The sequence below is a fragment of the Gorilla gorilla genome, chromosome 22 (genome assembly GCF_029281585.2).
Source record: "Gorilla gorilla gorilla isolate KB3781 chromosome 22, NHGRI_mGorGor1-v2.1_pri, whole genome shotgun sequence".
NCBI classification, from domain to species: Eukaryota; Metazoa; Chordata; class Mammalia; order Primates; family Hominidae; genus Gorilla; species Gorilla gorilla.
Window position 1 is genome coordinate 7,473,412 of NC_073246.2, and position 72,089 is coordinate 7,545,500.

The window sequence follows — 72,089 nt, forward strand, 5'->3', positions numbered from 1 at the left end:
TTTGATATTTTGTGAAGAGTATATAATATATATTGAGTGTACATTGATATTTTATGTACAGTATATAATATATATTTGGTGAAATTTGATATTTTAAGTGCAGTATATAATATATATTTGGTGAAATTTGATATTTTATGTACAGTACGCAACATATATTTGGTGAAATTTGCTATTTTATGTACACTATATAATAAATATTTGGTGAAATTTCATATTTTTTGTACAATGTATAATATATCTTTGGTGAAATTTGATATTCTATGTACAGTATATAATATATATTTGTTGAAATTTGGTATTTTATGTACAGTATATGATAAACATTTGGTGAAATTTGCTATTTTATGTACAGTATGTAATATATAGTTTGTGTACTTTGACCTTATATGTACAGTATATAATATATATTTGGCGAACTTTCATATTTTATGTACAGTATATAACATATATTTAGTGAAATTTGATATTTTATGTACAGTAAGCAACATATATTTGGTGAAATTTGCTATTTTATGTACTCTATATAATAAATATTTGGTGAAATTTCATATTTTATGTACAATGTATAATATATCTTTGTTGAAATTTGATATTCTATGTACAGTATATAATATATATTTGTTGAAATTTGGTATTTTATGCACAGTATATAATAAACATTTGGTGAAATTTGCTATTTTATGTACAGTATATAATATATAGTTGGTGTACTTTGACCTTTTATGTACAGTATATAATATATATTTGGCGAACTTTCATATTTTATGTACAGTACATAACATATATTTAGTGAAATTTGATATTTTATGTACAGTATTTAATACATATTTGGAAAAATTTGATATTTTATGTAGAGTATGTAATATATATTTGGTGAAATTTGATATTTTATGTACAGTTTATAATATATATTGGGTGTAATTTGATATTTTCTGTACAGTATATAATATATATGTGGTGAAATTTGATATTTTAAGTGCAGTATATAATATATATTTGGTGAAATTTAATATTTTATGTACAGTACGCAACATATATTTGGTGAAATTTGCAATTTTATGTACACTATATAATAAATATTTGGTGAAATTTCATATTTTATGTACAATGTGTAATATATCTTTGGTGAAATTTGATATTCTATGTACAGTATATAATATATATTTGTTGAAATTTGGTATTTTATGTACAGTATGTAATAAATATTTGGTGAAATTTGCTATTTTATGTACAGTATGTAATATATAGTTTGTGTACTTTGACCTTATATGTACAGTATATAATATATATTTGGCGAACTTTCATATTTTATGTACAGTATATAACATATATTTAGTGAAATTTGATATTTTATGTACAGTATTTAATACATATTTGGAAAAATTTGATATTTTATGTACAGTATGTAATATATATTTGGTGAAATTTGATATTTTGTGAAGAGTACATAATATATATTGGGTGTACTTTGATAATTTATGTACAGTATATAATATATATTTGGTGAAATTTGATATTTTACGTGCAGTATATAATATATATTTGGTGAAATTTGATATTTTATGTACAGTACGCAACATATATTTGGTGAAATTTGCTATTTTATGTACACTGTATAATAAATATTTGGTGAAATTTCATATTCTATGTACAATGTATAATATATCTTAGGTGAAATTTGATATTCTATGTACAGTAAATAATATATATTTGTTGAAATTTGGTATTTTATGTACAGTATATAATAAACATTTGGTGAAATTTGTTATTTTATGTACAGTATATAATATACAGTTGGTGTACTTTGACCTTATATGTACAGTATATAATAAATATTTGGCGAAGTTTCACACTTTATGTACAGTATATAACATATATTTAGTGAAATTTCATATTTTATGTACAGTATTACATACATACTTGGAAAAATATGTATGTTATGTACAGTATGTAATATATATTTTGTGAAATTTGATATTTTATGTACAGTATATAATATATATTTGGTGTAATTTGATATTTTCTGTACAGTATATAATATATATTTGGTGAAATTTGATATTTTGTGAAGAGTATATAATATATATTGGGTGTACATTGATATTTTATGTATAGTATATAATATATATTTGGTGAAATTTGATATTTTAAGCGCAGTATATAATATATATTTGGTGAAATTTGATATTTTATGTACAGTACGCAACATATATTTGGTGAAATTTGCTATTTTATGTACACTATATAATAAATATTTGGTGAAATTTCATATTTTATGTACAATGTATAATATATCTTTGGTGAAATTTGATATTCCATGTACAGTATATAATATATATTTGTTGAAATTTGGTATTTTATGTACAGTATATAAAAAACATTTGGTGAAATTTGCTATTTTATGTACAGTATATAATATATAGTTGGTGTACTTTGACCTTTTATGTACAGTATATAATATATATTTGGCGAACTTTCATATTTTATGTACAGTATATAACATATATTTAGTGAAATTTGATATTTTATGTACAGTATTTAATACATATTTGGAAAAATTTGATAGTTTATGTACAGTATGTATTATATATTTGGTGAAATTTGATAATTTATGTACAGTTTATAATATATATTGGCTGTAATTTGATATTTTCTGTACAGTATATAATATATATTTGGTGAAATTTGATATTTTAAGTGCAGTATATAATATATATTTGGTGAAATTTAATATTTTATGTACAGTACGCAACATATATTTGGTGAAATTTGCAATTTTATGTACACTATATAATAAATATTTGGTGAAATGTCATATTTTATGTACAATGTGTAATATATCTTTGGTGAAATTTGATATTCTATGTACAGTATATAATATATATTTGTTGAAATTTGGTATTTTATGTACAGTATATAATAAACATTTGGTGAAATTTGCTATTTTATGTACTGTATATAATATATAGTTGGTGTACTTTGACCTTATATGTACAGTATATAATATACATTTGGCGAACTTTCATATTTTATGTACAGTATATAACATATATTTAGTGAAATTTGATATTTTATGTACAGTATTTAATACATATTTGGAAAAATTTGATATTTTATGTACAGTATGTAATATATATTTGGTGAAATTTGATATTTTATGTACAGTTTATAATATATATTGGGTGTAATTTGATATTTTCTGTACAGTATATAATATATATTTGGTGAAATTTGATATTTTAAGTGCAGTATATAATATATATTTGGTGAAATTTAATATTTTATGTACAGTACGCAACATATATTTGGAGAAATTTGCAATTTTATGTACACTATATAATAAATATTTGGTGAAATGTCATATTTTATGTGCAATGTGTAATATATCTTTGGTGAAATTTGATATTCTATGTACAGTATATAATATATATTTGTTGAAATTTGGTATTTTATGTACAGTATATAATACATATTTGGTGAAATTTGCTATTTTATGTACACTATATAGTATATAGTTGGTGTATTTTCACATTATAGGTACAGTATATAATATATATTTGGCGAACTTTCATATTTTATGTACAGTATATAACATATATTTAGTGAAATTTGATATTTTATGTACAGTATATAATTCATATTGGAAAAAATTTGACATTTTATGTACAGTATGTAATACATATTTGGTGTAATTTGATATTTTAAGGGCAGTATATAATATATATTTGGTGAAATTTGATATTTTAAGGGCTTTATATAATATATATTTGGTGAAATTTGATATTTGATGTACAGTATATAATATATAGTTGGTGTACTTTGACCTTATATGTACAGTATATAATATATATTTGGCGAACTTTCATATATTATGTACAGTATATAACATATATTTAGTTAAATTTGATATTTTATGTACTGTATTTAATACATATTTGGAAAAATTTGATATTTTATGTACAGTGTGTAATATATATTTGGTGAAATTTGATATTTTATGTACAGTATATAATATATATTTGGTGTAATTTGATATTTTCTGTACTGTATATAACATATATTTGGTGTACTTTGATACTTTGTGAAGAGTATATAATATATATTGGGTGTACATTGATATTTTATGTACAGTATATATGATATATTTGGTGAAATTTGATATTTTAAGTGCAGTATATAATAAATATTTGGAGAAATTTGATATTTTATGTACAGTACGCAACATATATTTGGTGAAATTTGCTATTTTATGTACAATATGTAATAAATATTTGGTGAAATTTCATATTTTATGTTCAATGTATACTATATCTTTGGTGAGATTTGATGTTTTATGTACAGTATATAATATATATTTGTTGAAATTTGGTATTTTATGTACAGTATATAATAAACATTTGTTGAAATTTGCTATTTTATGTACAGTATATAGTATATAGTTGGTGTACTTTCACATTATATGTACAGTATATAATATATATTTGGTGAACTTTCATATTTTATGTACAGCATATAACATATATTTAGTGAAATTTGATATTTTATGTACAGTATATAATACATATTTGAAAAAATTTGATATTTTATGTACAGTAGGTAATATATATTTGGTGAAATTTGATATTTTATGTAGAGTATATAATATATATTTGGTGTAATTTGGTTTTTTCTGTACAGTATATCATATATATTTGGTGTACTTTGATATTTTGTGAAGAGTATATAATATATATTGGGTGTACATTGATATTTTATGTAAAGTATATAATATATATTTGGTGAAATTTGGTATTTTAAGTGCAGTATATAATATATATTTGGTGAAATTTGATACTTTATGTAAAGTACGCAACATATATTTGGTGAAATTTGCTATTTTATGTACACTATATAATAAATATTTGGTGAAATTTCATATTTATGTACAATGTATAATGTATCTTTGGTGAAATTTGATATTCTATGTACAGTATATAATATATATTTGTTGAAATTTGGTATTTTATGTACAGTATATAACAAATATTTGGTGAAATTTGCTATTTTATTTACAGTATATAATATATAGTTGGTGTACTTTGACCTTATATGTACAGTATATAATATATATTTGGCGAACTTGCATATTTTATGTACAGTATTTAACATATATTTAGTGAAATTTGATATTTTATGTACAGTATTTAATACATATTTGGAAAAATTTGATATATTATGTACAGTATGTAATATATATTTGGTGAAATTTGATATTTTATGAACAGTATATAATATATATTTGGTGTAATTTGATATTTTCTGTACAGTATATAATATATATTTGGTGTACTTTCATATTTTGTGAAGAGTATGTAATATATATTGGGTGTACTTTGATAATTTATGTACAGTATATAATATATATTTTTTGAAATTTGATACTTTAAGTGCAGTATATAATATATATTTGGTGAAATTTGATATTTTATGTACAGTAAGCAACATATATTTGGTGAAATTTGCTATTTTATGTACACTATATAATAAATATTTGGTGAAATTTCATATTTTATGTACAATGTATATCTTTGGTGAAATTTGATATTCTATGTACAGTATATAATATATATTTGTTGAAATTTGGTATTTTATGTACAGTATATAATAAACATTTGGTGAAATTTGCTATTTTATGTACAATATATAATATATAGTTGATGTACTTTGACGTTGTATGTACAGTATATAATATATATTTGGTGAACTTTCATATTTTATGTACAGTATATAAAATATATATAGTGAAATTTGATATTTTATGTACAGTATTTAATACATATTTGGAAAAATTTGATATTTCATGTACAGTATGTAATATATATTTGGTGAAATTTGATATTTTATGTAAAGTATATAATATATATTTTGTGAAATTTGATATTTTAAGTGCAGTATATAATATATATTTGGTGAAATTTGATATTTTATGTACAGTACGCAACATATATTTGGTGTAATTTGCTATTTAATGTACACTATATAATAAATATTTGGTGAAATTTCATATTTTATGTACAATGTATAATATATCTTTGGTGAAATTTGATATTCTATGTACAGTATATAATATATATTTGTTGAAATTTGGTATTTTATGTACAGTATATAATAAACATTTGGTGAAATTTGCTATTTTATGTACAGTATATAATATATAGTTGGTGTACTTTGACCTTATATGTACAGTATATAATATATTTTTGGCGAACTTTCATATTTTATGTACAGTATATAACATATATTTAGTGAAATTTGATATTTTATGTACAGTATTTAATACATATTTGGAAAAATTTGATATTTCATGTACAGTATGTAATATATATTTGGTGAAATTTGATATTTTATGTACAGTATATAATATATATTTGGTGTAATTTGATATTTTCTGTACAGTATATAATATATATTTGGTGAACTTTGATATTTTGTGAAAAGTATATAATATATTTTGGGTGTACATTGATATTTTATGTACAGAATATAATATATATTTGGTGAAATTTGATATTTTAAGTGCAGTATATAATATATATTTGGTGAAGTTTGATATTTTATGTACAGTATGCAACATATATTTGGTGAAATTTGCTATTTTATGTACACTATATAATAAATATTTTGTGAAATTTCATATTTTATGTACAATGTATAATATATCTTCGGTGAAATTTGATATTCTATGTACAGTATATAATATATATTTGTTGAAATTTGGTATTTTATGTACAGTATATAATAAACATTTGGTTAAATTTGCTATTTTATGTACAATATATAATATATAGTTGGTGTACTTTGACCTTATATGTACAGTATATAATATATATTTGGCGAACTTTCATATTTTATGTACAGTATATAACATATATTTAGTGAAATTTGATATTTTATGTACAGTATTTAATACATATTTGGAAAAATTTGATATATTAAATACAGTATGTAATATATATTTGGTGAAATTTGATATTTTATGTACAGTATATAATATATATTTGGTGTAATTTGATATTTTCTGTACAGTATATAATATATATTTGGTGTACTTTGATATTTTGTGAAGAGTATGTAATATATATTGGGTGTACTTTGATATTTTATGTACAGTATATAATATATATTTGGTGAAATTTGATACTTTAAGTGCAGTATATAATATATATTTGGTGAAATTTGATATTTTATGTACAGTACGCAACATATATTTGGTGAAATTTGCTATTTTACGTACACTATATAATAAATATTTCGTGAAATTTCATTTTTTATGTACAATGTATAATATATCTTTGGTGAAATTTGATATTCTATGTACAGTATATAATATATATTTGTTGAAATTTGGTATTTTATGTACAGTATATAATAAACATTTGGTGAAATTTGCTATTTTATGTACAATATATAATATATAGTTGGTGTTCTTTGACCTTATATGTACAGTATATAAGATACATTTGGCGAACTTTCATATTTCATGTACAGTATATAACATATATTTAGTGAAATTTGATATTTTATGTACAGTATTTAATACATATTTGGAAAATTTTGATATTTTATGTACAGTATGTAATATATATTTGGTGAAATTTGATATTTTGTGAAGAGTATATAATATAATGGTTGTACATTGATATTTTATTTACAGTATATATTTGCTGAAATTTGATATTTTAAGTGCAGTATATAATATATATTTGGTGAAATTTGATATTTTATGTACAGTACCCAACATATATTTGGTGAAATTTGCAATTTTATGTACACTATATAATAAATATGTGGTGAAATTTCATATTTTATGTACAATGTGTAATATATCTTTCGTGAAATTTGATATTCTATGTACAGTATATAATATATATTTGTTGAAATTTGGTATTTTATGTACAGTATATAGTAAACATTTGGTGAAATTTGCTATTTTATGTACAGTATATAATATATAGTTGGTGTACTTTGACCTTATATGTACAGTATATAATATATATTTGGCGAAATTTCATATTTTATGTACAGTATATAACATATATTTAGTGAAATTTGATATTTTATGTATCAGTATATAATACATATTTGAAAAAATTTGATATTTTATGTACAGTATGTAATATATATTTGGTGAAATTTGATATTTTATGTACAGTATATAATATATATTTGGTGTAATTTGATATTTTCTGTACAGTATATAATATATATTTGGTGTACTTTGATATTTTGTGAAGAGTATGTAATATATATTGGGTGTACTTTGATATTTTATGTACAGTATATAATATATATTTGGTGAAATTTGATACTTTAAGTGCAGTTTATAATGTATATTTGGTGAAATTTGATATTTTATGTACAGTAAGCAACATATATTTGGTGAAATTTGCTATTTTATGTACACTATATAATAAATATTTGGTGAAATTTCATATTTTATGTACAATGTATAATATATCTTTGGTGAAATTTGATATTCTATGTACAGTATTTAATATATATTTGTTGAAATTTGGTATTTTATGTACAGTATATAATAAACATTTGGTGAAATTTGCTATTTTATGTACAATATATAATATATAGTTGGTGTACTTTGACCTTATATGTACAGTATATAATATATATTTGGCGAACTTTCATATATTATGTACAGTATATAACATATATTTAGTGAAATTTGATATTTTATGTACAGTATTTAATACATATTTGGAAAAATTTGATATTTCATGTACAGTATGTAATATATATTTGGTGAAATTTGATATTTTATGTAAAGTATATAATATATATTTTGTGAAATTTGATATTTTAAGTGCAGTATATAATATATATTTGGTGAAATTTGATATTTTATGTACAGTACGCAACATATATTTGGTGTAATTTGCTATTTAATGTACACTATATAATAAATATTTGGTGAAATTTCATATTTTATGTACAATGTATAATATATCTTTGGTGAAATTTGATATTCTATGTACAGTATATAATATATATTTGTTGAAATTTGGTATTTTATGTACAGTATATAATAAACATTTGGTGAAATTTGCTATTTTATGTACAGTATATAATATATAGTTGGTGTACTTTGACCTTAAATGTACAGTATATAATATATTTTTGGCGAACTTTCATATTTTATGTACAGTATATAACATATATTTAGTGAAATTTGATATTTTATGTACAGTATTTAATACATATTTGGAAAAATTTGATATTTCATGTACAGTATGTAATATATATTTGGTGAAATTTGATATTTTATGTACAGTATATAATATATATTTGGTGTAATTTGATATTTTCTGTACAGTATATAATATATATTTGGTGAACTTTGATATTTTGTGAAAAGTATATAATATATTTTGGGTGTACATTGATATTTTATGTACAGAATATAATATATATTTGGTGAAATTTGATATTTTAAGTGCAGTATATAATATATATTTGGTGAAGTTTGATATTTTATGTACAGTATGCAACATATATTTGGTGAAATTTGCTATTTTATGTACACTATATAATAAATATTTTGTGAAATTTCATATTTTATGTACAATGTATAATATATCTTCGGTGAAATTTGATATTCTATGTACAGTATATAATATATATTTGTTGAAATTTGGTATTTTATGTACAGTATATAATAAACATTTGGTTAAATTTGCTATTTTATGTACAATATATAATATATAGTTGGTGTACTTTGACCTTATATGTACAGTATATAATATATATTTGGCGAACTTTCATATTTTATGTACAGTATATAACATATATTTAGTGAAATTTGATATTTTATGTACAGTATTTAATACATATTTGGAAAAATTTGATATATTAAATACAGTATGTAATATATATTTGGTGAAATTTGATATTTTATGTACAGTATATAATATATATTTGGTGTAATTTGATATTTTCTGTACAGTATATAATATATATTTGGTGTACTTTGATATTTTGTGAAGAGTATGTAATATATATTGGGTGTACTTTGATATTTTATGTACAGTATATAATATATATTTGGTGAAATTTGATACTTTAAGTGCAGTATATAATATATATTTGGTGAAATTTGATATTTTATGTACAGTACGCAACATATATTTGGTGAAATTTGCTATTTTACGTACACTATATAATAAATATTTGGTGAAATTTCATTTTTTATGTACAATGTATAATATATCTTTGGTGAAATTTGATATTCTATGTACAGTATATAATATATATTTGTTGAAATTTGGTATTTTATGTACAGTATATAATAAACATTTGGTGAAATTTGCTATTTTATGTACAATATATAATATATAGTTGGTGTTCTTTGACCTTATATGTACAGTATATAAGATACATTTGGCGAACTTTCATATTTCATGTACAGTATATAACATATATTTAGTGAAATTTGATATTTTATGTACAGTATTTAATACATATTTGGAAAATTTTGATATTTTATGTACAGTATGTAATATATATTTGGTGAAATTTGATATTTTGTGAAGAGTATATAATATAATGGTTGTACATTGATATTTTATTTACAGTATATATTTGCTGAAATTTGATATTTTAAGTGCAGTATATAATATATATTTGGTGAAATTTGATATTTTATGTACAGTACCCAACATATATTTGGTGAAATTTGCAATTTTATGTACACTATATAATAAATATGTGGTGAAATTTCATATTTTATGTACAATGTGTAATATATCTTTCGTGAAATTTGATATTCTATGTACAGTATATAATATATATTTGTTGAAATTTGGTATTTTATGTACAGTATATAGTAAACATTTGGTGAAATTTGCTATTTTATGTACAGTATATAATATATAGTTGGTGTACTTTGACCTTATATGTACAGTATATAATATATATTTGGCGAACTTTCATATTTTATGTACAGTATATAACATATATTTAGTGAAATTTGATATTTTATGTATCAGTATATAATACATATTTGAAAAAATTTGATATTTTATGTACAGTATGTAATATATATTTGGTGAAATTTGATATTTTATGTACAGTATATAATATATATTTGGTGTAATTTGATATTTTCTGTACAGTATATAATATATATTTGGTGTACTTTGATATTTTGTGAAGAGTATGTAATATATATTGGGTGTACTTTGATATTTTATGTACAGTATATAATATATATTTGGTGAAATTTGATACTTTAAGTGCAGTTTATAATGTATATTTGGTGAAATTTGATATTTTATGTACAGTAAGCAACATGTATTTGGTGAAATTTGCTATTTTATGTACACTATATAATAAATATTTGGTGAAATTTCATATTTTATGTACAATGTATAATATATCTTTGGTGAAATTTGATATTCTATGTACAGTATATAATATATATTTGTTGAAATTTGGTATTTTATGTACAGTATATAATAAACATTTGGTGAAATTTGCTATTTTATGTACAATATATAATATATAGTTGGTGTACTTTGACCTTATATGTACAGTATATAATATATATTTGGCGAACTTTCATATATTATGTACAGTATATAACATATATTTAGTGAAATTTGATATTTTATGTACAGTATTTAATACATATTTGGAAAAATTTGATATTTTATGTACAGTATGTAATATATATTTGGTGAAATTTGATATTTTATGTACAGTATATAATATATATTTGGTGTAATTTGATATTTTCTGTACAGTATATAATATATATTTGGTGTACTTTGATATTTTGTGAAGAGTATATAATATATATTGGGTGTACATTGATATTTTATGTACAGTATATAATGTATATTTGGTGAAATTTGATATTTTGTGAAGAGTATACAATATATATTGGGTGTACATTGATATTTTAAGTAGAGTATATAATATATATTTGGTGAAATTTGATATTTTAAGTGCAGTATATAATATATATTTGGTGAAATTTGATATTTTATGTACAGTACGCAACATATATTTGGTGAAATTTGCTATTTTATGTACAATATAAAATAAATATTTGGTGAAATTTCATATTTTATGTACAATGTATATCTTTGGTGAAATTTGATATTCTATGTACAGTATATAATATATATTTGTTGAAATTTGGTAATTTATGTACAGTATATAATAAACATTTGGTGAAATTTGCTATTTTATGTACAATATATAATATATAGTTGATGTACTTTGACGTTGTATGTACAGTATATAATATATATTTGGTGAACTTTCATATTTTATGTACAGTATATAAGATATATATAGTGAAATTTGATATTTTATGTACAGTATTTAATACATATTTGGAAAAATTTGATATTTCATGTACAGTATGTAATATATATTTGGTGAAATTTGATATTTTATGTACAGTATATAATATATATTTGGTGAAATTTGATATTTTGTGAAGAGTATACAATATATATTGGGTGTACATTGATATTTTAAGTACAGTATATAATATATATTTGGTGAAATTTGATATTTTAAGTGCAGTATATAATATATATTTGGTGAAATTTGATATTTTATGTACAGTACGCAACATATATTTGGTGAAATTTGCTATTTTATGTTCACTATATAATAAATATTTGGTGAAATTTCATATTTTATGTATAATGTATAATATATCTTTGGTGAAATTTGATATTCTATGTACAGAATATAATATATATTTGTTGAAATTTGGTATTTTATGTACAGTATATAATAAACATTTGGTGAAATTTGCTATTTTATGTACAGTATATAATATATAGTTGGTGTACTTTGACCTTATATGTACAATATATAATATATATTTGGCGAACTTTCATATTTTATGTACTGTATATAAATATATATAGTGAAATTTGATATTTTATGTACAGTATTTAATACATATTTGGAAAAATTTGATATTTCATGTACAGTATGTAATATATATTTGGTGAAATTTGATATTTTATGTACAGTACCCAACATATATTTGGTGAAATTTGCAATTTTATGTACACTATATAATAAATATGTGGTGAAATTTCATATTTTATGTACAATGTGTAATATATCTTTCGTGAAATTTGATATTCTATGTACAGTATATAATATATATTTGTTGAAATTTGGTATTTTATGTACAGTATATAGTAAACATTTGGTGAAATTTGCTATTTTATGTACAGTATATAATATATAGTTGGTGTACTTTGACCTTATATGTACAGTATATAATATATATTTGGCGAACTTTCATATTTTATGTACAGTATATAACATATATTTAGTGAAATTTGATATTTTATGTATCAGTATATAATACATATTTGAAAAAATTTGATATTTTATGTACAGTATGTAATATATATTTGGTGAAATTTGATATTTTATGTACAGTATATAATATATATTTGGTGTAATTTGATATTTTCTGTACAGTATACAATATATATTTGGTGTACTTTGATATTTTGTGAAGAGTATGTAATATATATTGGGTGTACTTTGATATTTTATGTACAGTATATAATATATATTTGGTGAAATTTGATACTTTAAGTGCAGTTTATAATGTATATTTGGTGAAATTTGATATTTTATGTACAGTAAGCAACATGTATTTGGTGAAATTTGCTATTTTATGTACACTATATAATAAATATTTGGTGAAATTTCATATTTTATGTACAATGTATAATATATCTTTGGTGAAATTTGATATTCTATGTACAGTATATAATATATATTTGTTGAAATTTGGTATTTTATGTACAGTATATAATAAACATTTGGTGAAATTTGCTATTTTATGTACAATATATAATATATAGTTGGTGTACTTTGACCTTATATGTACAGTATATAATATATATTTGGCGAACTTTCATATATTATGTACAGTATATAACATATATTTAGTGAAATTTGATATTTTATGTACAGTATTTAATACATATTTGGAAAAATTTGATATTTTATGTACAGTATGTAATATATATTTGGTGAAATTTGATATTTTATGTACAGTATATAATATATATTTGGTGTAATTTGATATTTTCTGTACAGTATATAATATATATTTGGTGTACTTTGATATTTTGTGAAGAGTATATAATATATATTGGGTGTACATTGATATTTTATGTACAGTATATAATGTATATTTGGTGAAATTTGATATTTTGTGAAGAGTATACAATATATATTGGGTGTACATTGATATTTTAAGTAGAGTATATAATATATATTTGGTGAAATTTGATATTTTAAGTGCAGTATATAATATATATTTGGTGAAATTTGATATTTTATGTACAGTACGCAACATGTATTTGGTGAAATTTGCTATTTTATGTACAATATAAAATAAATATTTGGTGAAATTTCATATTTTATGTACAATGTATATCTTTGGTGAAATTTGATATTCTATGTACAGTATATAATATATATTTGTTGAAATTTGGTATTTTATGTACAGTATATAATAAACATTTGGTGAAATTTGCTATTTTATGTACAATATATAATATATAGTTGATGTACTTTGACGTTGTATGTACAGTATATAATATATATTTGGTGAACTTTCATATTTTATGTACAGTATATAAAATATATATAGTGAAATTTGATATTTTATGTACAGTATTTAATACATATTTGGAAAAATTTGATATTTCATGTACAGTATGTAATATATATTTGGTGAAATTTGATATTTTATGTACAGTATATAATATATATTTGGTGAAATGTGACATTTTGTGAAGAGTATACAATATATATTGGGTGTACATTGATATTTTAAGTACAGTATATAATATATATTTGGTGAAATTTGATATTTTAAGTGCAGTATATAATATATATTTGGTGAAATTTGATATTTTATGTACAGTACGCAACATATATTTGGTGAAATTTGCTATTTTATGTTCACTATATAATAAATATTTGGTGAAATTTCATATTTTATGTATAATGTATAATATATCTTTGGTGAAATTTGATATTCTATGTACAGAATATAATATATATTTGTTGAAATTTGGTATTTTATGTACAGTATATAATAAACATTTGGTGAAATTTGCTATTTTATGTACAGTATATAATATATAGTTGGTGTACTTTGACCTTATATGTACAATACATAATATATATTTGGCGAACTTTCATATTTTATGTACTGTATATAAATATATATAGTGAAATTTGATATTTTATGTACAGTATTTAATACATATTTGGAAAAATTTGATATTTCATGTACAGTATGTAATATATATTTGGTGAAATTTGATATTTTATGTACAGTATATAATATATATTTGGTGAAATTTGATATTTTCTGAAGAGTATATAATATATATTGGGTGTACATTGATATTTTATGTACAGTATATAATATATATTTGGTGAAATTTGATATTTTAAGTGCAGCATATAATATATATTTGGTGAAATTTGATATTTTATGTACAGTACGCAACATATATTTGGTGAAATTTGCTATTTTATGTACACTATATAATAAATATTTGGTGAAATTTCATATTTTATGTACAATGCATAATATATCTTTGGTGAAATTTGATATTCTATGTACAGTATATAATATATATTTGTTGAAATTTGGTATTTTATGTACAGTATGTAATAAACATTTGGTGAAATTTGCTATTTTATGTACAGTATATAATATATAGTTGGTGTACTTTGACCTTATATGTACAGTATATAATATATATTTGGCGAACTTTCATATTTTATGTACAGTATATAACATATATTTAGTGAAATTTGATATTTTATGTACAGTATTTAATACATATTTGGAAAAATTTGATATTTTATGTACAGTAGGTAATATATATTTGGTGAAATTTGATATTTTATGTACAGTATATAATATATAATTGGTGTAATTTGATATTTTCTGTACAGTATATAATATATATTTGGTGTACTTTGATATTTTGTGAAGAGTATGTAATATATATTGGGTGTACTTTGATATTTTATGAAGAGTATATAATATATATTTGGTGAAATTTGATACTTTAAGTGCAGTATATAATATATATTTGGTGAAATTTGATATTTTATGTACAGTAAGCAACATATATTTGGTGAAATTTGCTATTTTATGTACACTATATAATAAATATTTGGTGAAATTTCATATTTTATGTACAATGTATAATATATCTTTGGTGAAATTTGATATTCTATGTACAGTATATAATATATATTTGTTGAAATTTGGTATTTTAAGTATAGTATATCATAAACATTTGGTGAAATTTGCTATTTTATGTACAATATATAATATATAGTTGGTGTACTTTGACCTTATATGTACAGTATATAATATATATTTGGCGAACTTTCATATTTTATGTACGGTATATAACATATATTTAGTGAAATTTGATATTTTATGTACAGTATTTAATACATATTTGGAAAAATTTGATATTTTATGTACAGTATGTAATATATATTTGGTGAAATTTGATATTTTATGTACAGTATATAATATATATTTGGTGTAATTTGATATTTTCTGTACAGTATATAATATATATTTGGTGAAATTTGATATTTTGTGAAGAGTATATAATATATATTGGGTGTACATTGATATTTTATGTACAGTATATAATGTATATTTGGTGAAATTTGATATTTTAAGTGCAGTAAATAATATATATTTCGTGAAATTTGATATTTTATGTACAGTACGCAACATATATTTGGTGAAATTTGCTATTTTATGTACACTATAAAATAAATATTTGGTGAAATTTCATATTTTATGTACAATGTATATCTTTGGTGAAATTTGATATTCTATGTACAGTATATAATATATATTTGTTGAAATTTGGTATTTTATGTACAGTATATAATAAACATTTGGTGAAATTTGCTATTTTATGTACAATATATAATATATAGTTGATGTACTTTGACGTTGTATGTACAGTATATAATATATATTTGGTGAACTTTCATATTTTATGTACAGTATATAAAATATATATACTGAAATTTGATATTTTATGTACAGTATTTAATACATATTTGGAAAAATTTGATATTTCATGTACAGTATGTAATATATATTTGGTGAAATTTGATATTTTATGTACAGTATATAATATATATTTGGTGAAATTTGATATTTTGTGAAGAGTATATAATATATATTTGGTGTAATTTGATATTTTCTGTACAGTATATAATATATATTTGGTGTACTTTGATATTTTGTGAAGAGTATGTAATATATATTGGGTGTACTTTGATATTTTATGTACAGTATATAATATATATTTGGTGAAATTTGATACTTTAAGTGCAGTATATAATATATATTTGGTGAAATTTGATATTTTATGTACAGTAAGCAACATATATTTGGTGAAATTTGCTATTTTATGTACACTATATAATAAATATTTGGTGAAATTTCATATTTTATGTACAATGTATAATATATCTTTGGTGAAATTTGATATTCTATGTACAGTATATAATATATATTTGTTGAAATTTGGTATTTTATGTACAGTATATAATAAACATTTGGTGAAATTTGCTATTTTGTGTACAATATATAATATATAGTTGGTGTACTTTGACCTTATATGTACAGTATATAATATATATTTGGTGAACTTTCATATTTTATGTACAGTATATAACATATATTAAGTGAAATTTGATATTTTATGTACAGTATTTAATACATATTTGGAAAAATTTGATATTTTATGTACAGTATGTAATATATATTTGGTGTAATTTGATATTTTATGTACAGTATATAATATATATTTGGTGTAATTTGATACTTTCTGTACAGTATATAATATATATTTGGTGTACTTTGATATTTTGTGAAGAGTATATAATATATATTGGGTGTACATTGATATTTTATGTACAGTATATAATGTATATTTGGTGAAATTTGATATTTTAAGTGCAGTATATAATATATATTTCGTGAAATTTGATATTTTATGTACAGTACGCAACATATATTTGGTGAAATTTGCTATTTTATTTACACTATAAAATAAATATTTGGTGAAATTTCATATTTTATGTACAATGTATATCTTTGGTGAAATTTGATATTCTATGTACAGTATATAATATATGTTTGTTGAAATTTGGTATTTTATGTACAGTATATAATAAACATTTGGTGAAATTTGCTATTTTATGTACAATATATAATATATAGTTGGTGTACTTTGACCTTATATGTACAGTATATAATATATATTCGGCAAACTTTCATATTTTATGTACAGTATATAACATATATTTAGTGAAATTTGATATTTTATGTGCAGTATTTAATACATATTTGGAAAAATTTGATATTTTATGTACAGTATGTAATATATATTTGGTGTAATTTGATATTTTATGTACAGTATATAATATATATTTGGTGTAATTTGATATTTTCTGTACAGTATATAATATATATTTGGTGTACTTTGATATTTTGTGAAGAGTATATAATATATATTGGGTGTACATTGATATTTTATGTACAGTATATAATGTATATTTGGTGAAATTTGATATTTTAATTGCAGTATATAATATATATTTCGTGAAATTTGATATTTTATGTACAGTACGCAACATATATTTGGTGAAATTTGCTATTTTATTTACACTATAAAATAAATATTTGGTGAAATTTCATATTTTATGTACAATGTATATCTTTGGTGAAATTTGATATTCTATGTACAGTATATAATATATGTTTGTTGAAATTTGGTATTTTATGTACAGTATATAATAAACATTTGGTGAAATTTGCTATTTTATGTACAATATATAATATATAGTTGGTGTACTTTGACCTTATATGTACAGTATATAATATATATTTGGCGAACTTTCATATTTTATGTACAGTATATAACATATATTTAGTGAAATTTGATATTTTATGTACAGTATTTAATACATATTTGGAAAAATTTGATATATTATGTATAGTATGTAATATATATTTGGTGAAATTTGATATTTTATGTACAGTATATAATATATATTTGGTGTAATTTGATATTTTCTGAACAGTATATAATATATATTTGGTGTACTTTGATATTTTGTGAAGAGTATTTAATATATATTGGGTGTAATTTGATATTTTATGTACAATATATAATATATATGTGGTGAAATTTGATACTTTAAGTGCGGTATATAATATATATTTGGTGAAATTTGATATTTTATGTACAGTACGCAACGTATATTTGGTGAAATTTGCTATTTTATGTACACTGTATAATAAATATTTTGTGAAATTTCATATTTTATGTACAATGTATAATATATCTTTGGTGAAATTTGATATTCTATGTACAGTATATAATATATATCTGTTGAAATTTGTATTTTATGTACAGTATAAAATAAACATTTGGTGAAATTTGCTATTTTATGTACCGTACATAATATATAGTTGGTCTACTTTGACCTTATATGTACAGTATATAATATATATTTGGTGAACTTTCATATTTTATGTACAGTATATAACATATATTTAGTGAAATTTGATATTTTATGTACAGTATTTATACATATTTGGAAAAATTTGATATTTTATGTACAGTATATAATATATATTTGGTGAAATTTGATATTTTGTGAAGAGTATATAATATAATGGTTGTACATTGTTATTTTATGTACAGTATATAATATATATTTGGTGAAATTTGATATTTTAAGCGCAGTATATAATATGTATTTGGTGAAATTTGATATTTTATGTACAGTACGCAACATATGTTTGGTGAAATTTGCAATTTTATGTACACTATATTATAAATATTTGGTGAAATTTCATATTTTATGTACAATGTGTAATATATCTTTGGTGAAATTTGATATTCTATGTACAGTATATAATATATATTTGTTGAAATTTGGTATTTTATGTACAGTATATAGTAAAGACTTGGTGAAATTTGCTATTTTCTGAACAGTATATAATATATAGTTGGTGTACTTTGACCTTATATGTACAGTATATAATATATATTTGGCGAACTTTCATATTTTATGTACAGTATATAACATATATTTACTGAAATTTGATATTTTATGTACAGTATATAATACATATTTGAAAAAATTTGATATTTTATGTACAGTATGTAATATATATTTGGTGAAATTTGATATTTTATGTACAGTATATAATATATATTTGGTGTAATTTGATATTTTCTGTACAGTATATAATATATATTTGGTGTACTTTGATATTTTGTGAAGAGTATATAATATATATTGGGTGTACATTATATTTTATGTACAGTATATAATATATATTTGTTGAAATTTGATATTTTAAGTGCAGTACATAATATATATTTCGTGAAATTTGATAATTTACGTACAGTACGCAACAGATATTTGGTGAAATTTGCTATTTCATGTACACTATATAATAAATATTTGGTGAAATTTCATATTTTATGTACAATGTATACTATATCTTTGGTGAAATTTGATATTCTATGTACGGTATATAATATATATTTGTTGAAATTTGGTATTTTATGTAGAGTATATAATAAACATTTGGTGAAATTTGCTATTTTATGTACAGTATATAGTATATAGTTGGTGTACTTTCACATTATATGTACAGTATATAATATATATTTGGTGAACTTTCATATTTTATGTACAGTATATAACATATATTTAGTGAAATTTGATATTTTATGTACAGTATATAATACATATTTGGAAAAATTTGATATTTTATGTACAGTATGTAATATATATTTGGTGAAATTTGATATTTTATGTACAGTATATAATACATATTTGGTGTAATTTGATATTTTCTGCACTGTATATAATATATATTTGGTGTACTTTGATATTTTGTGAAGAGTATATAATATATATTGGGTGTACATTGATATTTTATGTACAGTATATAATATATATTTGGTGAAATTTGATATTTTAAGTGCAGTATATAATATATATTTGGTGAAGTTTCATATTTTATGTACAGTACGCAACATATATTTGGTGAAATTTGCTATTTTATGTACACTATATAATAAATATTTGGTGAAATTTCATATTTTATGTTCAATGTATAATATATCTTTGGTGAAATTTGATATTCTATGTACAGTATATAATATATATTTGTTGAAATTTGGTATTTTATGTACAGTATATAATAAACATTTAGTGAAATTTGCTATTTTATGTACAGTATATAGTATATAGTTGGTGTACTTTCACATTATATGTACAGTATATAATATATAGTTGGTGTACTTTGACCTTATATGTACAGTATATAATATATATTTGGCGAACTTTCATATTTTATGTACAGTATATAACATATATTTAGTGAAATTTGATATTTTATGTACAGTATTTAATACATATTTGGAAATATTTGATATTTCATGTACAGTAGGTAATATATATTTGGTGAAATTTGATATATTATGTACAGTATATAATATATATTTTGTGTAATTTGATATTTTGTGAAGAGTATATAATATATATTGGGTGTACATTGATATTTTATGTACAGAATATAATATATATTTGGTGAAATTTGATATTTTAAGTGCAGTATATAATATATATTTGGTGAAGTTTGATATTTTATGTACAGTACGCAACATATATTTGGTGAAATTTGCTATTTTATGTACAGTATATAGTATATAGTTGGTGTACTTTCACATTATATGTACAGTATATAATATATATTTGGTAAACTTTCATATTTTATGTACAGTATATAACATATATTTAGTGAAATTTGATATTTTATGTACAGTATATAATACATATTTGAAAAAATTTGTTATTTTATGTACAGTATGTAATATGTATTTGGTGAAATTTGATATTTTATGTACAGTATATAATATATATTTGGTGTAATTTGCTATATTCTGTACTGTATACAATATATATTTGGTGTACTTTGATATTTTGTGAAGAGTATATAATATATATTGGGTGTACATTGATATTTTATGTACAGTATATAATATATATTTGGTGAAATTTGATATTTTAAGTGCAGTATATAATATATATTTGGTGAAATTTGATATTTTATGTACAGTAAGCAACATATATTTGGTGAAATTTGCTATTTTATGTACACTGTATAATAAATATTTGGTGAAATTTTATATTTTATGTACAATGTATAATATATCTTTGGTGAAATTTGATATTCTATGTACAGTATATAATATATATTTGTTGAAATATGGTATTTTATGTCCAGTATATAATAAACATTTGGTGAAATTTGCTATTTTATGTACAATGTATAATATATAGTTGGTGTATTTGACGTTATATGTACAGTATATAATATATATTTGGCGAGCTTTCATATTTTATGTACAGTATATAACATACATTTAGTGAAATTTGATATTTTATGTACAGTATTTAATACATATTTGGAAAAATTTGATATTTTATTTACAGTATGTAATATATATTTGGTGAAATTTGATATTTTATGTACAGTATATAATATATATTTGGTGTAATTTGATATTTTCTGTACAGTATATAATATATATTTGGTGTACTTTGATATTTTGTTAAGAGTATATAATATATATTGGGTGTACATTATATTTTATGTACAGTATATAGTATATATTTGGTGAAATTTGATATTTTAAGTGCAGTATATAATATATATTTGGTGAAATTTGATATTTTATGTAGAGTACGCAACATATATTTGGTGAAATTTGCAATTTTATGTACACTATATAATAAATATTTGGTGAAATTTCATATTTTATGTACAATGTGTAATATATCTTTGGTGAAATTTGATATTCTATGTACAGTATATAATATATATTTGTTGAAATTTGGTATTTTATGTACAGTATATAGTAAACACTTGGTGAAATTTGCTATTTTATGTACAGTATATAATATATAGTTGGTGTACTTTGACCTTATATGTACAGTATATAATATATATTTGGCGAACTTTCATATTTTATGTACAGTATATAACATATATTCAGTGAAATTTGATATTTTATGTACAGTATATAATACATATTTGGAAAAATTTGATATTTTATGTACAGTATGTAATATATATTTGGTGAAATTTGATATTTTATGTACAGTATATAATATATATTTGGTGTAATTTGATATTTTCTGTACAGTATATAATATATATTTGGTGAAATTTGATATTTTGTGAAGAGTATATAATATATATTGGGTGTACATTGATATTTTATGTACAGTATATAATGTATATTTGGTGAAATTTGATATTTTAAGTGCAGTAAATAATATATATTTCGTGAAATTTGATATTTTATGTACAGTACGCAACATATATTTGGTGAAATTTGCTATTTTATGTACACTATAAAATAAATATTTGGTGAAATTTCATATTTTATGTACAATGTATATCTTTGGTGAAATTTGATATTCTATGTACAGTATATAATATATATTTGTTGAAATTTGGTATTTTATGTACAGTATATAATAAACATTTGGTGAAATTTGCTATTTTATGTACAATATATAATATATAGTTGATGTACTTTGACGTTGTATGTACAGTATATAATATATATTTGGTGAACTTTCATATTTTATGTACAGTATATAAAATATATATAGTGAAATTTGATATTTTATGTACAGTATTTAATACATATTTGGAAAAATTTGATATTTCATGTACAGTATGTAATATATATTTGGTGAAATTTGATATTTTATGTACAGTATATAATATATATTTGGTGAAATTTGATATTTTGTGAAGAGTATATAATATATATTTGGTGTAATTTGATATTTTCTGTACAGTATATAATATATATTTGGTGTACTTTGATATTTTGTGAAGAGTATGTAATATATATTGGGTGTACTTTGATATTTTATGTACAGTATATAATATATATTTGGTGAAATTTGATACTTTAAGTGCAGTATATAATATATATTTGGTGAAATTTGATATTTTATGTACAGTAAGCAACATATATTTGGTGAAATTTGCTATTTTATGTACACTATATAATAAATATTTGGTGAAATTTCATATTTTATGTACAATGTATAATATATCTTTGGTGAAATTTGATATTCTATGTACAGTATATAATATATATTTGTTGAAATTTGGTATTTTATGTACAGTATATAATAAACATTTGGTGAAATTTGCTATTTTGTGTACAATATATAATATATAGTTGGTGTACTTTGACCTTATATGTACAGTATATAATATATATTTGGTGAACTTTCATATTTTATGTACAGTATATAACATATATTAAGTGAAATTTGATATTTTATGTACAGTATTTAATACATATTTGGAAAAATTTGATATTTTATGTACAGTATGTAATATATATTTGGTGTAATTTGATATTTTATGTACAGTATATAATATATATTTGGTGTAATTTGATACTTTCTGTACAGTATATAATATATATTTGGTGTACTTTGATATTTTGTGAAGAGTATATAATATATATTGGGTGTACATTGATATTTTATGTACAGTATATAATGTATATTTGGTGAAATTTGATATTTTAAGTGCAGTATATAATATATATTTCGTGAAATTTGATATTTTATGTACAGTACGCAACATATATTTGGTGAAATTTGCTATTTTATTTACACTATAAAATAAATATTTGGTGAAATTTCACATTTTATGTACAATGTATATCTTTGGTGAAATTTGATATTCTATGTACAGTATATAATATATGTTTGTTGAAATTTGGTATTTTATGTACAGTATATAATAAACATTTGGTGAAATTTGCTATTTTATGTACAATATATAATATATAGTTGGTGTACTTTGACCTTATATGTACAGTATATAATATATATTCGGCGAACTTTCATATTTTATGTACAGTATATAACATATATTTAGTGAAATTTGATATTTTATGTGCAGTATTTAATACATATTTGGAAAAATTTGATATTTTATGTACTGTATGTAATATATATTTGGTGTAATTTGATATTTTATGTACAGTATATAATATATATTTGGTGTAATTTGATATTTTCTGTACAGTATATAATATATATTTGGTGTACTTTGATATTTTGTGAAGAGTATATAATATATATTGGGTGTACATTGATATTTTATGTACAGTATATAATGTATATTTGGTGAAATTTGATATTTTAATTGCAGTATATAATATATATTTCGTGAAATTTGATATTTTATGTACAGTACGCAACATATATTTGGTGAAATTTGCTATTATATTTACACTATAAAATAAATATTTGGTGAAATTTCATATTTTATGTACAATGTATATCTTTGGTGAAATTTGATATTCTATGTACAGTATATAATATATGTTTGTTGAAATTTGGTATTTTATGTACAGTATATAATAAACATTTGGTGAAATTTGCTATTTTATGTACAATATATAATATATAGTTGGTGTACTTTGACCTTATATGTACAGTATATAATATATATTTGGCGAACTTTCATATTTTATGTACAGTATATAACATATATTTAGTGAAATTTGATATTTTATGTACAGTATTTAATACATATTTGGAAAAATTTGATATATTATGTATAGTATGTAATATATATTTGGTGAAATTTGATATTTTATGTACAGTATATAATATATATTTGGTGTAATTTGATATTTTCTGAACAGTATATAATATATATTTGGTGTACTTTGATATTTTGTGAAGAGTATTTAATATATATTGGGTGTAATTTGATATTTTATGTACAATATATAATATATATGTGGTGAAATTTGATACTTTAAGTGCGGTATATAATATATATTTGGTGAAATTTGATATTTTATGTACAGTACGCAACGTATATTTGGTGAAATTTGCTATTTTATGTACACTGTATAATAAATATTTGGTGAAATTTCATATTTTATGTACAATGTATAATATATCTTTGGTGAAATTTGATATTCTATGTACAGTATATAATATATATTTGTTGAAATTTGGTATTTTATGTACAGTATATAGTAAAGACTTGGTGAAATTTGCTATTTTCTGAACAGTATATAATATATAGTTGGTGTACTTTGACCTTATATATACAGTATATAATATATATTTGGCGAACTTTCATATTTTATGTACAGTATATAACATATATTTAGTGAAATTTGATATTTTATGTACAGTATATAATACATATTTGAAAAAATTTGATATTTTATGTACAGTATGTAATATATATTTGGTGAAATTTGATATTTTATGTACAGTATATAATATATATTTGGTGTAATTTGATATTTTCTGTACAGTATATAATATATATTTGGTGTACTTTGATATTTTGTGAAGAGTATATAATATATATTGGGTGTACATTATATTTTATGTACAGTATATAATATATATTTGTTGAAATTTGATATTTTAAGTGCAGTACATAATATATATTTCGTGAAATTTGATAATTTACGTACAGTACGCAACAGATATTTGGTGAAATTTGCTATTTCATGTACACTATATAATAAATATTTGGTGAAATTTCATATTTTATGTACAATGTATACTATATCTTTGGTGAAATTTGATATTCTATGTACGGTATATAATATATATTTGTTGAAATTTGGTATTTTATGTAGAGTATATAATAAACATTTGGTGAAATTTGCTATTTTATGTACAGTATATAGTATATAGTTGGTGTAGTTTCACATTATATGTACAGTATATAATATATATTTGGTGAACTTTCATATTTTATGTACAGTATATAACATATATTTAGTGAAATTTGATATTTTATGTACAGTATATAATACATATTTGGAAAAATTTGATATTTTATGTACAGTATGTAATATATATTTGTGAAATTTGATATTTTATGTACAGTATATAATACATATTTGGTGTAATTTGATATTTTCTGCACTGTATATAATATATATTTGGTGTACTTTGATATTTTGTGAAGAGTATATAATATATATTGGGTGTACATTGATATTTTATGTACAGTATATAATATATATTTGGTGAAATTTGATATTTTAAGTGCAGTATATAATATATATTTGGTGAAGTTTCATATTTTATGTACAGTACGCAACATATATTTGGTGAAATTTGCTATTTTATGTACACTATATAATAAATATTTGGTGAAATTTCATATTTTATGTTCAATGTATAATATATCTTTGGTGAAATTTGATATTCTATGTACAGTATATAATATATATTTGTTGAAATTTGGTATTTTATGTACAGTATATAATAAACATTTAGTGAAATTTGCTATTTTATGTACAGTATATAGTATATAGTTGGTGTACTTTCACATTATATGTACAGTATATAATATATAGTTGGTGTACTTTGACCTTATATGTACAGTATATAATATATATTTGGCGAACTTTCATATTTTATGTACAGTATATAACATATATTTAGTGAAATTTGATATTTTATGTACAGTATTTAATACATATTTGGAAATATTTGATATTTCATGTACAGTAGGTAATATATATTTGGTGAAATTTGATATATTATGTACAGTATATAATATATATTTTGTGTAATTTGATATTTTGTGAAGAGTATATAATATATATTGGGTGTACATTGATATTTTATGTACAGAATATAATATATATTTGGTGAAATTTGATATTTTAAGTGCAGTATATAATATATATTTGGTGAAGTTTGATATTTTATGTACAGTACGCAACATATATTTGGTGAAATTTGCTATTTTATGTACAGTATATAGTATATAGTTGGTGTACTTTCACATTATATGTACAGTATATAATATATATTTGGTAAACTTTCATATTTTATGTACAGTATATAACATATATTTAGTGAAATTTGATATTTTATGTACAGTATATAATACATATTTGAAAAAATTTGTTATTTTATGTACAGTATGTAATATGTATTTGGTGAAATTTGATATTTTATGTACAGTATATAATATATATTTGGTGTAATTTGCTATATTCTGTACTGTATACAATATATATTTGGTGTACTTTGATATTTTGTGAAGAGTATATAATATATATTGGGTGTACATTGATATTTTATGTACAGTATATAATATATATTTGGTGAAATTTGATATTTTAAGTGCAGTATATAATATATATTTGGTGAAATTTGATATTTTATGTACAGTAAGCAACATATATTTGGTGAAATTTGCTATTTTATGTACACTGTATAATAAATATTTGGTGAAATTTTATATTTTATGTACAATGTATAATATATCTTTGGTGAAATTTGATATTCTATGTACAGTATATAATATATATTTGTTGAAATATGGTATTTTATGTCCAGTATATAATAAACATTTGGTGAAATTTGCTATTTTATGTACAATGTATAATATATAGTTGGTGTATTTGACGTTATATGTACAGTATATAATATATATTTGGCGAGCTTTCATATTTTATGTACAGTATATAACATACATTTAGTGAAATTTGATATTTTATGTACAGTATTTAATACATATTTGGAAAAATTTGATATTTTATTTACAGTATGTAATATATATTTGGTGAAATTTGATATTTTATGTACAGTATATAATATATATTTGGTGTAATTTGATATTTTCTGTACAGTATATAATATATATTTGGTGTACTTTGATATTTTGTTAAGAGTATATAATATATATTGGGTGTACATTATATTTTATGTACAGTATATAGTATATATTTGGTGAAATTTGATATTTTAAGTGCAGTATATAATATATATTTGGTGAAATTTGATATTTTATGTAGAGTACGCAACATATATTTGGTGAAATTTGCAATTTTATGTACACTATATAATAAATATTTGGTGAAATTTCATATTTTATGTACAATGTGTAATATATCTTTGGTGAAATTTGATATTCTATGTACAGTATATAATATATATTTGTTGAAATTTGGTATTTTATGTACAGTATATAGTAAACACTTGGTGAAATTTGCTATTTTATGTACAGTATATAATATATAGTTGGTGTACTTTGACCTTATATGTACAGTATATAATATATATTTGGCGAACTTTCATATTTTATGTACAGTATATAACATATATTTAGTGAAATTTGATATTTTATGTACAGTATACAATACATATTTGGAAAAATTTGATATTTTATGTACAGTATGTAATATATATTTGGTGAAATTTGATATTTTATGTACAGTATATAATATATATTTGTTGTAATTTGATATTTTCTGTACAGTATATAATATATATTTGGTGTACTTTGATATTTTGTGAAGAGTATATAATATATATTGGGTGTACATTATATTTTATGTACAGTATATAATATATATTTGTTGAAATTTGATATTTTAAGTGCAGTATATAATATATATTTCGTGAAATTTGATAATTTACGTACAGTACGCAACAGATATTTGGTGAAATTTGCTATTTCATGTACACTATATAATAAATATTTGGTGAAATTTCATATTTTATGTACAATGTATACTATATCTTTGGTGAAATTTGATATTCTATGTACGGTATATAATATATATTAGTTGAAATTTGGTATTTTATGTAGAGTATATTAAACGTTTGTTGAAATTTGCTATTTTATGTACAGTATATAGTATATAGTTGGTGTACTTTCACATTATATGTACAGTATATAATATATATTTGGTAAACTTTCATATTTTTTGTACAGTATATAACATATACTTAGTGAAATTTGATATTTTATGTACAGTATATAATACATATTTGAAAAAATTTGATATTTTATGTACAGTATGTAATATGAATTTGGTGAAATTTGATATTTTATGTACAGTATATAATATATATTTGGTGTAATTTGATATATTCTGTACAGTATATAATATATATTTGGTGTACTTTGATATTTTGTGAAGAGTATATATTATATATTGGGTGTACATTGATATTTTATGTACAGTATATCATATATATTTGGTGAAATTTGATATTTTAAGTGCAGTATATAATATATATTTGGTGAAATTTGATATTTTATGTACAGTAAGCAACATATATTTGGTGAAATTTGCTATTTTATGTACACAGTATAATAAATATTTGGTGAAATTTTATATTTTATGTACAATGTATAATATATCTTTGGTGAAATTTGATATTCTATGTACAGTATATAATATATATTTGTAGAAATATGGTATTTTATGTCCAGTATATAATAAACATTTGGTGAAATTTGCTATTTTATGTACAATATATAATATATAGTTGGTGTACTTTGACCTTATATGTACAGTATATAATATATATTTGGCGAACTTTCATATTTTATGGACAGTATATAACATATATTTAGTGAAATTTGATATTTTATGTACAGTATTTAATACATATTTGTAAAAATTTGATATTTTATTTACAGTATGTAATATATATTTGGTGAAATTTGATATTTTATGTACAGTATAAAATATATATTTGGTGTAATTTGATATTTTCTGTACAGTATATAATATATATTTGGTGTACTTTGATATTTTGTGAAGAGTATATAATATATATTGGGTGTACATTATATTTTATGTACAGTATATAATATATATTTGGTGAAATTTGATATTTTAAGTGCAGTATATAATATATATTTCGTGAAATTTGATAATTTATGTACAGTACGCAACAGATATTTGGTGAAATTTGCTATTTCATGTACACTATATAATAAATATTTGGTAAAATTTCATATTTTATGTACAATGTATAATATATCTTTGGTGTAATTTGATATTCTATGTACAGTATATAATATATATTTGTTGAAATTTGGTATTTTATGTACAGTATATAATAAACATTTGGTGAAATTTGCTATTTTATGTACAGTGTATAATATATAGTTGGTGTACTTTGACCTTATATGTACAGTATATAATATATATTTGGCGAACTTTCATATTTTATGTACAGTATATAACATATATTTAGTGAAAGTTGATATTTTATGTACAGTATTTAATACATATTTGGAAATATTTGATATTTCATGTACAGTAGGTAATATATATTTGGTGAAATTTGATATTTTATGTACAGTATATAATATATATTTTGTGTAATTTGATATTTTCTGTACAGTATATAATATATATTTGGTTAACTTTGATATTTTGTGAAGAGTATATAATATATATTGGGTGTACTTTGATATTTTATGTACAGAATATAATATATATTTGGTGAAATTTGATATTTTACGTGCAGTATATAATATGTATTTGGTGAAGTTTGATATTTTATGTACAGTAAGCAACATATATTTGGTGAAATTTGCTATTTTATGTACACTATATAATAAATATTTGGTGAAATTTTATATTTTATGAACAATGTATAATATATATTTGGTGAAATTTGATATTCTATGTACAGTATATAATATATATTTGTTGAAATATGGTATTTTATGTCCAGTATATAATAAACATTTGGTGAAATTTGCTATTTTATGTACAATATATAATATATAGTTGGTGTACTTTGACCTTATATGTACAGTACATAATATATATTTGGCGAACTTTCATATTTTATGTACAGTATATAACATATATTTAGTGAAATTTGATATTTTATGTACAGTATATAATATATATTTGGTGTAATTTGATATATTCTGTACAGTATATAATATATATTTGGTGTACTTTGATATTTTGTGAAGAGTATATAATATATATTGGGTGTACATTGATATTTTATGTACAGTATATAATATATATTTGGTGAAATTTGATATTTTAAGTGCAGTATAGAATATATATTTGGTGAAATTTGATATTTTATGTACAGTAAGCAACATATATTTGGTGAAATTTGCTATTTTATGTACACTATATAATAAATATTTGGTGAAATTTTATATTTTATGTACAATGTATAATATATCTTTGGTGAAATTTGATATTCTATGTACAGTATATAATATATATTTGTTGAAATATGGTATTTTATGTCCAGTATATAATAAACATTTGGTGAAATTTGCTATTTTATGTACAATGTATAATATATAGTTGGTGTATTTGACGTTATATGTACAGTATATAATATATATTTGGCGAGCTTTCATATTTTATGTACAGTATATAACATACATTTAGTGAAATTTGATATTTTATGTACAGTATTTAATACATATTTGGAAAAATTTGATATTTTATTTACAGTATGTAATATATATTTGGTGAAATTTGATATTTTATGTACAGTATATAATATATATTTGGTGTAATTTGATATTTTCTGTACAGTATATAATATATATTTGGTGTACTTTGATATTTTGTTAAGAGTATATAATATATATTGGGTGTACATTATATTTTATGTACAGTATATAGTATATATTTGGTGAAATTTGATATTTTAAGTGCAGTATATAATATATATTTGGTGAAATTTGATATTTTATGTAGAGTACGCAACATATATTTGGTGAAATTTGCAATTTTATGTACACTATATAATAAATATTTGGTGAAATTTCATATTTTATGTACAATGTGTAATATATCTTTGGTGAAATTTGATATTCTATGTACAGTATATAATATATATTTGTTGAAATTTGGTATTTTATGTACAGTATATAGTAAACACTTGGTGAAATTTGCTATTTTATGTACAGTATATAATATATAGTTGGTGTACTTTGACCTTATATGTACAGTATATAATATATATTTGGCGAACTTTCATATTTTATGTACAGTATATAACATATATTTAGTGAAATTTGATATTTTATGTACAGTATACAATACATATTTGGAAAAATTTGATATTTTATGTACAGTATGTAATATATATTTGGTGAAATTTGATATTTTATGTACAGTATATAATATATATTTGGTGTAATTTGATATTTTCTGTACAGTATATAATATATATTTGGTGAAATTTGATATTTTGTGAAGAGTATATAATATATATTGGGTGTACATTGATATTTTATGTACAGTATATAATGTATATTTGGTGAAATTTGATATTTTAAGTGCAGTAAATAATATATATTTCGTGAAATTTGATATTTTATGTACAGTACGCAACATATATTTGGTGAAATTTGCTATTTTATGTACACTATAAAATAAATATTTGGTGAAATTTCATATTTTATGTACAATGTATATCTTTGGTGAAATTTGATATTCTATGTACAGTATATAATATATATTTGTTGAAATTTGGTATTTTATGTACAGTATATAATAAACATTTGGTGAAATTTGCTATTTTATGTACAATATATAATATATAGTTGATGTACTTTGACGTTGTATGTACAGTATATAATATATATTTGGTGAACTTTCATATTTTATGTACAGTATATAAAATATATATAGTGAAATTTGATATTTTATGTACAGTATTTAATACATATTTGGAAAAATTTGATATTTCATGTACAGTATGTAATATATATTTGGTGAAATTTGATATTTTATGTACAGTATATAATATATATTTGGTGAAATTTGATATTTTGTGAAGAGTATATAATATATATTTGGTGTAATTTGATATTTTCTGTACAGTATATAATATATATTTGGTGTACTTTGATATTTTGTGAAGAGTATGTAATATATATTGGGTGTACTTTGATATTTTATGTACAGTATATAATATATATTTGGTGAAATTTGATACTTTAAGTGCAGTATATAATATATATTTGGTGAAATTTGATATTTTATGTACAGTAAGCAACATATATTTGGTGAAATTTGCTATTTTATGTACACTATATAATAAATATTTGGTGAAATTTCATATTTTATGTACAATGTATAATATATCTTTGGTGAAATTTGATATTCTATGTACAGTATATAATATATATTTGTTGAAATTTGGTATTTTATGTACAGTATATAATAAACATTTGGTGAAATTTGCTATTTTGTGTACAATATATAATATATAGTTGGTGTACTTTGACCTTATATGTACAGTATATAATATATATTTGGTGAACTTTCATATTTTATGTACAGTATATAACATATATTAAGTGAAATTTGATATTTTATGTACAGTATTTAATACATATTTGGAAAAATTTGATATTTTATGTACAGTATGTAATATATATTTGGTGTAATTTGATATTTTATGTACAGTATATAATATATATTTGGTGTAATTTGATACTTTCTGTACAGTATATAATATATATTTGGTGTACTTTGATATTTTGTGAAGAGTATATAATATATATTGGGTGTACATTGATATTTTATGTACAGTATATAATGTATATTTGGTGAAATTTGATATTTTAAGTGCAGTATATAATATATATTTCGTGAAATTTGATATTTTATGTACAGTACGCAACATATATTTGGTGAAATTTGCTATTTTATTTACACTATAAAATAAATATTTGGTGAAATTTCACATTTTATGTACAATGTATATCTTTGGTGAAATTTGATATTCTATGTACAGTATATAATATATGTTTGTTGAAATTTGGTATTTTATGTACAGTATATAATAAACATTTGGTGAAATTTGCTATTTTATGTACAATATATAATATATAGTTGGTGTACTTTGACCTTATATGTACAGTATATAATATATATTCGGCGAACTTTCATATTTTATGTACAGTATATAACATATATTTAGTGAAATTTGATATTTTATGTGCAGTATTTAATACATATTTGGAAAAATTTGATATTTTATGTACTGTATGTAATATATATTTGGTGTAATTTGATATTTTATGTACAGTATATAATATATATTTGGTGTAATTTGATATTTTCTGTACAGTATATAATATATATTTGGTGTACTTTGATATTTTGTGAAGAGTATATAATATATATTGGGTGTACATTGATATTTTATGTACAGTATATAATGTATATATGGTGAAATTTGATATTTTAATTGCAGTATATAATATATATTTCGTGAAATTTGATATTTTATGTACAGTACGCAACATATATTTGGTGAAATTTGCTATTATATTTACACTATAAAATAAATATTTGGTGAAATTTCATATTTTATGTACAATGTATATCTTTGGTGAAATTTGATATTCTATGTACAGTATATAATATATGTTTGTTGAAATTTGGTATTTTATGTACAGTATATAATAAACATTTGGTGAAATTTGCTATTTTATGTACAATATATAATATATAGTTGGTGTACTTTGACCTTATATGTACAGTATATAATATATATTTGGCGAACTTTCATATTTTATGTACAGTATATAACATATATTTAGTGAAATTTGATATTTTATGTACAGTATTTAATACATATTTGGAAAAATTTGATATATTATGTATAGTATGTAATATATATTTGGTGAAATTTGATATTTTATGTACAGTATATAATATATATTTGGTGTAATTTGATATTTTCTGAACAGTATATAATATATATTTGGTGTACTTTGATATTTTGTGAAGAGTATTTAATATATATTGGGTGTAATTTGATATTTTATGTACAATATATAATATATATGTGGTGAAATTTGATACTTTAAGTGCGGTATATAATATATATTTGGTGAAATTTGATATTTTATGTACAGTACGCAACGTATATTTGGTGAAATTTGCTATTTTATGTACACTGTATAATAAATATTTGGTGAAATTTCATATTTTATGTACAATGTATAATATATCTTTGGTGAAATTTGATATTCTATGTACAGTATATAATATATATTTGTTGAAATTTGGTATTTTATGTACAGTATATAGTAAAGACTTGGTGAAATTTGCTATTTTCTGAACAGTATATAATATATAGTTGGTGTACTTTGACCTTATATATACAGTATATAATATATATTTGGCGAACTTTCATATTTTATGTACAGTATATAACATATATTTAGTGAAATTTGATATTTTATGTACAGTATATAATACATATTTGAAAAAATTTGATATTTTATGTACAGTATGTAATATATATTTGGTGAAATTTGATATTTTATGTACAGTATATAATATATATTTGGTGTAATTTGATATTTTCTGTACAGTATATAATATATATTTGGTGTACTTTGATATTTTGTGAAGAGTATATAATATATATTGGGTGTACATTATATTTTATGTACAGTATATAATATATATTTGTTGAAATTTGATATTTTAAGTGCAGTACATAATATATATTTCGTGAAATTTGATAATTTACGTACAGTACGCAACAGATATTTGGTGAAATTTGCAATTTTATGGACACTATATAATAAATATTTGGTGAAATTTCATATTTTATGTTCAATGTATAATATATCTTTGGTGAAATTTGATATTCTATGTACAGTATATAATATATATTTGTTGAAATTTGGTATTTTATGTACAGTATATAATAAACATTTAGTGAAATTTGCTATTTTATGTACAGTATATAGTATATAGTTGGTGTACTTTCACATTATATGTACAGTATATAATATATAGTTGGTGTACTTTGACCTTATATGTACAGTATATAATATATATTTGGCGAACTTTCATATTTTATGTACAGTATATAACATATATTTAGTGAAATTTGATATTTTATGTACAGTATTTAATACATATTTGGAAATATTTGATATTTCATGTACAGTAGGTAATATATATTTGGTGAAATTTGATATATTATGTACAGTATATAATATATATTTTGTGTAATTTGATATTTTGTGAAGAGTATATAATATATATTGGGTGTACATTGATATTTTATGTACAGAATATAATATATATTTGGTGAAATTTGATATTTTAAGTGCAGTATATAATATATATTTGGTGAAGTTTGATATTTTATGTACAGTACGCAACATATATTTGGTGAAATTTGCTATTTTATGTACAGTATATAGTATATAGTTGGTGTACTTTCACATTATATGTACAGTATATAATATATATTTGGTAAACTTTCATATTTTATGTACAGTATATAACATATATTTAGTGAAATTTGATATTTTATGTACAGTATATAATACATATTTGAAAAAATTTGTTATTTTATGTACAGTATGTAATATGTATTTGGTGAAATTTGATATTTTATGTACAGTATATAATATATATTTGGTGTAATTTGCTATATTCTGTACTGTATACAATATATATTTGGTGTACTTTGATATTTTGTGAAGAGTATATAATATATATTGGGTGTACATTGATATTTTATGTACAGTATATAATATATATTTGGTGAAATTTGATATTTTAAGTGCAGTATATAATATATATTTGGTGAAATTTGATATTTTATGTACAGTAAGCAACATATATTTGGTGAAATTTGCTATTTTATGTACACTGTATAATAAATATTTGGTGAAATTTTATATTTTATGTACAATGTATAATATATCTTTGGTGAAATTTGATATTCTATGTACAGTATATAATATATATTTGTTGAAATATGGTATTTTATGTCCAGTATATAATAAACATTTGGTGAAATTTGCTATTTTATGTACAATGTATAATATATAGTTGGTGTATTTGACGTTATATGTACAGTATATAATATATATTTGGCGAGCTTTCATATTTTATGTACAGTATATAACATACATTTAGTGAAATTTGATATTTTATGTACAGTATTTAATACATATTTGGAAAAATTTGATATTTTATTTACAGTATGTAATATATATTTGGTGAAATTTGATATTTTATGTACAGTATATAATATATATTTGGTGTAATTTGATATTTTCTGTACAGTATATAATATATATTTGGTGTACTTTGATATTTTGTTAAGAGTATATAATATATATTGGGTGTACATTATATTTTATGTACAGTATATAGTATATATTTGGTGAAATTTGATATTTTAAGTGCAGTATATAATATATATTTGGTGAAATTTGATATTTTATGTAGAGTACGCAACATATATTTGGTGAAATTTGCAATTTTATGTACACTATATAATAAATATTTGGTGAAATTTCATATTTTATGTACAATGTGTAATATATCTTTGGTGAAATTTGATATTCTATGTACAGTATATAATATATATTTGTTGAAATTTGGTATTTTATGTACAGTATATAGTAAACACTTGGTGAAATTTGCTATTTTATGTACAGTATATAATATATAGTTGGTGTACTTTGACCTTATATGTACAGTATATAATATATATTTGGCGAACTTTCATATTTTATGTACAGTATATAACATATATTTAGTGAAATTTGATATTTTATGTACAGTATACAATACATATTTGGAAAAATTTGATATTTTATGTACAGTATGTAATATATATTTGGTGAAATTTGATATTTTATGTACAGTATATAATATATATTTGTTGTAATTTGATATTTTCTGTACAGTATATAATATATATTTGGTGTACTTTGATATTTTGTGAAGAGTATATAATATATATTGGGTGTACATTATATTTTATGTACAGTATATAATATATATTTGTTGAAATTTGATATTTTAAGTGCAGTATATAATATATATTTCGTGAAATTTGATAATTTACGTACAGTACGCAACAGATATTTGGTGAAATTTGCTATTTCATGTACACTATATAATAAATATTTGGTGAAATTTCATATTTTATGTACAATGTATACTATATCTTTGGTGAAATTTGATATTCTATGTACGGTATATAATATATATTAGTTGAAATTTGGTATTTTATGTAGAGTATATTAAACGTTTGTTGAAATTTGCTATTTTATGTACAGTATATAGTATATAGTTGGTGTACTTTCACATTATATGTACAGTATATAATATATATTTGGTAAACTTTCATATTTTTTGTACAGTATATAACATATACTTAGTGAAATTTGATATTTTATGTACAGTATATAATACATATTTGAAAAAATTTGATATTTTATGTACAGTATGTAATATGAATTTGGTGAAATTTGATATTTTATGTACAGTATATAATATATATTTGGTGTAATTTGATATATTCTGTACAGTATATAATATATATTTGGTGTACTTTGATATTTTGTGAAGAGTATATATTATATATTGGGTGTACATTGATATTTTATGTACAGTATATCATATATATTTGGTGAAATTTGATATTTTAAGTGCAGTATATAATATATATTTGGTGAAATTTGATATTTTATGTACAGTAAGCAACATATATTTGGTGAAATTTGCTATTTTATGTACACAGTATAATAAATATTTGGTGAAATTTTATATTTTATGTACAATGTATAATATATCTTTGGTGAAATTTGATATTCTATGTACAGTATATAATATATATTTGTAGAAATATGGTATTTTATGTCCAGTATATAATAAACATTTGGTGAAATTTGCTATTTTATGTACAATATATAATATATAGTTGGTGTACTTTGACCTTATATGTACAGTATATAATATATATTTGGCGAACTTTCATATTTTATGGACAGTATATAACATATATTTAGTGAAATTTGATATTTTATGTACAGTATTTAATACATATTTGTAAAAATTTGATATTTTATTTACAGTATGTAATATATATTTGGTGAAATTTGATATTTTATGTACAGTATAAAATATATATTTGGTGTAATTTGATATTTTCTGTACAGTATATAATATATATTTGGTGTACTTTGATATTTTGTGAAGAGTATATAATATATATTGGGTGTACATTATATTTTATGTACAGTATATAATATATATTTGGTGAAATTTGATATTTTAAGTGCAGTATATAATATATATTTCGTGAAATTTGATAATTTATGTACAGTACGCAACAGATATTTGGTGAAATTTGCTATTTCATGTACACTATATAATAAATATTTGGTAAAATTTCATATTTTATGTACAATGTATAATATATCTTTGGTGTAATTTGATATTCTATGTACAGTATATAATATATATTTGTTGAAATTTGGTATTTTATGTACAGTATATAATAAACATTTGGTGAAATTTGCTATTTTATGTACAGTGTATAATATATAGTTGGTGTACTTTGACCTTATATGTACAGTATATAATATATATTTGGCGAACTTTCATATTTTATGTACAGTATATAACATATATTTAGTGAAAGTTGATATTTTATGTACAGTATTTAATACATATTTGGAAATATTTGATATTTCATGTACAGTAGGTAATATATATTTGGTGAAATTTGATATTTTATGTACAGTATATAATATATATTTTGTGTAATTTGATATTTTCTGTACAGTATATAATATATATTTGGTTAACTTTGATATTTTGTGAAGAGTATATAATATATATTGGGTGTACTTTGATATTTTATGTACAGAATATAATATATATTTGGTGAAATTTGATATTTTACGTGCAGTATATAATATGTATTTGGTGAAGTTTGATATTTTATGTACAGTAAGCAACATATATTTGGTGAAATTTGCTATTTTATGTACACTATATAATAAATATTTGGTGAAATTTTATATTTTATGAACAATGTATAATATATATTTGGTGAAATTTGATATTCTATGTACAGTATATAATATATATTTGTTGAAATATGGTATTTTATGTCCAGTATATAATAAACATTTGGTGAAATTTGCTATTTTATGTACAATATATAATATATAGTTGGTGTACTTTGACCTTATATGTACAGTACATAATATATATTTGGCGAACTTTCATATTTTATGTACAGTATATAACATATATTTAGTGAAATTTGATATTTTATGTACAGTATATAATATATATTTGGTGTAATTTGATATATTCTGTACAGTATATAATATATATTTGGTGTACTTTGATATTTTGTGAAGAGTATATAATATATATTGGGTGTACATTGATATTTTATGTACAGTATATAATATATATTTGGTGAAATTTGATATTTTAAGTGCAGTATAGAATATATATTTGGTGAAATTTGATATTTTATGTACAGTAAGCAACATATATTTGGTGAAATTTGCTATTTTATGTACACTATATAATAAATATTTGGTGAAATTTTATATTTTATGTACAATGTATAATATATCTTTGGTGAAATTTGATATTCTATGTACAGTATATAATATATATTTGTTGAAATATGGTATTTTATGTCCAGTATATAATAAACATTTGGTGAAATTTGCTATTTTATGTACAATATAAAATATATAGTTGGTGTACTTTGACCTTATATGTACAGTATATAATATATGTTTTGCGAACTTTCATATTTTATGTACAGTATATAACATATATTTAGTGAAATTTGATATTTTATGTACAGTATTTAATACATATTTGGAAATAATTGATATTTCATGTACAGAAGGTAATATATATTTGGTGAAATTTGATATTTTATGAACAGTATATAATATATATTTTGTGTAATTTGATATTTTGTGAAGAGTATATAATATATATTGGGTGTGCATTGATATTTTATGTACAGAATATAATATATATTTGGTGAAATTTGATATTTTAAGTGCAGCATATAATATATCTTTGGTGAAGTTTGATATTTTATGTACAGTAAGCAGCATATATTTGGTGAAATTTGCTATTTTATGTACACTATATAATAAAGACTTGGTGAAATTTCATATTTTATGTACAATGTATAATATATCTTTGGTGAAATTTGATATTCTATGTACAGTATGTAATATATATTTGTTGAAATTTGGTATTTTATGTACAGTATATAATAAACATTTGGTGAAATTTGCTATTTTATGTACAGTATATAGTATATAGTTGGTGTACTTTCACATTATATGTACAGTATATAATATATATTTGGTAAACTTTCATATTTTATGTACAGTATATAACATATATTTAGTGAAATTTGATATTTTATGTACAGTATATAATACATATTTGAAAAAATTTGATATTTTATGTACAGTATGTAATATATATTTGGTGAAATTTGATATTTTATGTACAGTATATAATATATATTTGGTGTAATTTGATATATTCTGTACAGTATATAATATATATTTGGTGTACTTTGATATTTTGTGAAGAGTATATAATATATATTGGGTGTACATTGATATTTTATGTACAGTATATAATATATATTTGGTGAAATTTGATATTTTAAGTGCAGTATATAATATATATTTGGTGAAATTTGATATTTTATGTACAGTAAGCAACATATATTTGGTGAAATTTGCTATTTTATGTACACTATATAATAAATATTTGGTGAAATTTTATATTTTATGTAAAATGTATAATATATCTTTGGTGAAATTTGATATTCTATGTACAGTATATAATATATATTTGTTGAAATATGGTATTTTATGTCCAGTATATAATAAACATTTGGTGAAATTTGCTATTTTATGTACAATATATAATATATAGTTGGTGTACTTTGACGTTATATGTACAGTATATAATATATACTTGGCGAACTTTCATATTTTATGTACAGTATATAACATATATTTAGTGAAATTTGATATTTTATGCACAGTATTTAATACATATTTGGAAAAATTTGATATTTTAATTACAGTATGTAATATATATTTGGTGAAATTTGATATTTTATGTACAGTATATAATATATATTTGGTGTAATTTGATATTTTCTGTACAGTATATAATATATATTTGGTGTACTTTGATATTTTGTGAAGAGTATATAATATATATTGGGTGTACATTATATTTTATGTACAGTATATAATATATATTTGGTGAAATTTGATATTTTAAGTACAGTATATAATATATATTTCGCGAAATTTGATATTTTATGTACAGTACGCAACAGATATTTGGTGAAATTTGCTATTTCATGTACACTATATAATAAATATTTGGTGAAATTTCATATTTTATGTACAATGTATACTATATCTTTGGTGAAATTTGATATTCTATGTACAGTATATAATATATATTTGTTGAAATTTGGTATTTTATGTAGAGTATATAATAAATATTTGGTGAAATTTGCTATTTTATGTACAGTATACAGTATATAGTTGTTGTACTTTCACATTATATGTACAGTATATAATATATATTTGCTGAACTTTCATATTTTATGTACAGTATATAACATATATTTAGTGAAATTTGATATTTTATATACAGTATTTAATACATATTTGGAAAAATTTGATATTTTATGTACAGTATGTAATATATATTTGGTGAAATTTGATATTTTATGTACAGTATATAATACATATTTGGTGTAATTTGATATTTTCTGTACTGTATATAATATATATTTGGTGTACTTTGATATTTTGTGAAGAGTATATAATATATATTGGGTGTACATTGATATTTTATGTACAGTATATAATATTTATTTGGTGAAATTTGATATTTTAAGTGCAGTATATAATATATATTTGGTGAAATTTGATATTTTATGTACATTACGCAATATATATTTTGTGAAATTTGCAATTTTACGTACACTATATAATAAATATTTGGTGAAATTTCATATTTTATGTACAATGTATAATATATCTTTTGTGTAATTTGATATTCTATGTACAGTATAAAATATGTATTTGTTGAAATTTGGTATTTTATGTACAGTATATAATAAACATTTGGTGAAATTTGCTATTTTATGTACAGTATATAATATATAGTTGGTGTACTTTGACCTTATATGTACAGTATATAATATATATTTGGCGAACTTTCATATTTTATGTACAGTATATAACATATATTTAGTGAAATTTGATATTTTATGTACAGTATTTAATACATATTTGGAAATATTTGATATTTCATGTACAGTAGGTAATATATGTTTGGTGAAATTTGATATTTTATGTACAGTATATAATATATATTTTGTGTAATTTGATATTTTCTGTACAGTATATAATATATATTTGGTGAACTTTGATATTTTGTGAAGAGTATATAATATATATTGGGTGTACTTTGATATTTTATGTACAGAATATAATATATATTTGGTGAATTTTGATATTTTAAGTGCAGTATATAATATATATTTGGTGAAGTTTGATATTTTATGTACAGTACGCAACATATATTTTGTGAAATTTGCTATTTTATGTACACTATATAATAAATATTTGGTGAAATTTCATATTTTATGTACAATGTATAATATATCTTTGGTGAAATTTGATATTCTATGTACAGTATATAATATATATTTGTTGAAATATGGTATTTTATGTCCAGTATATAATAAACATTTGGTGAAATTTGCTATTTTATGTACAATATATAATATATAGTTGGTGTACTTTGACCTTATATGTACAGTACATAATATATATTTGGCGAACTTTCATTTTTTATGTACAGTATATAACATATATTTAGTGAAATTTGATATTTTATGTACAGTATATAATATATATTTGGTGTAATTTGATATATTCTGTACAGTATATTATATATATTTGGTGTACTTTGATATTTTGTGAAGAGTATATAATATATATTGTGTGTACACTGATATTTTATGAACAGTATATAATATATATTTGGTGAAATTTGATATTTTAAGTGCAGTATATAATATATATTTGGGGAAATTTGATATTTTATGTACAGTAAGCAACATATATTTGGTGAAATTTGCTATTTTATGTACACTATATAATAAATATTTGGTGAAATTTTATATTTTATGTACAATGTATAATATATCTTTGGTGAAATTTGATATTCTATGTACAGTATATAATATATATTTGTTGAAATATGGTATTTTATGTCCAGTATATAATAAACATTTGGTGAAATTTGCTATTTTATGTACAATATAAAATATATAGTTGGTGTACTTTGACCTTATATGTACAGTATATAATATATGTTTTGCGAACTTTCATATTTTATGTACAGTATATAACATATATTTAGTGAAATTTGATATTTTATGTACAGTATTTAATACATATTTGGAAATATTTGATATTTCATGTACAGAAGGTAATATATATTTGGTGAAATTTGATATTTTATGAACAGTATATAATATATATTTTGTGTAATTTGATATTTTGTGAAGAGTATATAATATATATTGGGTGTGCATTGATATTTTATGTACAGAATATAATATATATTTGGTGAAATTTGATATTTTAAGTGCAGCATATAATATATCTTTGGTGAAGTTTGATATTTTATGTACAGTAAGCAGCATATATTTGGTGAAATTTGCTATTTTATGTACACTATATAATAAAGACTTGGTGAAATTTCATATTTTATGTACAATGTATAATATATCTTTGGTGAAATTTGATATTCTATGTACAGTATGTAATATATATTTGTTGAAATTTGGTATTTTATGTACAGTATATAATAAACATTTGGTGAAATTTGCTATTTTATGTACAGTATATAGTATATAGTTGGTGTACTTTCACATTATATGTACAGTATATAATATATATTTGGTAAACTTTCATATTTTATGTACAGTATATAACATATATTTAGTGAAATTTGATATTTTATGTACAGTATATAATACATATTTGAAAAAATTTGATATTTTATGTACAGTATGTAATATATATTTGGTGAAATTTGATATTTTATGTACAGTATATAATATATATTTGGTGTAATTTGATATATTCTGTACAGTATATAATATATATTTGGTGTACTTTGGTATTTTGTGAAGAGTATATAATATATATTGGGTGTACATTGATATTTTATGTACAGTATATAATATATATTTGGTGAAATTTGATATTTTAAGTGCAGTATATAATATATATTTGGTGAAATTTGATATTTTATGTACAGTAAGCAACATATATTTGGTGAAATTTGCTATTTTATGTACACTATATAATAAATATTTGGTGAAATTTTATATTTTATGTACAATGTATAATATATCTTTGGTGAAATTTGATATTCTATGTACAGTATATAATATATATTTGTTGAAATATGGTATTTTATGTCCAGTATATAATAAACATTTGGTGAAATTTGCTATTTTATGTACAATATATAATATATAGTTGGTGTACTTTGACGTTATATGTACAGTATATAATATATATTTGGCGAACTTTCATATTTTATGTACAGTATATAACATATATTTAGTGAAATTTGATATTTTATGTACAGTATTTAATACATATTTGGAAAAATTTGATATTTTAATTACAGTATGTAATATATATTTGGTGAAATTTGATATTTTATGTACAGTATATAATATATATTTGGGGTAATTTGATATTTTCTGTACAGTATATAATATATATTTGGTGTACTTTGATATTTTGTGAAGAGTATATAATATATATTGGGTGTACATTATATTTTATGTACAGTATATAATATATATTTGGTGAAATTTGATATTTTAAGTACAGTATATAATATATATTTCGCGAAATTTGATATTTTATGTACAGTACGCAACAGATATTTGGTGAAATTTGCTATTTCATGTACACTATATAATAAATATTTGGTGAAATTTCATATTTTATGTACAATGTTTACTATATCTTTGGTGAAATTTGATATTCTATGTACAGTATATAATATATATTTGTTGAAATTTGGTATTTTATGTAGAGTATATAATAAATATTTGGTGAAATTTGCTATTTTATGTACAGTATACAGTATATAGTTGTTGTACTTTCACATTATATGTACAGTATATAATATATATTTGCTGAACTTTCATATTTTATGTACAGTATATAACATATATTTAGTGAAATTTGATATTTTATGTACAGTATTTAATACATATTTGGAAAAATTTGATATTTTATGTACAGTATGTAATATATATTTGGTGAAATTTGATATTTTATGTACAGTATATAATACATATTTGGTGTAATTTGATATTTTCTGTACTGTATATAATATATATTTGGTGTACTTTGATATTTTGTGAAGAGTATATAATATATATTGGGTGTACATTGATATTTTATGTACAGTATATAATATTTATTTGGTGAAATTTGATATTTTAAGTGCAGTATATAATATATATTTGGTGAAATTTGATATTTTATGTACATTACGCAATATATATTTTGTGAAATTTGCAATTTTACGTACACTATATAATAAATATTTGGTGAAATTTCATATTTTATGTACAATGTATAATATATCTTTTGTGTAATTTGATATTCTATGTACAGTATAAAATAAGTATTTGTTGAAATTTGGTATTTTATGTACAGTATATAATAAACATTTGGTGAAATTTGCTATTTTATGTACAGTATATAATATATAGTTGGTGTACTTTGACCTTATATGTACAGTATATAATATATATTTGGCGAACTTTCATATTTTATGTACAGTATATAACATATATTTAGTGAAATTTGATATTTTATGTACAGTATTTAATACATATTTGGAAATATTTGATATTTCATGTACAGTAGGTAATATATGTTTGGTGAAATTTGATATTTTATGTACAGTATATAATATATATTTTGTGTAATTTGATATTTTCTGTACAGTATATAATATATATTTGGTGAACTTTGATATTTTGTGAAGAGTATATAATATATATTGGGTGTACTTTGATATTTTATGTACAGAATATAATATATATTTGGTGAATTTTGATATTTTAAGTGCAGTATATAATATATATTTGGTGAAGTTTGATATTTTATGTACAGTAAGCAACATATATTTGGTGAAATTTGCTATTTTATGTACACTATATAATAAATATTTGGTGAAATTTTATATTTTATGAACAATGTATAATATATCTTTGGTGAAATTTGATATTCTATGTACAGTATATAATATATATTTGTTGAAATATGGTATTTTATGTCCAGTATATAATAAACATTTGGTGAAATTTGCTATTTTATGTACAATATATAATATATAGTTGGTGTACTTTGACCTTATATGTACAGTACATAATATATATTTGGCGAACTTTCATATTTTATGTACAGTATATAAAATATATTTAGTGAAATTTGATATTTTATGTACAGTATATAATATATATTTGGTGTAATTTGATATATTCTGTACAGTATATAATATATATTTGGTGTACTTTGATATTTTGTGAAGAGTATATAATATATATTGGGTGTACATTGATATTTTATGTACAGTATATAATATATATTTGGTGAAATTTGGTATTTTAAGTGCAGTATAGAATATATATTTGGTGAAATTTGATATTTTATGTACAGTAAGCAACATATATTTGGTGAAATTTGCTATTTTATGTACACTATATAATAAATATTTGGTGAAATTTTATATTTTATGTACAATGTATAATATATCTTTGGTGAAATTTGATATTCTATGTACAGTATATAATATATATTTGTTGAAATATGGTATTTTATGTCCAGTATATAATAAACATTTGGGGAAATTTGCTATTTTATGTACAATATAAAATATATAGTTGGTGTACTTTGACCTTATATGTACAGTATATAATATATGTTTTGCGAACTTTCATATTTTATGTACAGTATATAACATATGTTTAGTGAAATTTGATATTTTATGTACAGTATTTAATATATTTGGAAATATTTGATATTACATGTACAGTAGGTAATATATATTTGGTGAAATTTGATATTTTATGAACAGTATATAATATATATTTTGTGTAATTTGATATTTTGTGAAGAGTATATAATATATATTGGGTGTGCATTGATATTTTATGTACAGAATATAATATATATTTGGTGAAATTTGATATTTTAAGTGCAGCATATAATATATCTTTGGTGAAGTTTGATATTTTATGTACAGTACGCAACATATATTTTGTGAAATTTGCTATTTTATGTACACTATATAATAAAGACTTGGTGAAATTTCATATTTTATGTACAATGTATAATATATCTTTGGTGAAATTTGATATTCTATGTACAGTATATAATATATATTTGTTGAAATTTGCTATTTTATGTACAGTATATAATAAACATTTGGTGAAATTTGCTATTTTATGTACAGTATATAGTATATAGTTGGTGTACTTTCACATTATATGTACAGTATATAATATATATTTGGTAAACTTTCATATTTTATGTACAGTATATAACATATATTTAGTGAAATTTGATATTTTATGTACAGTATATAATACATATTTGAAAAAATTTGATATTTTATGTACAGTATGTAATATTTATTTGGTGAAATTTGATATTTTATGTACAGTTTTAATATATATTTGGTGTAATTTGATATACTCTGTACAGTATATAATATATATTTGGTGTACTTTGATATTTTGTGAAGAGTATATAATATATATTGGGTGTACATTGATATTTTATGTAAGGTATATAATATATATTTGGTGAAATTTGATATTTTAAGTGCAGTATATAATATATATTTGGTGAAATTTGATATTTTATGTACAGTAAGCAACATATATTTGGTGTAATTTGCTATTTATTGTACACGATATAATAAATGTTTGGTGAAATTTCATATTTTATGTACAATGTATAATATATCTTTGGTGAAATTTGATATTCTATGTACAGTATATAATATATATTTGTAGAAATATGGTATTTTATGTCCAGTATATAATAAACATTTGGTGAAATTTGCTATTTTATGTACAATATATAATATATAGTTGGTGTACTTTGACCTTATATGTACAGTATATAATATATATTTGGCGAACTTTCATATTTTATGGACAGTATATAACATATATTTAGTGAAATTTGATATTTTATGTACAGTATTTAATACATATTTGTAAAAATTTGATATTTTATTTACAGTATGTAATATATATTTGGTGAAATTTGATATTTTATGTACAGTATAAAATATATATTTGGTGTAATTTGATATTTTCTGTACAGTATATAATATATATTTGGTGTACTTTGATATTTTGTGAAGAGTATATAATATATATTGGGTGTACATTATATTTTATGTACAGTATATAATATATATTTGGTGAAATTTGATATTTTAAGTGCAGTATATAATATATATTTCGTGAAATTTGATAATTTATGTACAGTACGCAACAGATATTTGGTGAAATTTGCTATTTCATGTACACTATATAATAAATATTTGGTAAAATTTCATATTTTATGTACAATGTATACTATATCTTTGGTGAAATTTGATATTCTATGTACAGTATATAATATATATTTGTTGAAATTTGGTATTTTATGTAGAGTATATAATAAACATTTGGTGAAATTTGCTATTTTATGTACAGTATATAGTATATAGTTGGTGTACTTTCACATTATATGTACAGTATATAATATATATTTGGAGAACTTTCATATTTTATGTACAGTATATAACATATATTTAGTGAAATTTGATATTTTATGTACAGTATATAATACATATTTGGAAAAATTTGATATTTTATGTACAGTATGTAATATATATTTGGTGAAATTTGATATTTTATGTACAGTATATAATACATATTTGGTGTAATTTGATATTTTCTGTACTGTATATAATATATATTTGGTGTACTTTGATATTTTGTGAAGAGTATATAATATATATTGGGTGTACATTGATATTTTATGTAGAGTATATAATATTTATTTGGTGAAATTTGATATTGTAAGTGCAGTATATAATATATATTTGGTGAAATTTGATGTTTTATGCACATTACGCAACATATATTTTGTGAAATTTGCTATTTTATGTACACTATATAATAAATATTTGGTGAAATTTCATATTTTATGTACAATGTATAATATATCTTTGGTGTAATTTGATATTCTATGTACAGTATATAATATATATTTGTTGAAATTTGGTATTTTATGTACAGTATATAATAAACATTTGGTGAAATTTGCTATTTTATGTACAGTGTATAATATATAGTTGGTGTACTTTGACCTTATATGTTCAGTATATAATATATATTTGGCGAACTTTCATATTTTATGTACAGTATATAACATATATTTAGTGAAAGTTGATAATTTATGTACAGTATTTAATACATATTTGGAAATATTTGATATTTCATGTACAGTAGGTAATATATATTTGGTGAAATTTGATATTTTATGTACAGTATATAATATATATTTTGTGTAATTTGATATTTTCTGTACAGTATATAATATATATTTGGTTAACTTTGATATTTTGTGAAGAGTATATAATATATATTGGGTGTACTTTGATATTTTATGTACAGAATATAATATATATTTGGTGAAATTTGATATTTTAAGTGCAGTATATAATATGTATTTGGTGAAGTTTGATATTTTATGTACAGTAAGCAACATATATTTGGTGAAATTTGCTATTTTATGTACACTATATAATAAATATTTGGTGAAATTTTATATTTTATGAACTATGTATAATATATATTTGGTGAAATTTGATATTCTATGTACAGTATATAATATATATTTGTTGAAATATGGTATTTTATGTCCAGTATATAATAAACATTTGGTGAAATTTGCTATTTTATGTACAATATATAATATATAGTTGGTGTACTTTGACCTTATATGTACAGTACATAATATATATTTGGCGAACTTTCATATTTTATGTACAGTATATAAAATATATTTAGTGAAATTTGATATTTTATGTACAGTATATAATATATATTTGGTGTAATTTGATATATTCTGTACAGTATATAATATATATTTGGTGTACTTTGATATTTTGTGAAGAGTATATAATATATATTGGGTGTACATTGATATTTTATGTACAGTATATAATATATATTTGGTGAAATTTGATATTTTAAGTGCAGTATATAATATATATTTGGTGAAATTTGATATTTTATGTACAGTAAGCAACATATATTTGGTGAAATTTGCTATTTTATGTACACTATATAATAAATATTTGGTGAAATTTTATATTTTATGTACAATGTATAATATATCTTTGGTGAAATTTGATATTCTATGTACAGTATATAATATATATTTGTTGAAATATGGTATTTTATTTCCAGTATATAATAAACATTTGGTGAAATTTGCTATTTTATGTACAATATAAAATATATAGTTGGTGTACTTTGACCTTATATGTACAGTATATAATATATGTTTTGCGAACTTTCATATTTTATGTACAGTATATAACATATATTTAGTGAAATTTGATATTTTATGTACAGTATTTAATACATATTTGGAAATATTTGATATTTCATGTACAGAAGGTAATATATATTTGGTGAAATTTGATATTTTATGAACAGTATATAATATATATTTTGTGTAATTTGATATTTTGTAAAGAGTATATAATATATATTGGGTGTGCATTGATATTTTATGTACAGAATATAATATATATTTGGTGAAATTTGATATTTTAAGTGCAGCATATAATATATCTTTGGTGAAGTTTGATATTTTATGTACAGTACGCAACATATATTTGGTGAAATTTGCTATTTTATGTACACTATATAATAAAGACTTGGTGAAATTTCATATTTTATGTACAATGTATAATATATCTTTGGTGAAATTTGATATTCTATGTACAGTATGTAATATATATTTGTTGAAATTTGGTATTTTATGTACAGTATATAATAAACATTTGGTGAAATTTGCTATTTTATGTACAGTATATAGTATATAGTTGGTGTACTTTCACATTATATGTACAGTATATAATATATATTTGGTAAACTTTCATATATTATATACAGTATATATCATATATTTAGTGAAATTTGATATTTTATGTACAGTATATAATACATATTTGAAAAAATTTGATATTTTATGTACAGTATGTAATATATATTTGGTGAAATTTGATATTTTATGTACAGTATATAATATATATTTGGTGTAATTTGATATATTCTGTACAGTATATAATATATATTTGGTGTACTTTGATATTTTGTGAAGAGTATATAATATATATTGGGTGTACATTGATATTTTATGTACAGTATATAATATATATTTGGTGAAATTTGATATTTTAAGTGCAGTATATAATATATATTTGGTGAAATTTGATATTTTATGTACAGTAAGCAACATATATTTGGTGAAATTTGCTATTTTATGTACACTATATAATAAATATTTGGTGAAATTTTATATTTTATGTACAATGTATAATATATCTTTGGTGAAATTTGATATTCTATGTACAGTATATAATATATATTTGTTGAAATATGGTATTTTATGTCCAGTATATAATAAACATTTGGTGAAATTTGCTATTTTATGTACAATATATAATATATTGTTGGTGTACTTTGACGTTATATGTACAGTATATAATATATATTTGGCGAACTTTCATATTTTATGTACAGTATATAACATATATTTAGTGAAATTTGATATTTTATGTACAGTATTTAATACATATTTGGAAAAATTTGATATTTTAATTACAGTATGTAATATATATTTGGTGAAATTTGATATTTTATGTACAGTATATAATATATATTTGGTGTAATTTGATATTTTCTGTACAGTATATAATATATATTTGGTGTACTTTGATATTTTGTGAAGAGTATATAATATATATTGGGTGTACATTATATTTTATGTACAGTATATAATATATATTTGGTGAAATTTGATATTTTAAGTACAGTATATAATATATATTTCGCGAAATTTGATATTTTATGTACAGTACGCAACAGATATTTGGTGAAATTTGCTATTTCATGTACACTATATAATAAATATTTGGTGAAATTTCATATTTTATGTACAATGTATACTATATCTTTGGTGAAATTTGATATTCTATGTACAGTATATAATATATATTTGTTGAAATTTGGTATTTTATGTAGAGTATATAATAAATATTTGGTGAAATTTGCTATTTTATGTACAGTATACAGTATATAGTTGTTGTACTTTCACATTATATGTACAGTATATAATATATATTTGCTGAACTTTCATATTTTATGTACAGTATATAACATATATTTAGTGAAATTTGATATTTTATGTACAGTATTTAATACATATTTGGAAAAATTTGATATTTTATGTACAGTATGTAATATATATTTGGTGAAATTTGATATTTTATGTACAGTATATAATACATATTTGGTGTAATTTGATATTTTCTGTACTGTATATAATATATATTTGGTGTACTTTGATATTTTGTGAAGAGTATATAATATATATTGGGTGTACATTGATATTTTATGTACAGTATATAATATTTATTTGGTGAAATTTGATATATTAAGTGCAGTATATAATATATATTTGGTGAAATTTGATATTTTATGTACATTACGCAATATATATTTTGTGAAATTTGCAATTTTACGTACACTATATAATAAATATTTGGTGAAATTTCATATTTTATGTACAATGTATAATATATCTTTTGTGTAATTTGATATTCTATGTACAGTATAAAATATGTATTTGTTGAAATTTGGTATTTTATGTACAGTATATAATAAACATTTGGTGAAATTTGCTATTTTATGTACAGTATATAATATATAGTTGGTGTACTTTGACCTTATATGTACAGTATATAATATATATTTGGCGAACCTTCATAGTTTATGTACAGTATATAACATATATTTAGTGAAATTTGATATTTTATGTACAGTATTTAATACATATTTGGAAATATTTGATATTTCATGTACAGTAGGTAATATATGTTTGGTGAAATTTGATATTTTATGTACAGTATATAATATATATTTTGTGTAATTTGATATTTTCTGTACAGTATATAATATATATTTGGTGAACTTTGATATTTTGTGAAGAGTATATAATATATATTGGGTGTACTTTGATATTTTATGTACAGAATATAATATATATTTGGTGAATTTTGATATTTTAAGTGCAGTATATAATATATATTTGGTGAAGTTTGATATTTTATGTACAGTAAGCAACATATATTTGGTGAAATTTGCTATTTTATGTACACTATATAATAAATATTTGGTGAAATTTTATATTTTATGAACAATGTATAATATATCTTTGGTGAAATTTGATATTCTATGTACAGTATATAATATATATTTGTTGAAATATGGTATTTTATGTCCAGTATATAATAAACATTTGGTGAAATTTGCTATTTTATGTACAATATATAATATATAGTTGGTGTACTTTGACCTTATATGTACAGTACATAATATATATTTGGCGAACTTTCATTTTTTATGTACAGTATATAACATATATTTAGTGAAATTTGATATTTTATGTACAGTATATAATATATATTTGGTGTAATTTGATATATTCTGTACAGTATATAATATATATTTGGTGTACTTTGATATTTTGTGAAGAGTATATAATATATATTGGGTGTACACTGATATTTTATGTACAGTATATAATATATATTTGGTGAAATTTGATATTTTAAGTGCAGTATATAATATATATTTGGGGAAATTTGATATTTTATGTACAGTAAGCAACATATATTTGGTTAAATTTGCTATTTTATGTACACTACATAATAAATATTTGGTGAAATTTTATATTTCATGTACAATGTATAATATATCTTTGGTGAAATTTGATATTCTATGTACAGTATATAATATATATTTGTTGAAATATGGTATTTTATGTCCAGTATATAATAAACAGTTGGTGAAATTTGCAATTTTATGTACAATATATAATATATAGTTGGTGTACTTTGACCTTATATGTACAGTATATAATATATATTTGGCGAACTTTCATATTTTATGTACAGTATATAACATATATTTAGTGAAATTTGATATTTTATGTACAGTATTTAATACATATTTTGAAAAATGTGATATTTCATGTACAGTATGTAATATATATTTGGTGAAATTTGATATTTTATGTACAGTATATAATATATATTTGGGGTAATTTGATATTTTCTGTACAGTATATAATATATATTTGGTGTACTTTGATATTTTGTGAAGAGTATATAATATATATTGGGTGTACATTGATATTTTATGTACAGTACATAATGTATATTTGGTGAAATTTGATATTTTAAGTGCAGTATATAATATATATTTGGTGAAATTTGATATTTTATGTACAGTACGCAACATATATGATGAAATTTGCTATTTTATGTACACTATAAAATAAATATTTGGTGAAATTTCATATTTTATGAACAATGTATATTTTGGTGAAATTTGATATTCAATGTACAGAATATAATATATATTTGTTGAAATTTGGTATTTTATGTACAGTATATAATAAACATTTGGTGAAATTTGCTATTTTATGTACAATATATAATATATAGTTGGTGTACTTTGACGTTATATGTACAGTATATAATATATATTTGGCGAACTTTCATATTTTATGTACAGTATATAACATATATATAGTGAAATTTGAAATTTTATGTACAGTATTTAATACATATTTGGAAAAATTTGATATTTCATGTACAGTATGTAATATATATTTGGTGAAATTTGATATTTTATGTACAGTATATAATATATATTTGGTGAAATTTGATATTTTGAGAAGAGTATATAATATATATTGGGTGTACATTGATATTTTATGTACAGTATATAATATATATTTGGTGAAATTTGATATTTTACGTGCAGTATATAATATATATATGGTGAAATTTGATATTTTATGTACAGTACGCAACATATATTTGGTGAAATTTGCTATTTTATGTACACTATATAATAAATATTTGGTGAAATTTTATATTTTATGTACAATGTATAATATATCTTTGGTTAAATTTGATATTCTATGTACAGTATATAATATATATTTGTTGAAATTTGGTATTTTATGTACAGTATATAATAAACATTTGGTGAAATTTGCTATTTTATGTACAGTATATAATATATATTTGGTGTACTTTGACCTTATATGTACAGTATATAATATATATTTGGCGAACTCTCATATTTTATGTACAGTATATAACATATATTTAGTGAAATTTGATATTTTATGTACAGTATATAATACATATTTGGAAAAATTTGATATTTTATGTACAGTATGTAATATATATTTGGTGAAATTTGATATTTTATGTACAGTATATAATATATATTTGGTGTTATTTGATATTTTCTGTACTGTATATAATATATATTTGGTGTACTTTGATATTTTGTGAAGAGTATATAATATATATTGGGTGTACATTGATATTTTATGTAAGGTATATAATATATATTTGTTGAAATTTGATATTTTAAGTGCTGTATATAATATATATTTGGTGAAATTTGATATTTTATGTACAGTACGCAACATATATTTGGTGTAATTTGCTATTTAATGTACACGATATAATAAATGTTTGGTGAAATTTCATATTTTACGTACAATGTCTAATATATCTTTGGTGAAATTTGATATTCTATGTACAGTATATAATATATATTTGTTGAAATTTGGTGTTTTATGAACTGTGTATAATAAACATTTGGTGAAATTTGCTATTTTATGTACAATATATAATATATAGTTGGTGTACTTTGACGTTATATGTACAGTATATAATATATATTTGGCGAACTTTCATATTTTATGTACAGTATATAACATATATATAGTGAAATTTGATATTTTATGTACAGTATTTAATACATATTTGGAAAAATTTGATATTTCATGTACAGTATGTAATATATATTTGGTGAAATTTGATATTTTCTGTACAGTATATAGTATATATTTGGTGTACTTTGATATTTTGTGAAGAGTATATAATATATATTGGGTGTACATTGATATTTTATGTGCAGTATATAATGTATATTTGGTGAAATTTGATATTTTAAGTGCAGTATATAATATATATTTCGTGAAATTTGATATTTTATGTACAGTACGCAACATATATTTGGTGAAATTTGCTATTTTATGTACACTATAAAATAAATATTTGTGAAATTTCATATTTTATGAACAATGTATATCTTTGGTGAAATTTGATATTCTATGTACAGTATATAATATATATTTGTTGAAATTTGGTATTTTATGTACAGTATATAATAAACATTTGGTGAAATTTGCTATTTTATGTACAGTATATAAAATATAGTTGGTGTACTTTGACCTTATATGTACAGTATATAATATATACTTGGCGAACTTTCATATTTTATGTACAGTATATAACATATATTTAGTGAAATTTGATATTTTATGTACAGTATTTAATACATATTTGGAAAAATGTGATATTTCATGTACAGTATGTAATATATAATTGGTGAAATTTGATATTTTATGTACAGTATATAATATATATTTGGGGTAATTTGATATTTTCTGTACAGTATATAGTATATATTTGGTGTACTTTGATATTTTGTGAAGAGTATATAATATATATTGGGTGTACATTGATATTTTATGTGCAGTATATAATGTATATTTGGTGAAATTTGATATTTTAAGTGCAGTATATAATATATATTTCGTGAAATTTGATATTTTATGTACACTATATAATAAATATTTGGTGAAATTTTATATTTTATGTACAATATATAATATATCTTTGTTGAAATTTGATATTCTATGTACAGTATATAATATATATTTGTTGAAATTTGGTATTTTATGTACAGTATATAATAAACATTTGGTGAAATTTGCTATTATATGTACAGTTTATAATATATAGTTGGTGTACTTTGACCTTATATGTACAGTATATAATATATATTTGGCGAACTTTCATATTTTATGTACAGTATATAATAAACATTTGGTGAAATTTGATATTTTATGTACAGTATATAATATATAGTTGGTGTACTTTGACCTTATATGTATAGTATATAATATATATTTGGCGAACTTTCATACTTTATGTACAGTATATAACATATATTTAGTGAAATTTGATATTTTATGTAGAGTATTACATACATATTTGGAAAAATATGTATGTTATGTACAGTATGTAATATATATTTGCTGAAATTTGATATTTTATGTACAGTATATAATATATATTTGGTGTAATTTGATATTTTCTGTATAGTATATAATATATATTTGGTGAAATTTGATATTTTGTGAAGAATATATAATATATATTGGGTGTACATTGATATTTTATGTGCAGTATATAATATATATTTGGTGAAATTTGATATTTTAAGCGCAGTATATAATATATATTTGGTGAAATTTGATATTTTATGTACAGTAAGCAACATATATTTGGTGAAATTTGCTATTTTATGTACACTATATAATAAATATTTGGTGAAATTTCATATTTTATGTACAATGTGTAATATATCTTTGGTGAAATTTGATATTCTATGTACAGTATATAATATATATTTGTTGAAATTTGGTATTTTATGTACAGTATATAATAAACATTTGGTGAAATTTGCTATTTTATGTACAGTATGTAATATATAGTTTGTGTACTTTGACCTTATATGTACAGTATATAATATATATTTGGCGAACTTTCATATTTTATGTACAGTATATAACATATATTTAGTGAAATTTGATATTTTATGTACAGTATTTAATACATATTTGGAAAAATTTGATATTTTATCTACAGTATGTAATATATATTTGGTGAAATTTGATATTTTGTGAAGAGTATAAAATATATATTGGGTGTACTTTGATAATTTATGTACAGTATATAATATATATTTAGTGAAATTTGATATTTTATGTGCAGTATATAATATATATTTGGTGAAATTTGATATTTTATGTACAGTACGCAACATACATTTGGTGAAATTTGCTATTTTAAGTACACTATATAATAAATATTTGGTGAAATTTCATATTTTATGTACAATGTATAATATATCTTAGATGAAATTTGATATTCTATGTACAGTAAATAATATATATTTGTTGAAATTTGGTATTTTATGTACAGTATATAATAAACATTTGGTGAAATTTGCTCTTTTATGTACAGTATATAATATATAGTTGGTGTACTTTGACCTTCTATGTACAGTATATAATATATATTTGGCGAACTTTCATACTTTATGTACAGTATATAACATATATTTAGTGAAATTTGATATTTTATGTACAGTATTACATACATATTTTGAAAAATATGTATGTTATGTACAGTATGTAATATATATTTGGTGAAATTTGATATTTTATGTACAGTATATAATATATATTTGGTTTAATTTGATATTTTCTGTACAGTATATAATATATATTTGGTGAAATTTGATATTTTGTGAAGATTATATAATATATATTGGGTGTACATTGATATTTTATGTACAGTATTTAATACATATTTGGAAAAATTTGATAGTTTATGTACAGTATGTAATATATATTTGGTGAAATTTGATATTTTATGTACAGTTTATAATATATATTGGCTGTAATTTGATATTTTCTGTACAGTATATAATATATATTTGGTGAAATTTGATATTTTAAGTGCAGTATATAATATATATTTATTGAAATTTAATATTTTATGTACAGTACGCAACATATATTTGGTGAAATTTGCAATTTTATGTACACTATATAATAAATATTTGGTGAAATGTCATATTTTATGTACAATGTGTAATATATCTTTGGTGAAATTTGATATTCTATGTACAGTATATAATATATATTTGTTGAAATTTGGTATTTTATGTACAGTATATAATAAACATTTGGTGAAATTTGCTATTTTATGTACAGTATATAATATATAGTTGGTGTACTTTGACCTTATATGTACAGTATATAATATATATTTGGCGAACTTTCATATTTTATGTACAGTATATAACATATATTTAGTGAAATTTGATATTTTATGTACAGTATTTAATACATATTTGGAAAAATTTGATATTTTATGTACAGTATGTAATATATATTTGGTGAAATTTGATATTTTATGTACAGTTTATAATATATATTGGGTGTAATTTGATATTTTCTGTACAGTATATAATATATATTTGGTGAAATTTGATATTTTAAGTGCAGTATATAATATATATTTGGTGAAATTTAATATTTTATGTACAGTACGCAACATATATTTGGTGAAATTTGCAATTTTATGTTCACTATATAATAAATATTTGGTGAAATGTCATATTTTATGTGCAATGTGTAATATATCTTTGGTGAAATTTGATATTCTATGTACAGTATATAATATATATTTGTTGAAATTTGGTATTTTATGTACAGTATATAATAAACATTTGGTGAAATTTGCTATTTTATGTACAGTATGTAATATATAGTTGGTGTACATTGACCTTATATGTACAGAATATAATATATATTTGGCGAACTTTCATATTTTATGTACAGTATATAACATATATTTAGTGAAATTTGATACTTTATGTACAGTATTGAATACATATTTGGAAAAATTTGATATTTTATGTACAGTATGTAATATATATTTGGTGAAATTTGATATATTGTGAAGAGTATATAATATATATTGGGTGTACCTTGATAATTTATGTACAGTATATAAGATATATTTGGTGAAATTTGATATTTTACGTGCAGTATATAATATATATTTGGTGAAATTTGATATTTTATGTACAGTACGCAACATATATTTGGTGAAATTTGCAATTTTATGTACACTATATAATAAATATTTGGTGAAATGTCATATTTTATGTACAATGTGTAATATATCTTTGGTGAAATTTGATATTCTATGTACAGTATATAATATATATTTGTTGAAATTTGATATTTTATGTACAGTATATAATAAACATTTGGTGAAATTTGCTATTTTATGTACAGTATATAATATATAGTTGGTGTACTTTGACCTTATATGTACAGTATATAATATATATTTGGCGAACTTTCATATTTTATGTACAGTATATAACATATATTTAGTGACATTTGATATTTTATGTACAGTATTTAATACATATTTGGAAAAATTTGATATTTTATGTACAGTATGTAATATATATTTGGTGAAATTTGATATTTTATGTACAGTTTATAATATATATTGGGTGTAATTTGATATTTTCTCTTCAGTATATAATATATATTTGGTGAAATTTGATATTTTAAGTGCAGTATATAATATATATTTGGTGAAATTTAATATTTTATGTACAGTACGCAACATATATTTGGTGAAATTTGCAATTTTATGTACACTATATAATAATTATTGGGTGAAATGTCATATTTTATGTACAATGTGTAATATATCTTTGGTGAAATTTGATATTCTATGAACAGTATATAATGTATATTTGTTGAAATTTGGTATTTTATGTACAGTATATAATAAACATTTGGTGAAATTTGCTATTTTATGTACAGTATGTAATATATAGTTGGTGTACTTTGACCTTATATTTACAGTATATAATATATATTTGGCGAACTTTCATATTTTATGTACAGTATATAACATATATTTAGTGAAATTTGATATTTTATGTACAGTATTTAATACATATTTGGAAAAATTTGATATTTTATGTACAGTATGTAATATATATTTGGTGAAATTTGATATTTTGTGAAGAGTACATAATATATATTGGGTGTACTTTGATAATTTATGTACAGTATATAATATATATTTGGTGAAATTTGATATTTTACGTGCAGTATATAATATATATTTGGTGAAATTTGATATTTTATGTACAGTACGCAACATATATTTGGTGAAATTTGCTATTTTATGTACACTGTATAATAAATATTTGGTGAAATTTCATATTCTATGTACAATGTATAATATATCTTAGGTGAAATTTGATATTCTATGTACAGTAAATAATATATATTTGTTGAAATTTGGTATTTTATGTACAGTATATAATAAACATTTGGTGAAATTTGTTATTTTATGTACAGTATATAATATACAGTTGGTGTACTTTGACCTTATATGTACAGTATATAATAAATATTTGGCGAAGTTTCACACTTTATGTACAGTATATAACATATATTTAGTGAAATTTCATATTTTATGTACAGTATTACATACATACTTGGAAAAATATGTATGTTATGTACAGTATGTAATATATATTTTGTGAAATTTGATATTTTCTGTACAGTATATAATATATATTTGGTGTAATTTGATATTTTCTGTACAGTATATAATATATATTTGGTGAAATTTGATATTTTGTGAAGAGTATATAATATATATTGGGTGTACATTGATATTTTATGTATAGTATATAATATATATTTGGTGAAATTTGATATTTTAAGCGCAGTATATAATATATATTTGGTGAAATTTGATATTTTATGTACAGTACGCAACATATATTTGGTGAAATTTGCTATTTTATGTACACTATATAATAAATATTTGGTGAAATTTCATATTTTATGTACAATGTATAATATATCTTTGGTGAAATTTGATATTCCATGTACAGTATATAATATATATTTGTTGAAATTTGGTATTTTATGTACAGTATATAAAAAACATTTGGTGAAATTTGCTATTTTATGTACAGTATATAATATATAGTTGGTGTACTTTGACCTTTTATGTACAGTATATAATATATATTTGGCGAACTTTCATATTTTATGTACAGTATATAACATATATTTACTGAAATTTGATATTTTATGTACAGTATTTAATACATATTTGGAAAAATTTGATAGTTTATGTACAGTATGTAATATATATTTGGTGAAATTTGATAATTTATTTACAGTTTATAATATATATTGGCTGTAATTTGATATTTTCTGTACAGTATATAATATATATTTGGTGAAATTTGATATTTTAAGTGCAGTGTATAATATATATTTGGTGAAATTTAATATTTTATGTACAGTACGCAACATATATTTGGTGAAATTTGCAATTTTATGTACACTATATAATAAATATTTGGTGAAATGTCATATTTTATGTACAATGTGTAATATATCTTTGGTGAAATTTGATATTCTATGTACAGTATATAATATATATTTGTTGAAATTTGGTATTTTATGTACAGTATATAATAAACATTTGGTGAAATTTGCTATTTTATGTACTGTATATAATATATAGTTGGTGTACTTTGAGCTTATATGTACAGTATATAATATACATTTGGCGAACTTTCATATTTTATGTACAGTATATAACATATATTTAGTGAAATTTGATATTTTATGTACAGTATTTAATACATATTTGGAAAAATTTGATATTTTATGTACAGTATGTAATATATATTTGGTGAAATTTGATATTTTATGTACAGTTTATAATATATATTGGGTGTAATTTGATATTTTCTGTACAGTATATAATATATATTTGGTGAAATTTGATATTTTAAGTGCAGTATATAATATATATTTGGTGAAATTTAATATTTTATGTACAGTACGCAACATATATTTGGTGAAATTTGCAATTTTATGTACACTATATAATAAATATTTGGTGAAATGTCATTTTTTATGTGCAATGTGTAATATATCTTTGGTGAAATTTGATATTCTATGTACAGTATATAATATATATTTGTTGAAATTTGGTATTTTATGTACAGTATATAATAAACATTTGGTGAAATTTGCTATTTTATGTACAGTATGTAATATATAGTTGGTGTACATTGAACTTATATGTACAGAATATAATATATATTTGGCGAACTTTCATATTTTATGTACAGTATATAACATATATTTAGTGAAATTTGATATTTTATGTACAGTATTTAATACATATTTGGAAAAATTTGATATTTTATGTACAGTATGTAATATATATTTGGTGAAATTTGATATTTTGTGAAGAGTATATAATATATATTGGGTGTACTTTGATAATTTATGTACAGTATATAAGATATATTTGGTGAAATTTGATATTTTAAGTGCAGTATATAATATATATTTGGTGAAATTTGATATTTTATGTACAGTACGCAACATATATTTGATGAAATTTGCTATTTTATGTACACTATATAATAAATATTTGGTGAAATTTCATATTTTATGTACAATGTATAATATATCTTAGGTGAAATTTGATATTCTATGTACAGTAAATAATATGTATTTGTTGAAATTTGGTATTTTATGTACAGTACTTAATAAATATTTGGTGAAATTTGTTATTTTATGTACAGTATATAATATATAGTTGGTGTACTTTGACCTTATATGTACAGTATATAATATATATTTGGCGAACTTTCATACTTTATGTACAGTATATAACATATATTTAGTGAAATTTGATATTTTATGTACAGTATTACATACATACTTGGAAAAATATGTATGTTATGTACAGTATGTAATATATATTTGGTGAAATTTGATATTTTCTCTGCAGTATATAATATATATTTGGTGTAATTTGATATTTTCTGTACAGTATATAATATATATTTGGTGTACTTTGATATTTTGTGAAGACTATATAATATATATTGGGTGTACATTGATATTTTATGTACAGTATATAATATATATTTGGTGAAATTTGATATTTTAAGTGCAGTATATAATATATATTTGGTGAAATTTGATATTTTATGTACAGTACGCAACATATATTTGGTGAAATTTGCTATTTTATGTACACTGTATAATAAATATTTGGTGAAATTTCATATTTTATGTGCAATGTATAATATATCTTTGGTGAAATTTGATATTCTATGTACAGTATATAATATATATTTGTTGAAATTTGGTATTTTATGTACAGTATAAAATAAACATTTGTTGAAATTTGCTATTTTATGTACAGTATATAATATATAGTTGGTGTACTTTGACCTTATATGTACAGTATATAATATATATTTGGCGAACTTTCATATTTTATGTACAGTACATAACATATATTTAGTGAAATTTGATATTTTATGTAGAGTATTTAATACATATTTGAAAAAATTTGATATTTTATGTACAGTATGTAATATATATTTGGTGAAATTTGATATTTTTTTGCACAGTATACAATATATATTGGGTGTAATTTGATATTTTCTGTACAGTATATAATATATATTTGGTGTACTTTGATATTGTACATACAGTATATCATTTATGTTAGGTGTAGTTTGATATTTCATGTACAGTACGCAACATATATTTCGTGAAATTTGCAATTTTATGTACACTATATAATAAATATATGGTGAAATTTCATATTTTATGTACAATGTGTAATATATCTTTGGTGAAATTTGATATTCTATGTACAGTATATAATATATATTTGTTGAAATTTGGTATTTTATGTACAGTATATAATAAACATTTGCTGAAATTTGCTATTTTATGTACAGTATATAATATATAGTTGTTGTACTTTGACCTTATTTGTGCAGTATATAATATATATTTGGCGAACTTTCATATTTTATGTACAGTATATAACATATATTTAGTGTAATTTGATATTTTCTGTACAGTATATAATATATATTTGGTGTACTTTGATATTTTGTGAAGAGTATATAAGATATATTGGGTGTACATTGATATTTTAAGTAAAGTATATAATATATATTTGGTGAAATTTTATATTTTATGTGCAGTATATAATATATATTTGGTGAAATTTGCTATTTTATGTACACTATATAATAAATATTTGGTGAAATTTCATATTTTATGTACAATATATAATATATCTTTGGTGAAATTTGATATTCTATGTACAGTATATAAGAAACATTTGGTGAAATTTGCTATTTTATGTACAGTATATAATATATAGTTGGTGTACTTTGACCTTATATGTACAGTATATAATATATATTTGGCGAACTTTCTTATTATATGTACAGTATATAACATATATTTAGTGAAATTTGATATTTTATGCACAGTATTTAATACATATTTGGAAAAATTTGATATTTTATGTACAGTATGTAATATATATTTGGTGAAATTTGATATTTTATGTACAGTATATAATATATATTTGGTGTAATTTGATGTTTTCTGTACCGTATATAATATATATTTGGTGTACTTTGCTATTTTGTGAAGAGTATATAATATATATTGGGTGTACATTGATATTTTATGTACAGTATATAATATATATTTGGTGAAATTTGATATTTTAAGTGCAGTATATAATATATATTTGGTGAAATTTGATATTTTATGTACAGTATGCAACATATATTTGGTGAAATTTGCTATTTTATGTACACTATAAAATAAATATTTGGTGAAATTTCATATTTTATGTACAATGTATAATATATCTTTGGTGAAATTTGATATTCTATGTACAGTATATAATATATATTTGTTGAAATTTGGTATTTTATGTACAGTATATAATAAACATTTGGTGAAATTTGCTATTTTATGTACAGTATATAATATATAGTTTGTGTACTTTGCCCTTATATGTACAGTATATAAGATACATTTGGCGAACTTTCACATTTTATGTACAGTATATAACATATATTTAGTGAAATTGGATATTTTATGTACCGTATTTAATACATATTTGGAAAAATTTGATATTTTATGTACAGTATGTAATATATATTTGGTGAAATTTGATATTTTATGTACAGTGTATAATATATATTTGTTGTAAATTGATATTTTCTGTACAGTATATAATATATATTTGGTGTACTTTGATATTTTGTGAAGAGCATGTAATATATATTGGGTGTACATTGATATATTACGGACAGTATATAATATATATTTGGTGAAATTTGATATTTTAAGTGCAGTGTATAATATATATTTGGTGAAATTTGGTATTTTATGTAGAGTACGCAACATGTATTTGGTGAAATTTGCTATTTTATGTACACTATATAATAAATATTTGGTGAAATTTCATATTTTATGTACATTGTATAATATATCTTTGGTGAGATTAGATATTCTATGTACAGTATATAATATATATTGGTTGAAATTTTGTATTTTATGTACAGTATATAATAAACATTTGGTGAAATTTGCTATTTTTTGTACAGTATATAATATAAAGTTGGTGTACTTTGACCTTATATGTACAGTATATAATATATATTTGGCGAACTTTCATATTTTATATACAGTATATAACATATATTTAGTGAAATTTGATATTTTATGTACAGTATTTAATACATGTTTGGAAAAATTTGATATTTTATGTACAGTGTGTAATATATATTAGGTGAAATTTGATATTTTGTGAAGACTATATAATATATATTGGGTGTACATTGATATTTTATGTACAGTATATAATATATATTTGGTGAAATTTGATATTTTAAGGGCAGTATATAATATATATTTAGTGTACTTTGATATTTTGTGAAGAGTATATAATATATATTGGGTGTACTTTGATATTTTATGTACAGAATATAATATATATTTGGTGAAATTTGATATTTTAAGGGCAGTATATAATATATATTTGGTGAAATTTGATATTTTATGTACAGTATATAACATATATTTAGTGAAATTTGATATTTTATGTACAGTATATAATACATGTTTGAAAAAATTTGATATTTTATGTATAGTATGTAATATATATTTGGTGAAATTTGATATTTTATGTACAGTTTATAATATATATTTGGTGTAATTTGATATTTTCTGTACAGTATATAATATATATTTGGTGAACTTTGATATTTTGTGAAGAGTATATAATATATATTGGGTGTACATTGATATTTTATGTACAGAATATAATAAATATTTGGTGAAATTTGATATTTTAAGGGCAGTATATAATATATATTTGGTGAAATTTGATATTTTATGTACAGTAAGCAACATATATTTGGTGAAATTTCCTATTTTATGTACACTATGAAATAAATATTTGGTGAAATTTCATATTTTATGTACAATGTATAATATATCTTTGGTGAAATGTGATATTCTATGTACGGTATATAATATATATTTGTTGAAATTTGGTATATTATGTACAGTATATATTACATATTTGGTGAAATTTGCTATTTTATGTACAGTATATAGTATATAGTTGGTGTATTTTCACATTATAGGTACAGTATATAATATATATTTGGCGAACTTTCATATTTTATGTACAGTATATAACATATATTTAGTGAAATTTGATATTTTATGTACAGTATATAATTCATATTGGAAAAAATTTGACATTTTATGTACAGTATGTAATACATATTTGGTGTAATTTGATATTTTAAGGGCAGTATATAATATATATTTGGTGAAATTTGATATTTTAAGGGCTTTATATAATATATATTTGGTGAAATTTGATATTTGATGTACAGTATATAATATATAGTTGGTGTACTTTGACCTTATATGTACAGTATATAATATATATTTGGCGAACTTTCATATATTATGTACAGTATATAACATATATTTAGTGAAATTTGATATTTTATGTACTGTATTTAATACATATTTGGAAAAATTTGATATTTTATGTACAGTGTGTAATATATATTTGGTGAAATTTGATATTTTTTGTACAGTATATAATATATATTTGGTGTAATTTGATATTTTCTGTACTGTATATAACATATATTTGGTGTACTTTGATACTTTGTGAAGAGTATATAATATATATTGGGTGTACATTGATATATTATGTACAGTATATATGATATATTTGGTGAAATTTGATATTTTAAGTGCAGTATATAATATATATTTGGAGAAATTTGATATTTTATGTACAGTACGCAACATATATTTGGTGAAATTTGCTATTTTATGTACAATATGTAATAAATATTTGGTGAAATTTCATATTTTATGTTCAATGTATACTATATCTTTGGTGAGATTTGATGTTTTATGTACAGTATATAATATATATTTGTTGAAATTTGGTATTTTATGTACAGTATATAATAAACATTTGGTGAAATTTGCTATTTTATGTACAGTATATAGTATATAGTTGGTGTACTTTCACATTATATGTACAGTATATAATATATATTTGGTGAACTTTCATATTTTATGTACAGTATATAACATATATTTAGTGAAATTTGATATTTTATGTACAGTATATAATACATATTTGAAGAAATTTGATATTTTATGTACAGTAGGTAATATATATTTGGTGAAATTTGATATTTTATGTAGAGTATATAATATATATTTGGTGTAATTTGGTTTTTTCTGTACAGCATATCATATATATTTGGTGTACTTTGATATTTTGTGAAGAGTATATAATATATATTGGGTGTACATTGATATTTTATGTAAAGTATATAATATATATTTGGTGAAATTTGATATTTTAAGTGCAGTATATAATATATATTTGGTGAAATTTGATACTTTATGTAAAGTACGCAACATATATTTGGTGAAATTTGCTATTTTATGTACACTATATAATAAATATTTGGTGAAATTTCATATTTATGTACAATGTATAATGTATCTTTGGTGAAATTTGATATTCTATGTACAGTATATAATATATATTTGTTGAAATTTGGTACTTTATGTACAGTATATAATAAATATTTGGTGAAATTTGCTATTTTATTTACAGTATATAATATATAGTTGGTGTACTTTGACCTTATATGTACAGTATATAATATATATTTGGCGAACTTGCATATTTTATGTACAGTATTTAACATATATTTAGTGAAATTTGATATTTTATGTACAGTATTTAATACATATTTGGAAAAATTTGATATATTATGTACAGTATGTAATATATATTTGGTGAAATTTGATATTTTATGAACAGTATATAATATATATTTGGTGTAATTTGATATTTTCTGTACAGTATATAATATATATTTGGTGTACTTTCATATTTTGTGAAGAGTATGTAATATATATTGGGTGTACTTTGATATTTTATGTACAGTATATAATATATATTTGGTGAAATTTGATACTTTAAGTGCAGTATATAATATATATTTGGTGAAATTTGATATTTTATGTACAGTAAGCAACATATATTTGGTGAAATTTGCTATTTTATGTACACTATATAATAAATATTTGGTGAAATTTCATATTTTATGTACAATGTATATCTTTGGTGAAATTTGATATTCTATGTACAGTATATAATATATATTTGTTGAAATTTGGTATTTTATGTACAGTATATAATAAACATTTGGTGAAATTTGCTATTTTATGTACAATATATAATATATAGTTGATGTACTTTGACGTTGTATGTACAGTATATAATATATATTTGGTGAACTTTCATATTTTATGTACAGTATATAAAATATATATAGTGAAATTTGCTATTTTATGTACAGTATTTAATACATATTTGGAAAAATTTGATATTTCATGTACAGTATGTAATATATATTTGGTGAAATTTGATATTTTATGTAAAGTATATAATATATATTTTGTGAAATTTGATATTTTAAGTGCAGTATATAATATATATTTGGTGAAATTTGATATTTTATGTACAGTACGCAACATATATTTGGTGTAATTTGCTATTTAATGTACACTATATAATAAATATTTGGTGAAATTTCATATTTTATGTACAATGTAT